Source organism: Cupressus sempervirens, chromosome 10, assembly GCF_028749045.1.
Source record: "Cupressus sempervirens isolate cs-2001-9-10 chromosome 10, ASM2874904v1, whole genome shotgun sequence".
Taxonomy (NCBI): Eukaryota; Viridiplantae; Streptophyta; class Pinopsida; order Cupressales; family Cupressaceae; genus Cupressus; species Cupressus sempervirens.
Window position 1 is genome coordinate 853,846,520 of NC_143127.1, and position 72,089 is coordinate 853,918,608.

At 37.4% G+C, this 72,089-nt stretch overlaps 1 protein-coding gene across 1 annotated transcript; it reads left to right on the plus strand.

Annotated features, from left to right (window-relative positions):
- Window positions 1–8,024: 8,024 nt before the first annotated feature.
- Window positions 8,025–60,109, plus strand: LOC149536692 (membrane-anchored ubiquitin-fold protein 3-like). Its single transcript, XM_089803098.1, has 3 exons — window positions 8,025–8,712; window positions 12,450–12,620; window positions 59,428–60,109. Exons 1-3 carry the CDS (start codon window positions 8,583–8,585, stop codon window positions 59,481–59,483), a joined length of 357 nt encoding a protein of 118 aa, XP_089659224.1. The 5' UTR covers window positions 8,025–8,582; the 3' UTR covers window positions 59,484–60,109.
- The last annotated feature ends 11,980 nt before the right edge of the window (window positions 60,110–72,089 follow it).

The following is a 72,089-nucleotide window of genomic DNA, read 5'->3' on the forward strand; positions in this document are numbered from 1 at the left end:
GTTGCAGCTCCGTTCTTGGCATTTGAGGACGTCTATCTTCTCTTGTAACATTCTAGACGTCATTCCCTTGGGGTTTGGCCTTTGGAATTCTTTGTTATTGGCTTCATTATCAAGCAGTTTAGTTGCATTTCCGGCTACAGGCAGATTTGGTAGTTTGCTCATATCTTCTTCACTACTTGTCTGACGCTTATGCCGCTTTGAGGGAATGGTATTATGAAGGTAGTGGACTGATTGAAGGACAAAGTATTGTAGCAGCAAGTTCAAAAGCATGGGCTGGAGTATTATGTCAATACTGCTGAAGTAATTAGTGAGTTGATAAATCTGCCATGTATTTGGTTTTATGAATTCTAAAAATAACATTTTATTAGCAGTAGTTCATTTCCACTTTGCATATCATTGTAGTTTCTTTCTTGCTTATGTTGTATGATACCAATTCCATGCATGAAACACAACAAACAAATAAATGTTTAATTTTTGGAGTTATAAGGGGTTTAAAACATTAAACGGAGAAATACGAAGTTGAATGCAAACTGTTTGACATAATTCCTTTCAGCAATTTGGTTTAGTTTTTGGGACATCCAGGGGTGCCCATTATAGTGGTATTAGAGCTATAAGTCCTGCCATCCCGTGGAGGTCTTATAGGAAATTGGAATAGCCGGATAGAGGGAAAAAGTGTTTGATGAAATGTCAAAACACTAAAATCAGAAAGAAATAAAAAACACAGGCTAAGCATTTATGTTTGAGCATGCGACAGGGGCCTTATAATTTCCGCGATACTAGAGCAAGACAAAATAGGATTTCAGACTTGTAAAGAAAATAGTCTAGTACATCCGTGCAGGGGGACATTGAATCCAGCCATACAGACACAGAGGAGATATTCTTTGATCAGGACAACAATATGGATGATCGAGATGACAGGAATACAGGATTAGGCGGAGGCGAGAATGCCAGTCCAGATCAGGGGGATGTAATGTTTAGACAATTACTGGATACATTAGAGCAGGGGCAGCGTATGCAGCAGGAGCAGAATAGGTGAATGGACATGATGTTGCAGCTCATGGCTAGACAGATGGGTGTCAATATTAATCCAGGTGATGCCAACAACAGAAACAATAACAATGAGGGAAACAATAACAATGGGGGAAACAATAACCATGGAGGCCAAGGCAACAACAATGGTCCTAAGAATAACATTAATGCTAATAATGGACATGGCAACAATGGGAATGAGGCTGATAACTTTAGACACGTTGCACGCCCAGTGCAGACTGCAAGCTCGAGACCTCTTCTACCCACTTTCCCACCCAGAGATCCGGTTCAACCAGTAAACGAACCGCAGATTACCGAGTTATAGGATCAGTTCAGGAGGGACTGGGAGGCTAGTGGACTGGAGTTTCAGGCGGATATTTCCCTTAGAGATTATATGGACTTGAGGATGAGACACATGCCTAAAGCAGGAGGGAGGAATCAAAACTTTGAGCTGAGGAAGAAAGTTGGAAAACTTTCTTTACCTTATTATGATGCTTCAGGGAAGATGATTGCACGAGCTTGGGTGCAGAAGGTAGATACATACTTGCAACTAAATCCTATGCCTGAGGAGGAGGCTATCAAGTATGCGGCTATACACTTGGATGGCGTTGCACATGAATGGTGGCATCATGGCATGGTGACTTTGGGGCATAATCAAATTACATCCTATGAGGAATTCACCGAAACATTGATTGAGAGATTTGACACTAAGGATCCGGAGTTACATTTCAAGGAGCTAGCATAGTTAAAACAGTCAGGTTCTGTGGATGCTTACATTGCCGAGTTTCAACGCTTGTTTGTACTTGTTACTGATATCTCTCCTAGGAGATTGGTGGTGTTATTTTGTGATGGTCTTGCTGATCCATTACGAGGTTGGGTGAAGGGACATGATCCACTCACCTTAGCTGAAGCAACTAAAAAGGCACGAGATTTAGCCCCTTTGGTATACAAAGGAAAAAACCATTCAATAGATTCTTCCTACCGCAAGGACAAAGACAAAAAACTATTTCAGAAAGAGTATAGCAAACCCAAAGAAGGATCAAAAGGACTAGACAATGAAACCTTGAATGAACTTTGAAAGAAGAAGCTATGCTTCCATTGTAGAGAGCCTTGGGACTTATCTCATAAATGTTCTCTCGAGGCTAAGGCAAATCAAATGGAGTATTTTTCAGTAGAAGAGTCAGAGTCAGAAGGGGAGGATTAGCACTCCGATTCAGATGAGGGTAACACTATAGAGGAGAGCAAAATTCCTAAGGATGATAGATCGTGGCACGCTTGACAGGGGCCCAAAAGGCAATCACATTTAAGGTTAGGGGTATTATCCAGGGGCAAAAAGTGATATCTCTTATTGACACTGGGGCTACACATAACTTCATAGATGCACAGTTAGTAGCCAGGAGAGGGTTACAGACAGAGGAGCATGATGGGTTTAGAGTCATGGTGGCTAACGATGATAATTTATTATGCACTCGAAAGATATCTAATCTTTGCATCAGGTTTGGAGATGGCTACAAGTTGGAGGATGAGTTCTATGTTGTGGACATGGGAGATTATGATGTCATCCTCGGCATGACATGGATGGATTCACTAGTTGAGTTCACACTCAATCTAGCGAAATTGGAGATGAGATTCCAACATGAAGGCAAAACTATGGTACTTAGAGGACTTTTAGATGGAGGTTGCAGAGTAGTGTCCTTGAGGAGAATGCAGAGATTTTTTCGTCATGATGACATAGAGTGGGCGACAGAGTGCTACATTATGCCAACTTCACCAGAGCCACAAGAAAAGAGTCATCCACTAGATATCCAAAAGATACTTGATAGACACGCTAAAGTATTTAGCGATATTCCTCATGGGGTTCCTCCTGACAGAGGGATGGAACATGTTATTGAGATCGAGGAGGGAACCAAACTAGTTATGATTACTCCTTATCGTCATCCTAAGAAACACAAGGATGAGATAGAGAAGATGATTAAGGATTTGTTGGAGATGGGGCATATCAGGCCCAGTAAGAGCCCCTTTGCTTCAGCAGTAGTATTGGTAAAGAAGAAGGATGGGACGATGTGCATGTGCATCGATTACAGGGCACTGAATAAGAAAACAATTAAAAACAGGTATCCCATTCCTAGGATTGATGAGTTGATTGATGAGTTGCATGGGGCATGCTTCTTCACCAAAATTGATTTGCGATCTGGATACCATCAGATCAGGATGAGAGCAAAGGACATTAAGAAAATAGCCTTCTGATGTCACTATGGCCACTTTGAGTTCATGGTTATGCCATTTGGTCTAACCAATGCACCTGCTACATTTCAAAGTTGTATGAACCAGGTATTCAGGAAGTAGCTGAGGAGATTTGTCTTGATCTTCTTTGATGACATCTTGGTCTTTAGTAAGACCTGGGAGGAGCACTTACATCATCTGGAGGAGGTGTTATCTATTCTGGAGAGAGATTCATTGTATGTCAAGGAGTCTAAATGTGAGTTTGGCATGACTGAGCTCCTTTACCTTGGGCATATCATTAGTGCAGATGGCGTTCGGGTTGATCCCGAAAAGATTAGAGCTATTATAGAGTGGCCTACTCACACAAACCTTACACAGCTTAAGGGATTCTTTGGTTTATGTGGTTTTTATAGGAGGTTTGTTAAGGGATTCTCACAGATTGCTACACCCTTGACATATCTTACCAAGAAAGGAGCCTTCGTGTGGACAGGGGCCGCACAGAGGTGTTTTGAGCATTTCAAGCAGGTAATGTCTTCATGTCTAGTTCTAGCTCTACCGGATTTCACGAAGCCTTTTGAGCTTCATTGTGATGCATCAAGTGATGGGATTGGAGCAGTATTGATGCAGGAGAAGCATCCCATTGCATTCGAGAGTAGGAAGCTCTGGGGAGTTGAGAAAAGTTATTCTGTCTATGACCGGGAGATGTTGGCCATAATGCATGCATTGGCCAAATTTTGATCATATTTGGTAGGTGGACGTTTTGTGATCAAGACTGATCACAACAATATTAAATACTTCATGAGCCAGTGTGATCTTAATGACCGGCAACAAAAATGGGTGACTAAATTGCAGGCTTATGACTTTGACATAGAGTTTGTCAAAGGTAAGAAAAATGTGGTGGCTGATGCCTTATCTCGGAGACCTCACTTATGTGCTTTGGCAGAGATTTCAGGAGATTGGAGAGATCGGATTATAGCAGAGTATGTCGGAGATGCTTGGGCTTCTGGATTGATTTCAAGTACCATACAGGATGATCGCTATGAGGTGATAGATGGATTGATCAGAGTTCAGGACAGGGTTTATTTGACTCCGTCATCACATTTGAGAGAGGCAATACTGAAGGCATTTCATGATGCACCCATAGTTGGACATCCGGGGGTCTTCAAGACCTACAAGCAGATCCGAGAGCGGTTTTCATGGAAAGGGCTCAAGGATGACGTTCAAAGGTATGTCAGGGAGTGTGTGGTTTGTCAACAGAATAAGGGAGAGCACACATTTCCTGCTGGTTTATTACAACCCTTGCCCATTCCTGATAGGAAATGGAAAAGTATTTCGATGGACTTCATCACTGGTTTACCAAGAGTGCAAGGAAGGGATTGCATCTATGTGGTGGTGGACTGCTTGACGAAGTTTGCTCACTTCTTTGCCATTCTGTCCACTTACACAGCAGCACAGGTGGTAGATCTTTTCTTTAGAGAGATATTCAGGTTACATGGGCTACCCAGATTCATTGTCAGCGACCGAGATAGTAAGTTTATGAGTGTTTTTTGGCAAGAGTTTTTTAGGTTGTGTGGTACAGATCTTACACCTAGCACTAGTTATCATCCGCAAACAGATGGGCAAACAGAGATTGTGAATAAATGGGCGGAAGGATATTTGAGGAACTATGTAACTACACAACAAAAGGCTTGGATCAGATGGTTGCATATGGGAGAGTATTGTTATAACACCACTTATCATATGTCCATCAAGATGACTCCTTTCATGGCACTCTATGGTTATGAAGCACCTAGCTTCATGGATTTAGTTTTGGGGGACAGTAGAGTGCCCAAAGCCAAAAACTTATTGCAGGATAGTCAGAACATCCTGAAAGTGCTCAAAGAGAATATACAACAGGCCTAGAATCAACAGAAATTGTATGCTGATCAACACCGAATAGAGCGTAGCTTCGAGGTAGGGGATATGGTTTACTTGAGGCTACAACCATATAGACAGTCATCGCTCAAGAAGAGTAGAGATGAAAAGTTGAAACCTAGATTTTATGGTCCGTACAGGGTGATTCGCAAAGTGGGCAAAGTCGCCTATGAGCTTGAGCTTCCAGAGGGCAATCGAGTGCACAATGTGTTTCATGTGTCTAGGCTTAAGAAAGCCATTGGTCAGAGTGTAGTGCCTTATGCAGATTTACCCCCTTTGGATGAGGAGGGGAAGCTTGTGTTAGTACCCGAGGCTATTCTGGACACCAGAGAGAGGAAGCTTAGAAATAGGATAGTGGAGTATTTGGTCAGATGGAAAGACCTGTCGGAGGAAGATTCTACATGGGAGAGTGAGCAGGTTATTCAGCAGGCTGGACTGAGATTGCTTGAGGACAAGCAATTTCAAGGGGGGTAGACTGTAATGTCCCCATTTTAGCAGTTGACCAAGTGTGTGTGCGTTAGCCTTGTTCTACATGGTCTCGAGGGCTAACGAAGGGTTTAATGGGATCCTGGAGTGTTTTGGCCTAGTCATTTCCAGTTTGGGCTAAAACAAAGTTGATTTACTCAGTTTTAGGCATACTTACTATTTTTAGTAAGTCGGCAGGACATAGTGCAGGTCAATTTTGGTGATTGGATTCGATACTCCTCGGTGAGAGCTTTCCGATGAGCTATCACTCGCATTATTCGGAGTCCGATTGCTAATACATTTTAATGCCTGAAGTTTTATTAAAGTAACGTCTAATTTAATTGTAAAATATTAAAGTATTACTTTAATATTTATTTTATGGTGATGTGTACCCAAGGGAGACATAAGGGGTATTTTAATATATGTTTTATATATTACACATCTTTTATCCCACATTGCCCATATGAGTTGAGTGGACCCTTGGAAATAGAATAAAAGGAAGCATTTGTGGCTTCATTAGGCAAGTTGAATATGAGAAGAAATTGGTGGGTGAGTTGCAGCTCCGTTCTTGGCATTTGAGGACATCTATCCTCTCTTGTAACATTCTAGACGTCATTCCCTTAGGGTTTGGCCTTTGGAATTCTTTGTTATTGGCTTCATTATCAGGCAGTTTAGTTGCATTTCTGGCTACAGGCAGATTTGGTATTTTGCTCATATCTTCTTCACTACTTGTCCGACGCTTATGCCGCTTTGAGGGAATGGTATTATGAAGGTAGTGGACTGATTGAAGGACAAAGTATTGTAGCAGCAAGTTCGAAAGCATGGGCTGGAGTATTATGTCAATACTGCTGAAGTAATTAGTGAGTTGATAAATCTGCCATGAATTTGGTTTTATGAATTTTGAAAATAACATTTTATTAGCAGTAGTTCATTTCCACTTTGCATATCATTGTAGTTTCTTTCTTGCTTATGTTGTATGATACCAATTCCATGCATGAAACACAACAAACAAATAAACGTTTGATTTCCGGAGTTATAAGGGGTTTAAAACATTAAACGAAGAAATAAGAAGTTGAATGCAAACTGTTTGACATAATTCCTTTCAGCAATTTGGTTTAGTTTTTGGGACATCCAGGGGTGCCCATTACATGTATATATATATGTATTTATTTACATATATACATGTGTATGTATATATGTATGTATTTACATATGCCATTATAAGCTTGAGTTTGCTATCTCCAATTCTACATCCAAATTTACTGAGGGAACCATAAAATTCAACATCTTCTCCAAGACATTTTTAAATATTGCCAATCCTTACACACTATTGGACACTAGTTATCAATGTGAAATTGTTTGAAAAAGTGTACACTTTGCTAATACAATCCCAAAAAATTACATAATTGATTCCACAAATTAAGTATTTTTGAAGGAGGATGAGACTATTCTTACAAATTACACAATTGATTATAAGCATTAAGTAATTTCCAATGTGATTGATCTAGAAGAACACAAATTGAATATAAATTGAATTTCCTAACCTTCTAAAACTTGAAATATTAACGATATTATTACCATTATTTTCGTTGCTCAAGACAATTAAATTTTATATAACATCATTTATTCTTCATTAAAATCTTGAAACAAATACCTTAAGCACATTTGAGTTGGAGTAGCTCTGGGATGGGTGATCCCTGGGAAGACCCAATGCTTCACCTCTCTAAGCATCACTTAAATACAATGAGTGTTGAGTATACCATTCATTCTCATGAGAGATGAGGAGTTGTTAACTACTACTCATGAAACATAAGTCAATATATTTAACTCGAAAATTATACACTTAAATCTTGATAAACATATTATAATTTAACTTGTCACAAAAATATCTAATAATTATCAATAAATGTCTTATCTTTTGTATTTTACTTATTCTTTATTAAATTTTTAAAAAACAAACGTCTTATCTTTTATTTAAATAATCATTTATTGGAGGCTCAACACATTTAGAGTAATTTATATATATGATTTTATTCCTTTACAAGCACAAACTAAGTAATTTTTTAAACTTTGGACCACAAACAACCATTAAAATTAATTGCCTAGGATGAAAGCCATTCCCTCCACACTAGTGGAAGGTCAACCAATCCAACAAGTTGATAGATCCCATGCCTTCTAATCCCAACCTTAATTTAAAAATAGAAAATTGGTGGAATATTAGATCAATTGCTTTTTTAGCAGACCAAAAAGGTGGAAGATGCTATTACGTGCCAAAATGAACTACTTTAGATAATCATATCATAATCCAAAAGCTTATGTGGCCATAGGATTCTTGGGCCAGCAAAAACGAAAACAAAAAACAACATAACATCCAATCTAGGCAACTAGACGAGAAAATTACATTGGAACAAAAAATTTATATTTTTCCTCAAATTAAATCATTGGAAAAGAAAGGTTCTGGGATAAAAATGAGAAAATAAAAGGAAAAAAGATAAGAGTTGGCACGAAAAGCTTCTTCTCGCACGATAATTCTGCGTTTGTTGGTGACCATTTTTGGGCTGAATCAGGAGAACGTTATGATGCGATCGATTCACTTTAGTTGTTACGATCTGTAAACCCTTGCGTCGGCTCTGTTTCTCAGGATCTACACGAACTGCCCGAGCTTTAATGCTCATCAGTTATTCATAATCCAGGCCTGACGGCGTTGAAGGGTTTTGCATATAGATTTCACCTGATTTTTCCTCTCCAAGTGCAAATTCTCAGGCGCTTGGATGAAAAAGGGTTTTATAAAACTATTCATAAGTGATCGGCGAAGAGGCTTGAATTACTAGTGGGGTCCTCTTTTATCTTATGGTGAATTTGATTTCAATTATGAACGAGGATTTGGTTCTCTGTCGGTGGATTGAGATATAGCAGGGGAGGTGGGTGGGTGGACAAGAGGATCGCTTGCTATGGCAGCGGAGGACTTGTTGGAGCTTAAATTTAGGCTTTATGATGGTACTGATATTGGTCCCAATAAATACGCCCCTGCTACCACCATTGGTTCTCTGAAAGAAATCATACTATCTCATTGGCCACAAGGTTAGTAATATCTCCTGCATTTTTTGGGTAGGGAGATTGGGGGCAGAGGAGTCTTGATTTGTGATTTTGCATTTGGAGAATTGGGCAGATGTTTATTTTTGGGAACATGTCTAAATTACATCATGAGTATGATTTCAATGTCTAAATTCCATGGTGGGTGTGGTTACAATGTTTAAATTCTATTCTCAGTCTGTACTCGTCTATATTTGTATGATATGAGTTTGCTCTGTGGATGGATACCTGGCTTCGGATCTTGACGTGGTCATTTTTCGCATATTCTGATCGTCGGTTGGCGTCTCAAGGGGCCGTCATGTGAAAGCTATGAGTGTAAATTCCAAAGCTGATATGATTATAGCTCTAATGTCATTCTGTTCTGAAAATATGAATATAAACAGACAAAAGAAGACTTCCTTTCTCTAACTATTTTTAAATATATCATAGCTGTGCCCTGATACCTTTGTGCCCACATCTCTTGGTCTAATATAGCTTTACCCATTCTAACATATTCTCCTGTGACATTCACTTACACACGTACCGCCCTTTTGTTGGCTGTGGAATGCAACTCAGAATTGTTACACTGCAAAATTGCATCATAATTTCTGCTGCGGATGCGGTCTTTTGCATATAGACTGGAGTCTTGATTTTAATATTCGGTGGCACGTTCAAATTGTAATATAGGGTTTCTAATTTCTGAAGCTGGACAATTCAGAGGTTTCTGCTGTAATACATGAAGGTGGATCTTACCTGAGTATTTGGATATTGCCAGGGTTTATCCCAATGGAGGTAATTTGCAAATGCAATGTTGTGGTCGGTATGTAGAAGGTGATAAGAGGGATTGGCAGCAGTAAGAAGATACAGTGGAGGTGGTTTGTTGTGGATGGGATCTCTTTTGTACGATTTCGTTGGAAGGCTTATAATCTTATTGATGGTGATTTGGCTGGGACAAGGAAACTAACCTATTCACTTTATAACTACCTAGAGCAATCAGGAAAAAATTAACCCATTCACTCCTTTAATCACCTAAATTTTAAAATTCAAATATATAGAAATAGATTAATATGTTCTCAGTTTTACTTAAATTGTTAAATCTACATCTCTCGGTACAGAGAGAGACAGTTTGAAACTAAAATAATTTTACTACTTAGGCAGGCATTAATATTATTAATTTCCGAATGGGTTGTGAAACATAACCTAAAATGTCAAGTGGGTTTGCTCGGTCTAAATATTAAATGTATATCTTTTCATGTAATGATGTTGGGCATAGTCACAACTTCTGAAGGGTATAATCTGAGGGAAACAGTTCTATCAGAAGTTGATAAGATTATATTTCCAAATTTTTAGATGGGTAGATTTTATGCCCTAAAATCTGAAGCACTTGTGTTCTATCAAAATATATGGCTAATATTCTAGAATTCTTAAGAAACACTGCTTCATTTCATAAAGTAAATTGTGATTGGAGTGTGATGTTTACTCATTTTCATTTTAATTCTGATGTGGGTATGGTTTGATTCATGATGCAAATTCTGACTGGACTTTTCTGAGAAATACAACACTGTACTATATTGTGGGCATGATCAAATGGACAATCTTAAGTCCAAGGTCTCATGCTGTTGCACTCAAACAATTTTCCTGCAAAGTTTTGCTGCGTTTTCAAATACAATATTCATTTATTATTTTAATTTTTCAAAGAGAGGGATGAGAGGGAAGAAAGGTATGCAAATAAAACTGAAGTTGCTGAGGGGGCATGCCATTGTGTGGAGAAGATTCCCATATAACTGATTTCCACAGAGTTGTTTTTCAGTTCAGTAGTGCAGGAGAAGAATGTTCAAATTGGTAGTTAGATTTTCTATAAACCTATGTATGCCCTGAATAAAAGGGCTATTGTTTGGGAGGCAACCTGCAATGACACTTCAAAAATCAGTTAATTTCTCTTGATTGCTCACTATTGTTTGACATTTCTTTCCAGATAACAGCATGTATGCTATGCCATTGGATTTTCCTACTGCAAACTAGATGGCTGCATAATGGTGATTTTGAAGAATTTATAATTTTTTGTTAAGATTAGCCTGATATTGATAAAATCTGTTGAACTCTGTCATCTTTAGGGTATATCCATAATTTTGAACATTGAAATTTTACGATTTTGGATTGAATCTAGAGATCATTGTAATTATAATAATATTCCTGCTTTGTCATATTTGTTTTATATAATTATCTGCCTTGGTTAAACATACATAATGAAAGTCTCAATTTTTGGGCATATAGTATACATTTAGCATATGGATTGTGGGCTGTACATCAGTGTTGATGGTCATTCTTAGTCCTTGGTTGCCTACAGATTGTTTCCTCATGGTGAAAGATGCTAATTTGAAAATAAAAATAATGCTTCACTTGAAAAAAGTGAAATCAATTGGGAAATGATAAAGTGCATTATATATCTCACTTTTTCTGAGAAAGATTTAATCAGTAATGTGACTCTTATGCACAAGGGCCATATTTTCAGAATACTTCAGAAAATTCACAGAGCTTGTTTACACAATATTTTTTATTTTTATTTATTTTTCTTTAATTGAGCTCTTACACAATTTTGACCAGTTTTAATGGCATGCTGTGTTTGCCATATGCTGATTTGGTAGCACTTCTCTGATCAACATTGTCTATTATAAATATATTGGTTGACAACTGTTAGATTTCTCAATGAGAGATCAGCTGAATATGCCGATTATCTTTATTTCATTGCAGTTTGATCTCAAATTGAAACTTGAAAGTTATTCCATTATTTGGTACTTTTCGTGTCTTATTTCTGGCCTTTATAAACCATGAATTATTCAGTTCATCAACAAACTCTCTAACCCTAATCCAACAAGATTTTCCATTTCACATGTTCTGTTGTGCTATAATTTTCTTTTCGCGTCAGTCAACTTACTGGTCCTTGCTTGAAGATAGTAAATCGTTGACTTTATAACATTTTAAAATTGAATAAAGAAATGAATTGGGCTGTAAGGGTATGCACTATGCACTATCAGTATAGTAACAGGGACTGCCTATGATGTGCAGAATGTGGGACCTGAATTTCAATATCAAAGTAGGAGCATCTTGATTCTATAATTGAGCAAATTATAATGTGGTGACATAGCTGGTCAGAGTATATCATGGCTGGGGATTTTTTTTTTGTCCAAATTTTCTTTATCTGTGGCTTTTTCTTTTCAAATTATTTACTGCAAAAGGTTATGGATCTTTACTGTTTAAGCTTACAGGATAGAGATGGTTCTGATTATCAATGTCAAAGATATCTTTTCCTCAAGTGTATGATCCTGGGACCTCGTAGCAGAAGCAAAAAACAATATTAAATTAATTTTCTCTAACTTAAGTGTGTGTGTATATATAAAATAGTATATGCATAATTTTATTGGCATACCCAGCTGTATGAAACCCAGGATTTTTTCGCCATATTGGCAAACTTGAATCCCAGACCCATGCCAGAACCAGTAACACATGGTTTTCTCATTAATTAGTCATTTTAATATCCAGGTTTTGAGTGCCCAGATGATATTGAGTACATTATTTTTTTTCTTGATCGGTAATTTTGAGTACATTATTTTAATTGTTTCTGTATTGTTTATTTATTTGTAAAATGTCTTTCTCATGTTTGAATTTTTAATAATTTCAGGGGATTAAATTTCTTTTTGAAATATGTACTGCTGCTAATTAGTCCGCAAATCTTTAAAATGTTTCAGACAAGGAAAATGCTCCCAAAACAATAAATGATATGAAACTCATCAACGCGGGAAAAGTATTGGAGAACAATAAGACACTTGCAGAATCCAGAGTTCCTTTTGTTGAGCTACCTGGTGGGGTTATAACAATGCATGTTGTTGTCCGCCCTCCATCATCAGACAAAAACAGTGGTATATTACGTTCTTTGCTTTTGTCAAGCCTGAATACATTCATATACTGTTTTAATCTATAACTATTTATGTGGAGAGTTCCTTTATAAATTAGCATTCTTGAAAGAGCTAGAATCCACAGGTCTCTGAGTTTCGTTTTGTTGTTTGTGCACAAAATGCTAAAATCCATTGCTCTTTATGTAAATATTGATGGTTTTCTTAGTGGGTTTGTTAAATTTTAATTCTTTACATTTGGTATTTCTTAAAAATTAGAATTATTTCCTTTAGCCAAAAAAACCTAATTAGTGTAAACAAAGTACTTTAGCTTAAAGTTAGTGTTCTGGCTGGTTGACGGATCTAATTCTCAAGGATATTGAACTTTGGCTGAAATTAAGCTATATGATTCGCTGTTGGTTCTTGCTAGCAAGAGTATCAATAAAAAATAACTTCATTTTCTATTGCTAATATATTTAATGCTTCTTGCTCTTGATATCAGTTGCCACCTACAACATTACTTGGTTAATTTTTTTGTTTAATGCGATCCAGAATTATTTCATTGCCTAACTCCTGATGTATTAACAGGTTCCATGCTATTGGTTTTTAGAGTGATTAATGATGCTTCAAAATGAGTTCTCTTTGTTTAGAATTTACAAAGGTTCCTAGCTCTTGAATTTTGTCTGTAAGTAATAAATAGTTTTTGCTATACTTACAAAAATTGCACTAATGATAAAAGTCTGATAAAGATCTGCCAAAATTTATATTCTCTCCAAAAGATTTGTTTCAAAATTATTCACAGTTAAATTGAGACCTTTGGATTGAATATAAAAGTTTGAAATGTGGGATCCCTGAGTTAAGTCCTGACTGGGAGGGGCAGGGATGGACGGAGGTAGGAAGCAACAGTGTGAGGAAGGGTAAGAGAGTGAGGGCACGGGATATAAAGAGAAGGAGAATAAGATCCGTTTCACAATTGTTGGGTTATTTTGAAGAAATTAGTTTCTATTGTTTCATAGTAGAGGATACTAATGTTTTAGTTGTCAAAGGCAAATTTCAAGAGCACTGTAGAAATTTAGTTGAACAAATGTAGTCTTTGGAACCATGATAATTGTTATAATGCAAATGGCAAATGATTATTATGATGTCATGACAATTCTGGAGTTTGTGAAGCAATGCTGAAGGATGTTTATCATCCAGTGTCAATGAAATCAGAAAGTAGTCAAGCAAAGAATGCAGCTGTAGATTGCTAACAATCATTCACAATCATTCACAATGTGACAGATATACTAGCTATAAAAGGAAGAATCGATGTAAAGAACATATCAAGGAAAAGAACAATCAGGTTCTCTTGGCTGGTTTTTGCAAACTTACTGTTCATTTTTCCTGCAAAAATGAAGTTGTTGCACTGACAATTAAATGCAAATGACCTTGCTTGAGAACTGTTTACTGGTATATTATTTGGTTGTTAAGTTGTCAAAGCTGATAAGATAGCAAATATTTGTGGTGAGAGTGTGAGTGCTATTTTAATGTCAAGATTCAATACTAAAGAAGAGGACAACAACCAAAGTAGTTAAATCAATAAACAAAGGATTTTGAAACAGTAAAAGTAAAATTACAAGAGACAAAAAGCTTGTGATGATGTAATTATATAATGTCGTGAAAGTCAAATATCTAAGAATTTTGTATGCCATTCATTTTCATCAAATGGCCGTGATTAAGGTAGATTGGAAGTCAATATCAGTTTTCCAGATGCAAAGCATTGAAATTGTTCAGAAGTGAAATTGAGAGTTAAACATGACATATACACTTGGGACTGTAGTAAAATGGATGACCATCATGATGAATATTGCAGCAAGTATATATGACGTGTTTGATTATTCAAGTAAATTTCCATAAAATGAGACTGGGAACATAACATCTTTGGCACATTTAGTCTACTTTCAACGAGGATTGAATTGCAAAAATTGCATTACACTATTCCTGAGTTTAGGTGAGTGAGTTTTTGCCGAACCTGGCATGTGGCTTTGTTGTGCTAGTTGACTCTTTATAATTTTTAATACTTGTGTCCAAGTCCATACTAGTAACGATGCAGTATGGCCACTCAATGACTTCACTGGCAGTAATTATCTCATTGAATATTCTCAGTTTCAGAATCTGATGTTTTTGTTCTGCTTTTTCCACACTTTCCCTCCTCTATGAAGTCTTTTTATTGATTTAATTCTCAGATTTTAGGAGGGTCTTGCTGCTTCGAATACGTCTACGTTCATTCTCAACTACCGTGATTAATTGAATCATCTTCCTCACACTGGCAGCATGAGGTTCTGATGTTACAGTTCTAATGTCACTCTTACAGCTTCTGTTCTCTTCCAAAGATCCCTTATATGCAAAAGAGCCTTCTGTATTGTAGAGAGTTCTAATATTATGACCAGTAGAAAATCCAAAGAGATTTAAGAGAGCTACCTAGGAAAATGCCCCAACCTCTTCATATGAGCTATTGGGTGACGAGCGGCCTTGAGCTTTTCTATATTTGAATCAACAAATTTCCCACTTTTATTTTTATGCAGACTATGTTAGAGTTTGAAAGACAAATATCTATCAGTTAAATGTAGATTTTATCTAATAAAGAAGAGAACGCACAAAAATGATTTAATGTGGTTCACTCAATCTTGGGCTACATCGACCAGACAGAGAGTCCAATAATATTATTTAGTCATACAACCTGATTACAATTTACAATCCGTGCAACTCAATACTGCCAAAAGAAACTACCAAATTCTCATACAAAAAAAACCAAAAAACCTCAACACTAAGCCATTTTAGCAAGATTTATGTTGGTTACAAAAATAGGGTTAGAATTTGTCGGCCAATTAGAGAGTCCAATAATATTATTTAGTCATACAACCTGATTATAATTTACAATCCTTGCAACTCAATACTGCCAAAAGAAACTACCAAATTCTCATATTAAAAAAACCAAAAAACCTCAACACTAAGCCATTTTAGCAAGATTTATGTTGGTTACAAAAATAGGGTTAGAATTTGTCGGCCAATAGAGACACAATGCCTGACACCTTTGTGCAATAATAAAAGTCATTTTGGACTTCGTGGGGTGCTACCGCTTCATTCTACAAGGGACATCGCCCCTTGACCCCCCAAACCCTGTTGAAAAATATGGGGGGAACTGCACCAATAAAAGTGAGGAAAAATTAATCTCCGAGTCTGATTAGGCCATATAACATCAGATTATACCATAATGAATTAATTTTGAGGGCACACCATCACGGAGTATGAGATTGTCATAGATCAAACTATGAGCTGGGGACAAACTATGAGTGGACATCAAATTACAATAGCAAAGGACAGCAAACTAGGAACCATAGAACAGATTGGATGCATCATAGAATTGATAACTGTAACATAATTGGAATAAGATAGTATACAGCCAATAGCTATGGTACAATGATAACATCGTAGACCAAAAACCTGCTTCCTTGAGTTTAATCATTCTTCATATAGGTCAGTCAACTTGTAGTAACAAAAATCTTTCTTGGGATTGACTTGGCAAACCAGAAGATAAACACTTTAAAATTAATCAGGATTTATGAGGAAAATAATTGGAAAACGAAAAATGGTAAAAATTGAAAAATAATTCACCAGGTTTTTAAAAGGCTAGGGATTAAATCTTGAGTCATTCCTGACTTGTCTAACATCAGGAATTATACCCAAGATTGAAAAAATTAGAAATCTGATTCAGATTGTATTGGCGATAGGCTAAAGTGCTGATTACACATGATTTATTGCAGATATCTTGCTACATTTAGTCAGCTGAAAGGCTCAACAGGTGCTGTGAAGTTGCTGACCTTTCTCAACAAAGGTTAATCAAATACAACACTCATGTTGGCGGGACATGCAATTAGATAAAATATTGATCAACTTTTTTGGTTATTTTATAATATAACAAATGATTACATTTTCTTTTGAGTGCAATATAGCTTTGATCTTCACCTTATGCTATGCTAGACCTTATTGCTTAGATACTCACTTCATGTGAATTTAGGATCTGCACGTAAAATTAATTTAGTATTTAGATTGTTGGCCACATCTTTCAGCAACGGATTTGGCCACTGAATTGTTATGGTGCAAGACGAGATGCTAGAAATATTGCAGCAGTGTTCTAATAAAGAAATTGCTTTACTCATGAGACCTCTAATTTTCTATTTATGGTTCTTACCTTCACACATGGTTTGTCTCGTTACTCAATGGTGAGTTTGAGATCTTTGGTTTAGAGCTTTCACCTCCACCTCATTTTTCAACTGCTGTAAAAATCTTTAGGTTGGCTTCTACTGTCGCTAGTTAGGTAATGAATACTTGACAAATGTTGTAGAAAAAGCACAGGCAAAATTACTTGTGATTTTATACAGAGCTTGTGAGAGATTCTAGGTTGCTGAAGGGATAGCCCTCACACTTTAATACTCGCAAATCAAGGAAATAGCTATGGCAGAAAATAAGGGGGTTGCCAACATACCAAAGTGAATTACACCAACAAACCCGAGGTAGTGCCATAATTGCAATTGGGGTCAAAGAATAGCTCCCGTTTGCATCTAAATTTTGAAGGGATAGTTTACAGACTTGGACTTGGAGAGGATTCAGAAGGGAAAAAGCTCAGCAGGCAAAAAGCTTTCTGACTCTGCAAATGCGTGGTAGAAAAATTTGACATAACTGGGCAACTTAAAAATGCTTAAAATTTATGCAAAATATAGCTACATAATGTTAAATGTTTTAAGCCAGGAACCAAGATAAGCACCAAAACAACACAGAATAAAGAACAATAAGCACAACATTTATCTTGGCAAAATCCTCCAACTTGAGGGGAAAACCCAGCCACACAAAAATGATGCTTTATTGATAAAATAATAAAAATCTCGGTACAATGTTTCAACCTGAACCAATAATCGATCTACTACGCACAGAACCAGCAATACAATGTATGGCTAACTCACAACCCAACACACAAGATAAATAGTCTTTTTCTTTCTTCCACACAGAAATTCTTTACCTTTTACACAAAAGATATTTTATCTTCCAAACAGAAGACTTTAGATTCCAAATTCTTGCCTCTTCAGCCTCCAAGCGAGAGTCACTTCATATATCAACCGAAATCTTTTCTTATTTAGGAGGGAAAGAAACTCCTGACACTCATACATCAACCCTCCCTATTAACTAGGGAGTTATCTTTCCAGATATTCATGTCATGGAGTCTCCCAACATGACACCCACAATGGCTACACCCATTTATGAAGAAACCAAAATTTATCTTGGATTCTCTCAATGTGATAGCATCATGGAATCACTGAACATGATGTTCACGATGGCTACTCCCATGTGTGAAATAAGCACAAGCTCACATCATGGAGTCACTCAATGAGATGCTGTCATCTCATCATGATGTTTACCATGACTACTCCTAGAGGGTGAATAAACACAAGTGGGAGTCATGAAGTCTCTCACATGACATCGACCATGGCTACTCTCAGTGGGTGGAACAAGGGATTTCACCTCAAATTTCTCGCTCTCGAAGAAAGAACACATTAACAAGGGCTTGCCCTCAAACTTCTTTTGCAGAGAAAAAGGCATTAATAAGGGTTTACATCTCAAACTTCTCTTGCAGAGAAGAATGCATTGCAAGGGCTTGCATGCCAAACTTCTCTTGCACAGAATAATGTATTAACAAGGGCTAGCACCTCAAACTTCTCTCGCAGAGAAGAATGCATTGCTTTCACCTCAAATTTCTCCCCCTTAGAAAAAATGCATTGAAGCAAATAAAATATCATCTGAATGCTGAGACTCCCTCTCAGCCGAGACTCCATCTCAACAGGAATCATGCCAACACTCCCTCTTAACAAGAATCATAAATGATACAATGATTGAAAATACCTTCTCCTCAAGGGAAATGTCAGCTAAAGCAGATGAATCAGTTGACACTAGAAATTTTCCGTCCCGTCACTGCTATCACGATCAAGCTATAGTCAGCTTCATACTCATGCACAAAAATGGGTCTGGAATAAATATTAGTGCCAACCATATCTCAAGATCTCCAGAGTACTAGATACTTGCCAAACTCATCATGATTCAGATGTAGTCGTCAAGGTTTATAATATTTCAAACAATCCAAATGCTGAATGCCGCCCCCACGTATATATCTATTTGATACAATTAAAAAGCAATATGCAGCTCTGTTGACAAGCACGGAAGGGGTTTGACACATCTAGGAGAGCAACCTTGAACTACGATGCTTGCACACTTTGCATGGATTTTCCTAAGAGACTTCAAAATATGCTTTCCATAAGAATTGATTCTCATTCACGCATATAATTTCAGAGAGATTGCAATTGGCAGGCACAAATCTAGATTCATCAATTCTAGCCAGTAACTTCTTTGCCTTTTCTTCTTGAAACATGATTGCTTGGTCTTCATCGGGTATCACTGCCAATTACTGTCATTAGTCATACTTTTGCAGAACTGTAGCAGGGAAATCGTGATAGGGGAGGATATCAGATTCTTGCAGAGATGATTTGCAATCTCTGACAAGAAAATTGCTTCAAGGATATGTATACATACCCATACAACAACCTCAAGAAAACATATTAGATAAAATCAATGATCATGCTGCAACACCACGGCAATATAGAATAAGATCTCTGCTCAACTTCACGGTAACACATGATACCATACTTGGCATGTACAAATAGGAACCAGCAATACTCTAGCAGATTGTCTCAGACATAGAAAGATAAATACAAAATACTTTCCAAAGCTATTATCATCAACACTTCTTGAGGTGTGTGAGAAATTTAAAAAACATGGCTTCCATATCCATTGTAGAGCCTCATCAACCTTCAAAGTTCCCCAACTCCATGTACAAGATGCTTGCTTAAATCAGCTCTAATACCATGTTAATGTTTTAAGACAGGAATCATGATAAGCAGCAAAGCAACACGGAATAAAGAACAATAAGCACATCATTTATCCCAGGAAAACCCTACAGCTTGAGGGGAAAATCTCAGCCAGACAAAAATGTGCTTTGGAGATAAAATAATAAAAGTCTTAGTACAATGCTTTAAACTGAACTAACAATCCATTTGCTACAGACAAATCAGCAATACAATGTGTGGTTAGCTCATAACCCAACACACAAGACAAAGAGATACATTTTTCAGATTGCGGAAGACTCTTCATTGTTCCACACAGAATACCCTTTATCTTCTAAGTGGAAGACTTTAGATTCTAAATTTGTGGCTCTTCAGCTTCCCAAACCAGACTCACTTCATATATTGACCGAAATCTTTTCTTGTTTAGGAAGGAAAGAAAAGGCACTGGCAAAATTAATTGATACTTTGAGCTTGTGAGAGATTCTAGGTTGCTGAAGCGATAGTCCTCACACTTTTAATACTTGCAATTCAAGGAAATAGATACAGCGGAAAATATTGAGGGTAGGATGCCAACATACCAAAAAATGAATTGCATCAACAGATCTGAGGTATTGCCATAATTGCAATTGGGGTCAAAGGATAGCTCCTGTTTGCATCTAAATCGTGAAAGCATAGGCTACAGACTTGGACATGGAGAGAGTACTCAGCAGGCAAAAGCTTTCTGACTTGGTAAATACCTGGCAGAAAAACTTTACAAAACTGGGCAACTTAAAAATGTTAAAATTCTATGCAAAATATAGTTACAAAATGTTATCAAATGAGTTTGGCTGGAGTTAGTGGCAAAGCCACCAGTGGGACTGGGGCAGTGTCTCAATGCTTATTTTGGAATGGCTATTCATGATTTTCTTTGTGTTACTGGTGTGGTGCAATTTTACTACTTAGGACTTGCCAGGTACATTGCAAGTTCTGTCAAAAGTCACCAAAACAACTCGAGGAGTACTCACCAAAAACTCGGTGAATTTTGCAAAAAAATTGGCATTTGATGAGTTATAGTCAAAAACTTGCGGGGGAAACAGTTTTGCCAATTACTCAGCAACAATGTGAACTATGGTTTGAAAGTACATAACAGATACAAAATGCAACTTATATGCTGATTCTAATTACTTAGTAATCAAGGCCACTTTTAGATATCATCCTTTGGTGGCTTGCATTTAATATCAGATCTGACTTATTGCCATAATTTTGATCTTTTTCTGTTTTGTTTTGCTCTTTCTCTAAAGGAGTTTAAGTACTTGGTTTTATATGTGTAATTCCCAAATGAAATCTGCTACGTAATCCCAATGCAAATAAGGATGATTTTTTGATACTTTTACCATTTAGCACCACTCATAAATGTTCCCTCCCGATCCCCTTCTTTAGTGCAGGTCATGGAATGCAATTCTTTGTCTCCCAAGTTAAGGAAAATGACTCCAATTTTAATAATTGAATTTTGTGCTACTTTAGATTATGAAAGATACGAAACAATTAACTCCATATTACGGCATGGCCATCACATGACAAATTCTTCCTCTAGCATTGGTACAGAGACTTAATACTATTAATATGACCTTCATCTTTAACTGTCAAACAACACACTGATTAACACGTGCTACTGCATATGCTTTTTCAGGCCTAGTCCAAACTACTGTTGGAATCGCAAAACCAAAATCCAAGCTGAATTTCAAAAACTACACAAAAAGGGAAAAATATGCAAATAAAATTAAACATGTTTTCTTGTTGATGTATGATTACATGGCCTTTTAGATGCTTCTGCATTTATAGTCCTGAACTTATCATTCTGAGTGGCATGAATTTACTTGTTCATGTATTTATTGAGTGGCTTTTGACATGTATGTTTTCTTGTTTGCACGTTAGAAAATCAGTCCCGAACTAATGAATTTACTTGACTAAGGTGTTCAGGTTAATTCCTGTGCAGAATAATATTCACACCAACTAATAAGTTTTGGAAATAATTTATTAATCTGGAAAGTGATTAAATTATTAGATAGAAGGCTTATATTGCTTTTCATATTATATACATACATAAATACTTGAACTAGAAGGTTTTCAGAGCTATGATCTTGGGTAAACATGTGAGCAATACTCGAAATAGATTTGTGTTCATTCTAATTTATGATATGATATTTCAAATGTCTTGTAAGACACCATACCGTGATGAAATTATTTTAGCGTGTAGGTGGCATTGATGTGGACACGGCCAAGCTTAGTTGAAGGTGGGTACACTATTTCATGTGCAGCTACTAGTAACTGGTAAAAATGTACAAATTGGCCAATAGATTGAAAGCAGAGCAGCTAGGTGTGGGGCAAAAGGCTAGGTGTTAAGAGTAAAGGACTATGTGAGTAAACTGTTTGCAAGAAGTTTTTGCTAGAACAAGCCCTATGTTAATGTGTGGGAGTAAATGAGTCGAGGGGATTCCATGTGCTTAGAAGATAAAAACTATCCACTCGATGGCAGCACTGAGTGAATGATTAATCAAAATGAGACAAGACCTTGCATGACATCGTAATTTCAATAATAATGATTTTGCTAGTAGGAATGTTTAGAGTAGTCATTCTAAGGGATACATGCACTCACATGGTTGATCAATGAGGCCTGGAAGAGGAGAGCTCAAGAGGCTACATAAATACTAGAACCGATCACTATAAGGAGTTTGCTGAAACTAGATGCACATATGTGTAACCTTTGAAAATTGAGGAAAATATATTTTTAGAAATAAAGAGGAAATGAAGAAGATTTTGGAAGGAATATGCAATTTGATTGGCCTAATCATGTGAGCATGATTTGTGTGTATAATGTAAATCTTGTATAAGCTTAGTTGCCTTGTTTGTATGTATATGTGCACATGCCAAAACATGTGAATGAGGCAGCATCTTGGGAACTCCATGGGATTTGAGGGGAGGTTGTATGAAGTACTGAGCAATTGAGCAATGGGGACAAACTCAAATTATGTGTTAATCATGTGATGGGGAGAAGCTAAAAGGTGAATTTTGTGATTCTTGAAATGAGAGGAGTCGAGAAGGTGGTTGGATACAATTATAGTCTACATGCATTCATGTGATATATGTGTGTTCGATATGGATTGATTGTTTTGTCCTTTTGTTTTTGGATTATGTGAAATGCATGAGTTAGTAGTAAGTAATTTTGACCTTAAACCTAATGTTGAGGGGATCCTATAAACTGGTAAGGAGAGAATACAGTCCGACATATCAGCCATAAATTCTCCATGTGATGTGCACCTCACTATGAGGGTGGCTTTGTGGAAAACAAGGTACTAGAGTCTTGGTTTGGCCTTCGAGCATTCTTTTCCACCACCTAAAAATGATTGGTAATATCTATAGCTTTGAGTTATTATTAATTCTGAATTATGGTTTTTAATTTTTGGTTATATGCCTAATAAGTGGATATATAACATTGATACATAGTGATTAAGATAAATTTGATTGGTGATTGCTTAGTGTGCTTGCAAGTACAATGAGGTAGAGGGTGTTGGGGCCATGCAAGATCCCTCAAGCAAAGGCATCAAGAAGAAAGAGGACTTGGAGTGATCCTAGAATGATCTTTAAATTCTTGTTTAAGAATAAATTGAATGGATATCAAACTATCTTGAGGAATTTAGTTTATAAAGCTTAGAGAACTGTAGAAGATATGTCAATGGTAAAATTGTATAGTGCCATGCAAAAATTGTCATTGTAGAATCTTGAGACAATATACATTGTTTAGGGATAGTAATAGCTGCTAATTAACCCAGTTCTAATAAGTGACATAACTAGACCAAGAACTATATAAACTCTTAAGCAATACTAAATGAATCTATGCTCAAATTACGCTAGGATCTTATTTTGTTCTGTTGTTCATTGGTGTGGTCAATCATCATTAGTTGGGTCCTATACTCCATTAATGAGATCATTCAGACAGTCCATGCCTCCATGCCTTGTTTAATCTTTAATGCAAATGATAATCAACTTCAAAATGTTCTATAAGATTTCAATAAATAAAGTTGACTTGTCTAAGTGTTTGTATTGATGCATTGACATGAGATGAGTTTTTTGTAAATTGTTTTTAATGATATACTGTTCATCGCTTCAAGAAGTTTAACACATACATAATAGATAACAAAGAAAGTAACATGACAGAATACAACATAGTATTGATAAGGGCACAACCGAAGACTAAATGAACACAACAAGAAAATAGACTTCTATTGTCAGAAATGATATGCTTTTACATTCATTACAAAAAAAACAGACCCAACTATATGTCCTATGGCCTTACATTATAATCAAATTATGGAGAGAAACCCTTCTCACAGTACCTTCCCTTAGACTCCCCAAAAACTGCCTTTACATTGCAAGAAATGACCTTAAGTAATCCGAATTAGGTTTAGGGCTAGGAATACATTTTAGAATATGCCATTTGGCGTCCACTGCCAAAGTATAATGTTCTAGAAGACACGTTAGAAGTAGGTGCAAAGTTAGAGGATTCCAAAAATGTTAGTCCAACTTCCGAGAGGCATAACTTTTGATACGGGACTTCAATCGATGAACCATTTACGTTTTCAGAAAGCTCTTTGAGTGCTCAATATGCTTGTGTACCGGCTTTTCTCTTCCCTTATTTTTCAGGCCTGTACAAGGCCGTTTAGTGCCTCAAACCTAACTTTGAAGCATTCTTAGGAGGTCTCTAGGCAACTTAAAATTGCCATAAATTTCAAACCATGAAGCCTTTTGACCTGATCCTTTTCCTAGAGTGCTTAAAATTACAAGTACAACCATCCCTCCTTCTAACTCATTATAATTATGACTCTATTACGAATTAATCCATATTCTGCATTGGTACATACCCTGAGGTGCTAAAAAACACTAACCCAAAAAAATAATAGTGGAATAATGAGAGTTGGAATTTTTGATTGGCCCAAATGGGTATCTAAAAATACGAACACATGAAACAGAAACTAGCACTAAGCATATTTTTGGGTGATACAGGATTGCCCTTACATCATTGGATGCTCCTGCATCAAACACCTAGGGTAATTTGAAAAGTGACTTTGTCACTTTACAGCTGGTTGAGGAAAACCCAGATGGGCAACCTCCACCTTGGATAACCAGGTCGAATCTTCCACCTATTGTCCCTTCCACTTTACTAGGTACTCCTCATAGTGCATGTTTTTGGTACTTCAACCCACATGACTATCTAGGATTTCTTCAATCTCCTTCACAAAAGTAGGAACGAGATATGGCTCAAGTATAAACTCCTCTACACCATCTTCATGATAATCTGATAAGTCTGCAATATTGAAAATAGGGGAAATATGGATCCCATCTGGCAACTCCACTTCATATGCATTCCTTGAATCATGTTTCTTCAAAATCTTGCAGGGACCAAGTTTCTTCATCTTCAACTTGTTGTAGGTGCCCACTAGAAACTGTTCCTTTCTCAAATACACCATAACCAGATCCCCAACTTGGAACTCTTTATGTCTCCTCTTTTGATTTGCTCTAGCCTTATACTGTAGGTTCATCTTGGCAATATGCGCACATACTTCCTCATGTAGGTTCTTGACATGTTGAGCAAATTCCTTTGCGTTAGCACTAATCCTCTCTCCTTGCTCCATCTTTCTCAACTCTGGTGCAGTCCTTCGACTACTCCCATACACAATTTGGAATGGTGACCTACTAGTACTCCTATTCACAGAATTATTGTAAGCAAATTCCGCCTGTAGTAGATTCAAATCCTATCCCTTGGGCTTATCCCCTACCAAACACCTCATCAAATTAACCAAACTTTTATTCATCACCTCAATTTGTTACCAAACTTCAACTTTGTCTTCAACTTCTGCTACAAAGTCCTCTAGAAATACCCAACAAATTTTGTATCTTTCTCAGAAACAATACTTTTTGGGAGACCATGTAGCCTCACCACCTCTTTAAAAAACAAATTTGCAATATGCATTGCATCATGGGTGTTGTGACAAGGAATGAAATGAGCCATCTTTGGAAACCTGCCAACCACCACAGTATAGAGTCATTACCTCGTTGTCCTTGGCAACACAAGAACAAAATCCATACTTATGTCTTCCTTAGGCCTTCATGGAACAGGCAACAATTGATAGAGTCTAGTAGTTTGACTGACTCCCTTATCTGTTTGACACACTCGACAACTTTGCACAAACTTCTTCACATCCCATGATAACGGAAACCAAAAATAATGTTCACTTGCAATGGCGATGGTTTTGTCTTGACCAAAGTGTCTTGCCATCCCTTCACTATGTTTTAACTTGATCAAGTTCTCCATGGTACTCCTTGGAATGCACTAGTCACCTTTGAACAACATACTATCTTGGCACCTTTGAACAACATACTGTCTTCGATCATATAATTCAACCACCTGGTCCTGTCTATAGTAATAGGTTCCTTATAGGCTTTCCAAGCCTCTCCAAAATCAGGATCCTAAGGGTTCAAAGTCTTGAGCTCATAAAACCCAACCACTTTAACCTGCATTTCTATGAGTAACAATTGTCTCCTACTTAATGCATCTGCAACCCTATTAGACCTTCCACTTCTATGTTGCAATACAAATCTGTAGTTCTTTGCCCATTTCAAATGTCTTTGATTTAATTTTCCTTGGTTATTTAGGTACTTCAATTCTTGATGATGCCTGAACTATTGTATATAACTCCTGATCATAAACATGATACTTCTTGGCATCATTCAATTTCTCACTAAAATATGTCGTAGGCTTACCTTCTTGGCTCAATGCAACTCCAATGACCTACCACTAGCATTGCAATCCACGTGGAACACCTTGTTAAAATTAGAGAGTGCCAACACATGTTGCTCTCTCACCTTCTTCTTTAGCAACTCAAAAATCCTTGCAGCTCTTGCAGTCAACTTGAACTCCTTCCTATCCCCTCTTATTGATTCGGTGAGGGGTGCACACATACTACTGAAATTCCTGTAAAAACTAGCCAAACCATGGAATGACCTCACTTCAGTGGCAGACCTTGGAGTAGGCCATTCCAGGGATGACCTTCACCTTCTTTGGTTCCATTTTGAGACCTTCAGTTGATATAGCAAACCCCATAAAGACTAACTCCTTTTTGACAAAGCTACACTTCTTCAAATTAATCAACAATCTCTCTTTCCTCAACCTCTCAAAGACACTATGAATGTGCAACAAATGTTCAGCCAAAGATTTACCAAAAATCAAAATATCATACAAATGGACAATAACAAATTTTTGTATAAATTTTTTCAGCACCTCGTTCATAAGCCGCGTGAAGGTACTCGATGCATTGGTCAGTCCAAAGGGCATGACTTACCACTCATATAGACCTTCCTCTGTCTTGAATGCAGCCTTCCACTCATCTCCCTCTCTTATTTGTATATGGTGATAGCCACTATTGAGGTCTATCTTTGTGAAGTATTGAGCTCCACCCAAGCAGTCCATAAGATCATGCCTCCTTGTTAAAGGAAATCACTACGTGATAGTTATTTTGTTTATAGCCCTACAGGTTATACACATCCTCCACTCTCCATCCTTCTTAGGTGCTAGTATTGCGAGTACTGCACATGGACTCAAGCTCTTTTGAATCAGACCTTTCTTCAACAGCTCTTGAACTTGTTTGTTCAACTCCTCGATCTCAGTACGAGTCATCCTATGAGCAACCTTGTTAGGAAAACTAGATCCAGGGGCTAAATCTATTTGATGACTGATTTGCCTTACTGGTGGCAACCCTTCTGGGACATTATCACATATGATATCTCCATACACAATAGACCTGAGACTTCTACTAGAACTTCACCAATACCTTACTTATCCTTTCTAGGAATTAAAGCATAACACACATGTTGATGTTTCATGCCATCCAAAGATTTGCTTCCTTCGACAAGACATACCCTAACACTAGTGCATACCTTTTCATCTTCCTTTATCAAGGGCTTCAACTTGTGACGAATTCAATCCTTTGTTAGAGAATAGGTGTTTGCACGACCATCATGTATAGCACGCCTATCATATTGCCACGACCTTCCCAACAACAAATGGCATACATCAATCGGTATGATGTCATAGAGAACCTCATCATGATAACTCCCAATCTTGAACTTCACCAAACATTGTTCACTAACTAAGACCTTAGGATCATCGTGGACCCAAGCAATCCGATATGGATGGGGGTGTTTCTTCCTCTTGAGCTTTAGCTTCATGACCATCTTCTTTGACACCAAGTTGTCATTGCTCCCACCATTAATAATCACATCACAACATTTACCCTCACACTTGCACTTGGTACGAAATAGACTCCATTGTCCAGGTTCAGTCTCACCACTCAGCAAGACCCTTTTATTAACCAAAACCTCTCTTTTTGCATCTTCTGAATGTGATGACTTAGCATCATTATCCACATGAGCAACCCTTGCTTGATCATTAGCTCTACTATCCGTCCTTCCTTGGTGTTGAGGGCACTCATAGGCTTGATTGCAATGAAAACATATACCATAGAAGCCTCCTCTCCTGAACCTTGTCCTTATCCTCTACCTCTTCCTCTTTGGTCTTCAAAATTTTGATCACAGGAGCGGTTGAAACTCTCATTCTAGCTAGTACCTACATCATCATTTTTATTTTAGTCCTCATTTCGGCTTCCAAAAGACCTACCACTACCCCTTGCTCCTTGACCACGCCCCCTTGCTTTCCATCAAACTTTTTGTTTAGCTTCTCCTCAACTCGCAAGGCAAATTGGTATGCCTCTTTAATGCTAGTCATTCTGACTAGACTCAGCGCCTCTTGAATGCTAGATCTTAACCCATTAAGACAACTGGCGACCTTCTCCTTGTTAGCTTTTGCATGCCTTGTCCTAATAAGGACCCGATAAAACCCTTTCGTATATTCTGAACAGATTTGCCCACTTGCTTTAACCCTTGCATCTTCTTGTACAAATCAAGCTCGTAGTCAACAGGTATGAACTGCTTCTTTAGTTTGTCCACCATGCGATCCCACCTTGTGATTTTCTCCTTTCCTCGCAATTCCTCTCTAATTGTATCTCTTGCCACTAGGTTTTGGCATGGCCCTTCATTTTGGCCTTTGCAAACTTAACCCTATCAGGGTCCTTAATATCCTCAACCTTAAAATATTTCTCCAACTCATTGATCTAGTTGATCAACTCATTCGGGTTTAGATTTTCCCAAAAATGGAGATCTGAAGTTTAGGTCTTTTGCGTAGCTTGGCAATGGACCTAAAAAGCTTTTCCTTCGCTTGGTTTAGGACTTCGCCTTCCTTCTCTCCTTCCTGCATAACACTTTTTTCTTCATTTTCCTCCTCACTTTCATCCCTTATGACAAGATTCATCCCTCTACGACTTTCCTCTTAAATGCCTAAATTTGTCTTTGGAGGGCTCTAACCTTAGGGGGAACAACTCCAACCCTTCCACCACATGGTCTTCGTGGAGGCATCTTCTTACTATCTCAGAATCCACAACTGCATAGTCCTTGTGCAAACTGCCTCACAGTCGGCACTCTATGTACACACCCAGGAACTCCTGTTTTGACACCACTCGATAAGGGCACAACTCAAGACAAAATGAACACAACAGGAAATGAGACTTTTATTATCAGAAATGATATGCTTATACATTCATTACAACAAAAACAAACCCAACTATATGCTCTATGGGCTTACAACATAATTAGATTCTGGAGAAAAACCCTTCTCATAGTACCTTCCCCCAAACTCCCCAAAATTGCCTTTACATTGCAAGAAATGACCTTAAGTAACCCGAATTAGGTTTAGGGTTAGGAATACATTTTAGAATATGCCATTTGGCATCCACCTCCAAAGTAGAAGGTTTTAGAAGACACGTTAGAAGGTAGTGAAAAATTAGAAGATTCCATATATGCTAGTCCAACTTTTAGGAGGCATAACTTTTGATCCAAGATTCCGATTGACAAACTGTTTACATTTTTAGAAGCTCTTTGAGCGCTCTATTTGCCCATGCACCAACTTCACCCATCCCCCATTTTTTGGGCCCGTACAAGGCCGTTTAGTGCCTCAAATCTGACTTTGAAGCGCTCTTAGGATGTCTTCAAGCAACTTAAAACTGCCATAACTTTTAAACCGTAAAGCCTTTTGACTTGATTCTTTTTTTTGGAGTGCTTAAAATGACAAGTACAACCATCCCTCCAACTTACCTTCTCTAACTCATCATAATTATTACTATTACAAAATAACCCATTTTCTACATTGGTACGTGTCTCGAGGTGCTCAAAAAGACTAATATAGAAAACTAACAGTGGAACTATGAGAGTTGGAATTTCTGATTGGCCAAAATGGGTATCCAAAAATAAAAACATATTAAACATAAACTAACATTAAACATATTTTTTGGTGATACAGGGTTGCCCTTACACCACTTGATGCTCCTCCATCAAGTATTAGAGAGCTTACCAACCTCTTTATTGATCTCAAGAAATCTTTAATTCTATATTTAGATTCATAGTGACAACATTCCTCCTTCATTCACAATGATGATGATCAAATACAAGTACATAGAATATAATGTGTCAAAGGGTTGTGACCAACTAGCTACCCAAACTACCTACCCTATCACACACTATTCACATGTAAACAACCTTTTTACCAGCACCACCCTCCAAAAAAGAAAGTCGTTTCCGTGCAACGCAAAACAAAATTTTGACAACCATAGATACAAGAAAGGCATAAAAGAGGACTAAGAATGAATCCCTGAAGAATGAGTCATTGGTGTAGAACTCTCCAGCTACTCCCTGAGCTTATACACCTACTCTATCTTGTATTTTGGATTACTCTTAGCTACCATGTGACGCTCCCTAGATGACTTCACTATATTTGCTGCCTCCAAAATCTCATTGTCCTTATCTACCAATTCCATAGTAGTGGTGAGACGAGCCTCCAACCATGCTTGCTCGACTCTTTCCTTCACAGACTGAGTCTGTCTTTCTCCACCAACTTGGCCTCCCTTTGTGCTAGCCGATCTCTACATTGCCCAAACTCATCCTTTGCCTTGTATAATCGTTTGGCTAGCTCCCCTCAAGCTGTGACTACAACAAATTGTTGGGCTTCAACCCCTAAAGCTATATACTAAGTTTGCTCCCATTTGTAGTACACCTTGCGAAAGATATGCTCAACTCTTCATAAGGAGGTCTGGGTGTGACTCTCTTCCATGGGCTTGCATAGACCCCAATCCTCCAATATCTCGAGGGTCTTAGTGGTAGGCCACCCTCGAGACATGAAGCATCTAGCAAACTCCTTTGTACAATGCCTACTAAAAAATGCCAAGAGATGCTCCACTTGCTGGTTTGTCCCCTCACGAGTGCACAGCCGCATTGAAGCCACCACCATGCGGGCGCCTGCGACCATATCTACCAAGTACTGTTTGAGGCCTAAGCCCCCTTGGAAAGATAATTGTGGAAGCATTGTCTCTCTTACATCTGTACCAGTGGTCTCTCCATCCACAACATCAGGAACCCGCTTCGGCTCAATCTTTCTCATAGACGAAGATCCAACCTTTGAACCTTCTATGTTAGTGGGTAGGGGCAACAACCATTGTTGTGAACATGCCATAGGCCTCACATGTCTGATGCGAACAAGCTTAAACTAATTGAGCCAACTTTTTATGTTTGGTTCTGAAGTAGTCCCCACACTAACCGCCAAATCTGCCACTCCGTTCTCGGGCATGTCCTCACCCACATGCTCTAGCACAATAGTCACCTCCATCTGCACTGCCTCATTACCCTTCAATAACTCTCCTACTTGCTCGCTACTTGTACCTCCAACTGACTCTATACCTCCAATTGTCTCTACTGCCTCTGGCGCTACTTTTGGCACCGCTTGGAGGGCTTCGATGCTGGCATTGGATTGCTACTAGTCCTGGTGTGCTCATGCTTATTGGTGTCCATATCAACCAAATGCTAGCATGGGTAATGTGGTCATCACTTCTGCAATAACTCTCCAATTGCCTCATCACCCTGCAATAACTCTCCTACTTGCTCGCTACTTATACCTCCAACTACCTCTAGCACTACATTTGGCACCGCTCGGAGGTCTTCGATGCTGGTACTGGGATTGGTACTGATCCTGGTGTGCTCATGCTTACTGGCATCCATATTTGACCAAATGCTAGCATGGGCAACGAGGTCATCATTCCTTTAGTTATTGTCATCGAAGGAGTCAAGTGGGCCTCTAAGAGTAGCGGTGAAGCAAAAATAACTAGACCACCGCCAACTTTAATGCCAACTCCGTTGCCACTCCAACATGAATTGGTGCAGATACTCGGTGCTTCCACTTTTGTCCAACAGGTGCACTTCTAACATCCAAATGTCTCCAATAAAATATCAGAGGCTTGCCAAGTGCCAAGGTATCCTCTTGCTTCATTTTTAACATCCAAGAACATGCCAATTGTATAATGTGGTATATAAAAGGTCTTGTGCTGAAGGGTAAGAAACTTGTATGTTGGCTCTGCTAGCAGGGACGTCCAATCATTACCCATTCTCGATACCATTCACGGGGAAGATTGGAGGGAGTGCAATATCCAAGGTTCGACTAGAACCAGTAAGCTTGCAAGTCACCACTTTTATAAGACAACTCCATTGTCCTTCAGCAATGAATCACTTCATTCCACAACTCTTGGATACACTTGCTATGGAATCCATCTTTATTGGTGTGAGAGTTCATGAGACTAGTATTATTTAATGTTCCTTCTTGTCGTGGGTCATTTTCTTTGCCTACAAATTATTATTTTTTCATTCTAGCTAGGAATACCCCTTGTGAACTTTGTTGCTGTGAAGGAAACCTTGTGATTCCCAAGATACTCAAAAGAACCTACTACATGTAAATCTGTCGAAGGTCCCACCAACACACGAAGGAAACCTTCATTATCTTGGATGTAAAAGATGAGCATTTGTATGGCCTGGTGAACCTTCTTGATATTTTGCGTCACCAGTTTAGTGCTTGGTGCTTCCTGCCATTATTTTCTGCACTCCAATCCATTGATCCCTTTGAACATTACATTCTGTACTGCAATATCATCCCTTTGCGTGTGATACTGCCCTAGCACCTTGTGTCACACCTTCCTTCTGTCTATATCAGTCTTTCCTGTAGCTGCCACAATTTATGATAAACCCTTTGTTATTTCATTGAAGTTCGAAGAACTACTACATGTTGTTTGCAACCATTTTTTGGTCTTTCTTCTTGCTTGGGTCCATCAATAATTGTCTTTCCTTTGTTGTTTTGTGCAATCTAGAGAAAATTAGTTATGGTATGCTTGCGGACTTACATGAGTCCTTCGAATTTTTTTATAATAATAATAATAATTTTTTGTAATTTACCTCATGCGGCGTGCCCGCCTTCACCTTTCATGTTAGGGCTTCAACTGAAACTTATTAACCGCGTCCATGATCTCTCATCCATCAAGTCTCCATAACTTGATGGTGCCATTATCTCCCACTTCTCACACTTTGTATGGATTGAGCCACGTGACATTGAGTTTTCCTAGTTTGATTTTGTTCCTCCCATTATATTTCAGTACAAGTTGTCCTAGAGGGAACTGTACCGGCTTTAAGTGTTTGTGGTGTCACACCTTTCTTCTCTATCGAGCTACTTGGATTGCCCATTGTGCTATCATCTGATGCTCATCCAATTTATTAAAGGTATATAACATTTTCTGAAGCCTTTCTATATCCTTGAATCTATTCTCAATTGTAATCCTTAGACTCAGAACCATGAATTCTACAGGGATGACTTCTTGTTCGTACATCAATTGAAACGGTGTTTGTCTGGTAGTTACTTTGTATGGCATGTGATAGGCCCATAGTACCAATGGTAGGCTTTAGTCTTCTTGCTCCACCTTGGATGATTTGTAGAACATTGAAACCAAGATTTTGTTTGTAGCTTTTGCTTGACCATTTGCTTTGTGGGTGATATGGACTTGACAGAGAGTGAAAAATCTTAAAACTCTATGGTGAGCAAAGGGATGACATGATTCACAAAGTGTCCCCTCCAGTCACTTGTTTGCTATATCAGAATCTTGTACCTTGTGAGAATTTGTTCATAAATTAACTTGGCCATACTCAATGCAGAGTTGGTTGGTAGGGCCCATGCCTCAACCCACTTGGTAAGGCACTCTATTGCCACCATGATTGTATCCCCATCTCCTTGCTCTACTAGCCTTTAATGACCCAATGAAGTGAAGTCCTCACCTCTTAAATAGCTCCTGTGCCTGTGAAGGATTCAAAGGGATGAAGTCCCATTCTAATGGTTTTGTGGCCCATTTGCATGTGTCAAAGCCTACGACCCATTCTCAGGCATTGTTGTATAGCGTAGGCCACCACAACATGCAAGTAGCATCTCCCTTTCCGTAGTGTTAGAGTCCTTCATGTGCTAGACCTTCATGTGCTTCCTCAAGGGACACTCCAAATTTCCTCCTCCATGACACACCTCTGAAGTACCTAGTTTGGCTCCATCTTATACAACAGTTTGTTGATCAATTGGAATGTCCTACTCCTCAACACTGACTTCCTTTTTTCTCCGAGTTGCATATCCCTCAGGAACTTAGATGTGGATAGGTACTTGCCAATACTTGTGTACTATGTTGGCAAGACAACAATATGAAACAAATATGCATTTGGGAAATCATCTTCTCCGGTAGTCCTTCAGACTTGATGCATGAGAACTGGTCGACAATTACATGACTCTTCTCTCTTCGTATGATGATGGTCAATGTAAACTCTTGCAACAATAGCAACTATTTTCTTACTCTCCCTTGCATTATGGGTTTGTTGAGGAGATACATCAAAGCTTGATGGTGTACATAGACAGTGAATGGCGTTGCAAACAAATAGTGTCAATTTTTTAACCAACACACACCATCCTGAGGGCCTCTCTTTCCGTTGTGCAATTCTTTTCCACCTTAGACAGCAACGTACTGGCAAAGTAGACTTGGGTGGTGTGGCCCATGATCTCCCAGCTCTGTAATGTGGCTCCAATTACAAAGTTGGACACATCCACATGTACATGAAACTCCTTGTCTCAATTTGGGTATGCTAGTATTGGTGTGCCTACTAGCTGCATCTTCAACTACTGAAATGCTTCTTCCTGCGCCGTCCCCCAAGTGTACGCCTCTCCCTTCGGTGTAAGTTTGTCAAGTAGATATGATACTTGGGAATTTTTTTTTATGAACCTCCTGTAGTACAATATGTATCACAAGAAAGATTTCACCCCTGTGATGTCTGTTGGTGATTCCATTTCTACAATCACTTGTACCTTGTCAGGGTTTGTCTTTAGTCTTGTCTTGCACACAGTGTCCTAGCAACTTCCCTTATGGTATCATGGACTTGGATTTCTTTAGGTGTAGTGCCATTCTTGCTCTCTTGCATCTCTCCATGTATTCCCAAGGGCCACCGAGTGTGTATCTTGTGCACTATAGATGGACTAGTTGTCCAGAAAGGCTTTGAAATTTTTGAAAAACATTTTATCTGATATGTGCAAGATTATCCTTTGTAATGTCACTGATGTGTTATAGAGGCCAAGGGGCATCCTATTATATGCATAGACATCGTACACCATGAACGTAGTCTTTAATTTATCCTCCTTAGCTATAGATATTTGATTGTATCCTTAGAATCCTTCCATGAATGAATAGATCTCATGTCCTGCAACCTCTTCCCAAATGCTGTAAATGAAGGGCATTTGAAAGGGGTCTTTGATGGTGATTGCATTGAGGCATCTGAAATGTACACATATGCAAAATTGGTTCACCTCCTCCTTCAATGATATAACTATAGGAGAGACCTGTTCACTTGTTGGCACTTTGAAAATAATACTCGCATCCAACATGCGTTTTATCTCCTCATTCACTTGTGCGGCATAGTTCTTATTCATTATGTATGGTCTCTTTCGTAGCATTTGACACTAGATACCAACATAATGTAGTGCACACATAGCTTTGGAGGTACTCCCATTAAATCTTTTGACATCCCAAAAAAACACAACTTTATACTCCATAAAGATCTTGAACATTGCCGCTTTCAGAATGGAGTTCCAATCATCTCCTACAAGGATGTTTCTTGGGTTAGACTCATCGCTGAGGTTTTTAAGGGAGGTTCCTTGTACTAAATTGGCTTCATTGTGTCAAACTAGTGTGCAGGTGTCTCACATAAGCAGGCCTCACCTTCCGTGTATTCTTTTGCCGTTGGAGAAAACAAATCCTTGTTCGACCCTTCGTCCACTTGAAGCATGTTACAATTGAACAATTTATAATCTTCCATTTGCTAATGGAACAAGGCATTCATTGAGTCTAGGTCGTCCTTTAAGCAACCCTCCAACTCTAGGATACCTTCCTTGTTGGGTTCTATTTGCTACTTCTCTTCATCTTAGCCATTCGTATCTCCTTCGAACTTAGATGAGGATGCTAGATTTTCACTTACCATCCCTGTTTTGAGATCAATGGTGAACTTTCTTTAGCCTTTCTCCAAGGATAAAGCATTCTGTTTCCAATTACGATTCACCTTTGCTGCCACAAACCATTCTCTCTTGAGGATTGTGTCATAGTCTTCCTTGAGTGGGATCACCACAGAGTCTAGCACAAATGATAGAGTGCCAATCATTTCTCTTTGTGCCACAATGTAGGTTTCCCCAACTTCTTCCATGTGTCCTCAAGAAGCACATTGATGTCAAACCCTCTGTCCATGATTGTATTTGTTAGGATGGTGTTGAGAATACCTATCTCCACCACCACAAGATGTCTACCATTGTTGACTGCCAACAACATTATGTTTGAGGAAGAGCCGATGGAATCCTTTGTTCGATCCACATGGTGTGTTGTGTGGTTTGTAACCTATATGGTGTCTAGAAGTGTTGCGTGTAGTTGTGGCATGATCTCCAAGAGGTCTTTCACTTTGATCAGAACTTCTATTTGCATTATTTCTGTAAAATATTTTGCTCAACCTTAGTCTGTAGGGAGGTTCTCGCCATTTTACGTGTCTCTGCATCTGTTGTTCACAACATTGGATCATTGGTTGACCTTGGACATTGTACTGAATAGACTCTGGCTACTGTTGTTACTGTTATTATTATTACTATTCTTTCTTCCTCTACGTCTATTGTTCTAGTAGCTACCAGAGGATGTTGTAGTGTTATTTGACTGAGGGTTGGCCGTTGCTGTGGATGTGGATGGTTCTTGGGTGAACAAAAGTTGTTGACCCCTTGTCTTCATGTTATATGGGCATTCCTTGCCCAAATGCAACATAATTTGGCAAATGTCTCAAAAAAGTTTTACTATGGGCATGCCCCCTTGGTATGGCTCACTTCCCTACATTTGGTACACCACAGATCTCTTTCCTCATTCGTGCTTGTACTCGCCTTCATGGATATGAATTCTGGCACCATCCTCAACATGTCCTCTTGAAGGGCTTGTACATGATTCATTGTCACTGCATTGTGTGGAGGAATTTAATCCTTGGATGATGACCTGTGCTTTATTTTATCCGTCTTGCTTTTTTTCTTCAAATCCATTGCTCTATTGTACACATTTGTGTATGATGGCGGGGCACAATTTTCATCTTCTTCAGTGACTGTCTCAACCGTTCAATGAAGCACCACTTCTTTAGGTCATCCCTTGGTTGGCTGTCCATTTTTCCCATCAACTCTTTCAACCTTTGTCATATGTTTAGACAATCTCATCTTTGGCCTGTTAGTACTGTAAATTTCTGCCATGATTTTGTTTTCGTTTCACAGTAGTTGGAACTCTGGCTAGAATTCCTTCTTCAAATTTGTCCATGAGACAACTTTAGTTTTGTCTATGTCTGAGTACTAGCCCAGTGCCACTCCCCTCAACGTGGTTGGGAATTGCTTGGCCCATTCATCTTGGTTTGTCACCTCATTAGCAGACTGGATGGTTTCACAGGTTCTAAAATGGCACAAGGTGTCTTCCTTTCTATCGCTTGTGAATTTCAGCAATTTCTATTTTCGAGGCATGACGATAGTTTTTGTTACCGCTAATGTAGTGCAGATTCTGGAACCAAAAGTGCTAGAGCCGGATAGGTTGCTTTGGCTACAGTGCCCCTGGGTCCCTCTGACAATCGTGGCTGCACTAGTATTCCTCACACCATCATCCTCTACCTCTACTTCTCTCCCTTGGATGCAATGTACCTCCTTCCTTGTGTGAGAGTGGCATTTTCTAACCAGCTTCTAGTGTCTTCTAATAATCTGTCATGATTTATTTCTTCACTGTTTACTTCGTCATCCTTCATACCCTCCTTCCACACCGTACTCCTTGTCTCCAATTTATTCACTTGTTGTGGTGCCTCCTTGGTTCCCTTTGAGTAACCGTTCCTCCAACCTTACCTTCTTAAGCCTCCTTAGTTTTCTCTGACTCTCTGATTGTTCCTCGAGACTCCGGGCCCTCTGAATAGCCTCAAACTCATCTATATGTTCTTTATGATTTTTGTCTTTTTTTAGCAAATTTCACATTAATTCCTCCTCTCCAAAAGGTTGCCTTGTTGTCTTCTGTTCTCACCCCTTTCTTTTGTCTCCCTTTGTCTATTCTTCTCAAACCTTCTGAGGATTTGCTAGTGTTGGTTCTCTTGATTGATTTCCTCATGTGAGTTTTACAGCACCAAAAAGGTGTGTGCCAATAGTCGTGGGCGCTTGCTCATCAACAGATCCACAACAAAGCTTACTTTGAGAGAGTGCCATACTACGCTCTCAGGAACTTGTTCCTTGGCAACCTCTCTCTGCATGTGGGTTTCTATTGATGCTTGCAATAGAGAGATGAATTCCGATGTTAGTGCTCTTTCTCCCTCGAACAACTACTGAAATGTATCATTTTCATTGTGGCCACTTACTTTGTTTATGGGTTATCCCATTATGCGTCATTCACCATATACCTACGCTGTCACTCCCAAATTCTTTAAATGCAATGACCCAAATGTTTACCGCTTCAGGCAACAAGCTTAACACATACAAAATAAATAGCAAAGGAATATAGCGCAACACAACACAGTATGACAGAAATGCTTACATTCATATATTCAGACTCACAATGATAACTTTTCTTCTTCATTCACAATGATGATGATCTGTTACAAATACATAGAATATAAAGTGTTGAAGGCTTGTGACTACTAACCATTGTGACAAACCAACTACCCGAACTGCTCAGTTAACAACTATTTTACCGACAACATACACTAACCATAGCTTAGCCATGAGCCTTTGGACATTAGCAAGTGTAAATGGGGAAACCAATTTAAATCCATGCTTTTGATGTTTTTAGAAACTTGCAACTTTTTCCTTTCCTCTGGTTAACTTGTGAACTAGTGACATGATATCTTGATAGCAAACTGTCATGAGCTTTTGTTACACAATAGCTTTTATCTTGGATCAAGGGCTTAAGATCTGTCCTCGGTTGAATGCTTGGAAAATGTTGCAAGATTGGTGGAGGGATTTCCAACTAGCAATGTTGCATTTGGGCCTATCAAATGATTGTTTCTCTGTGCAAGGGCTGTTAAGTTTCTTTTCCATTTACATAAAGGTGCTCCAGAATCCCCCTAGAGGCACCAACATTTAACTTCATATATTAATTAAGGAGGGAACCCATCTATAGTGTATGTCTCATGATTTTTTGGTTTTGCTTTCCAATTTTTTCTCTTCCCATTTGATTTGCTCCTAATCCTTGAACATTATTAGCTCATCCATTCCTCGTCTTCTCAGAATAACAATTTTAGAGGGTGAAATGTGACTTTTTTTTATGGAGCGAACATCTCTCTCTTTAGGAAACTTGATTTTCAGAAATCCTTGCATTGTGCTCTAACTAGATATCGCATAAGGTACTTGATTTGGTTAGTCTTGTAAATTTGGGCTCAATGTGGCTTGGATTTGGATTTGAGTTCAGTTCTGGATGAACTTAATTCCATATTCTGCTTCTCGCTCCTGCTGCTATGAATCAATAGCTTTTTTGTAATTTTCTAGTTTTCTAATTGATATTTAATTTGCCATTTTCTGTACTATTTTTAGGCTTGTTCACAGCCACCAAAATGAAACATCATCTTATAGAATACCTTAATTTTTAGTTAAAAACATGTGCATCCTCATGAGGATCGACAATGTTTCATTAAATGCAATTAACAAGGGTCTAAATTGACCAGTTCACTTTTTCCAACATGCTTCGGACAGGGGTCTAAATTGACCAGTTCACTTTTTCCAATATGCTCCAACCCGTGTCAACATACAAGCCTCAGATCACAATGTTTCTATCTATCAAACCATAATAGGAAGTATTTTTTTGACCAGATATTGTGGTTCGTTGTATGCAATTAGTGAAAGCATACACAAGGAACATGAGCTGTTTGTCAATATACCTAAAAAATATATAGTATCATGGAATACAATAATGTATGATATACATAAGTTATTGTGCTCGATGAATGATCAAGAATTTTTAAGAACTGTAGACGTGGAAAAAACATGGAAATAGTTTGATTTTTGCTCTTGAAAAGCATGGTTTTCTGCTTTGTTTAAAATTATGAAAATGAGATTTTCCATGAGAGTCTATGTTGTTTTGAAAGCCTTCATATCAGTGAAACTCGGGGACTTGCACCCCCTCCAAACCTGGAAGTACCTGTCCCAGAGATGTACCTGCACTGGGTACGTGGAGTACCTGAGTACTCCCACCTCCACCATTCTGCAACCACGTTGCTGCTAGGATGGGTACTTGAATTTCTATTTTTGAATGTTACTACTGTGTATGTTCTATGTTACTATGTTGAATGTGCAATAGTTCTGGTTTGTGTTGCAATTTTGCTATGTTCAAGTATTTCAATTTATTATGTTATACTGAAACATCATTTCACAACTAGCATTTCAAGTTCTATATGTATAATATACAAAATCCCTCCCCACCCCACCATCCCCTGGCCATTCCTGCACCATCCCAAAATTGAGATCCATTGTTACCCTGACCCGGAAACTAGACTCGATGTCCCACCATCCCGACGTACCCCAATGCTCTTGTTACACTGCTTTGTTTGGGCTTGGTGGTGGGGGCTGCTTTCCTTGACCCTACCTTATTGTGATAGGGGATGTGCGCCAGGGAGATTGTTTGTCAACTTTACTAGTGGCATCACTCCCTGATCTCACTAGGGGCATTAGCCACAAACCCTTGTGAGAGGTTTTGCCTCATTCCCTCAATAGGGGTGCTGCCTTTGGATCCTTGCTGGGGACATTGTCCCTTGACCCCATTGGAGATGGTACCCCTAGACCCCTGCCATAGTCATTTAATACATTTTCTATTTGTATCTTGCATAAAAAATATATATTCTAAACAAATTTAAATATTTTTAATTGTGAGTTTTAGTCAAGCCTAAGCATGGGATATGGTATGGAATACATCAAAACAAAATTGATTGTGGATATTTATCAGGTATTAAAACTTGCCAATGCCTTTATAGACGTCTGTGTGAAGTGTTGAGGCATACACAAGGCACACAAATTGTTTGAGAATATGGCTCAATAACTTCTTAAAGTATTTAGTCTCTTGGAGATACTTAAGTGAATGCAATTAGTAGTTGTGAAGACAGGTAATTTGCAAATTTTATTGTTATTAATAGTAATAATAATTATTTAGATTTAGTTTTTACTTATTAAAAATATTATATACCTCTAATGATTCTGACTTTAGGTTTCAAATATATATATATTTATACTATGTATAGACTTTTGTATGGACAAACTTAAAACAAACTCAAGCTTGATTTGTTTTGACATAACCCACAATCCTGAACCTGAACTAGTACTTAAGATTGGTAGCTTAGGTTTCAAAGCTCACTTAAATTTTAGGAGACCCCTGCCGAACTACAAATCAACGGTCTCACTGATTTAGGAATAACCCAAGAAAAATTCATCAGGTTTATAACTTTATACCATGTTTTTTAAGAGAAAGGGAAGTGAAGAGGTAGGTGATTAACAGATTCTTCTTCTTGATTACATAACAGCACTCTGAGGCCCATTTAGATCTCTTTTCATTAGATTATTTATGTCAAAATTTTATTGAGAGCAGCCAGCCAAGTAAAAATATTACAGTTTGGATCCACCTCATTGCACCATAATACCCCTTCATGGCCAGTTATCTGAATACAAAAAGTGCCTTACCTATTGCAAAGTGTATCCTGCTGATAAATAATAATGCTGGGAAAGACGACCATTCCATTTTGTATAAAATTTTTACTGTTAAAGCTAGCGAGCAGAATAAAATACAATATAGAAGGGAGCAACAATTCTGCTCCTCCATCGACCTGAAAGCTCTTCCATAGTCTAAACGCACAACTTTTTACTGTACTTCCCTTTCAATAATCACATACTCTAGTTCACCAAGTAGTACTGTGGATTTTTCTTGCCTCTGCAGCAGGGTAATTACACTGAGGATTATTCCCCATCGGGAATCACGTCAAAGGTCTGCTACACCTCCATCTCGTAATCCCAAATCAATTCTTCACCTTTTACCTTTTGTGCTTTATTAGACTACATATTGCCTGGTGGAATCCTTTCTGTCTTTGTGAAGGCATAATTATCTAGAGCACCTTAAGTCTCTTCCAGCAAAATAGTCTATTGAGCTTTAGGCTCTTCTAGCTTTCGTCATACTATATTAGTTCCCAAGTAGATTTTGGACTTCAATTTTTTTTCTACTTGTTCCTTCTTGATTATTGGGGATCCATATGCTATGCTACTTAATCGGAGGAAATTTGTATTCTTCTGATGTACCCTGCCAGATTTTTTTTGCATATCTAATTTATCCTTAAAAGAGCAGGCTTCAGAATTAGGAAGAATTGGCAAAAGATAAATCACTATTTTTTGCAAAACTAGTTTTTGAGTATCCTCCCTGCTAAACTGACCTAACTTCCATTCAAGGCTCTAGATGCTTTTGAATTTTGTTTGTCACCGCCTAGTACAATGTAGCTTCATGTCTAAACTAAGTTACTTATAGGAAAGAAATGCCATATTGTAAAATAAATTTTTTCACTTCACCTTTTTATAAATTGGCCTGAAGCTAGTGCATATTCAGAAAGAATCTCAGTCCACACTTTTGCTTCTGCTAATGTGACTACCAAAATGAATGGTTTCATTCTCATGAAACTGACTCTAAGAATCACTTCCAAGGCAAAATACCTTGTCCTTAAAATCTTCCTATTGTCTGAAATTGTTTATTAGCTTCCTAAGAGTTCTTGCCAACATAATGAAAAGATAAGATGCTAAATTGCTAATGGATCTACATGTCTTAACCCCATTGAATGATGAAAGAAACTTGCTAGTCTTCCATTTACTCTTACAGAAGGCAAATAGAATTACCTTCCTTTAGCTGGTGGAAGGCAAGATAGTGATTATTTGTATTCCTCTATCCAGGGTGAGAAACAACAGAGGGTGAATGAAGCCTTCCGGTTGAACTCCCTCCCTAATTCAATGACAGATGCCTTAGGGCCATTTTTACATCTTTACCAAGTAAAAGAAGAAGCATGGTGAAATGAGAGTTTACCTTATAATCCCACTACATCAAATACCTAATGCACATCTATTGCTGAAGCCAAAAGCTATTAGAAGTATGTGGAAAAAGCTCCAATAGATTCTGTCGTATGCTTTTGCGATGTCTGATTTGATTATCATGCCACTATCCTTGCTTTGAGATAGTGAATGCATAATTTCATCAGAGATCAGTACTCCATCTAATAATTTGCCCACCTCTCACAATTCCTCCCTGTTCTATTTCTATTAAATTTCTAATTGCTTTTTGCTTCAGAAATAGAACAGGGAGGAATTGTGAGAGGTGGGCAAATTATTAAATGGAGTACTGATCTCTCATGAGATTATGCATTCACTATCTCAAAGCAAGGATAGTGGCATGATAATCAAATCAGACATGACAAAAGCACACAACAGAATCTATTGGAGCTTTTTCAACATACTTCTAATAGCTTTTGGCTTCAGCAATAGATGTGCATTGGGTATTTGATGTAGTGGGATTATAAGGTAAACTCTCATTTTACCACGCTTATTTTTTTACTTGGTAAAGATGTGAAAATGGCCCTAAGGCATCTGTCATTAAATTAGGGAGGGAGTTCAACCGGAAGGCTTCATTCACCCTTGGCCGTTTCTCACCCTGGATAGAGTAATACAAATCCACTGATCTATTACTGAAGCAAAAAGCAATTAGGAATTGTGCAAAACAGTCCAACCAATCCTTTTGTACGCTTTTGCCACATCTGATTTGATTATCATGCTACTATCCTTCCTTTGAGATAGCATATGCATAATCTAGTACTAGATCAGTACTCTATCTGATATTTGCCTACCTTCTACGCATCCTCATTTCATTTATATTAAAATTTAAATTTGGTAGTAAAGCTTAAGTTCTTTACTGTAGCTTTTGAAATAAATGTTTTCAGTGTATTGCACATGGCAAAAGGGTGGTAATTATTAAAGAACTTGAGGGTCCTCTTTTTGGGAGCTAAAGCAAGACACACACATTTGAATTTGTCAAGCACTGTACCTGACTTTAGAGATTCATTAACTACCTCCACCAACTCCTTTTCCACTACCCCAAATCCAAAAGAATTGGAAGAAAACTACATGGAGCCCATCGAACCCCTGGTGCTTTATCTTCTTTAAGGTCAAAACCACATTTTTTACTTAATTTTGTGAGAAAGGTGGAAGAATCCTTTTGTTGTCTTCAAGCTGCAGCATTATAGGGTTATTTGACTAAAGACCATTATCCACCTCTAAATCTCTATTTGTCTTTCTTGAGAAGCAGAGGAAAATGACAGAGGTTCATTGTTATATTATATGCCAACTGCTTGCTCCAAGTGGTTCCTTTGCTCATCCAAAATGTGTGAAACTAAGTATATTTGCCTTCCCCCCTGTCACCTTTACTTTAATGGTAATATGTAAGTGTTCCTTTCTCTTTCTTGAACTCATTTATCATGAAATTTCTGTCACTAAAATACTTACTCCTGAGCCAGACAAAGGTCACTGATAAAAAGGCCTAGGCTTGTCTTCTAAAAGTTCATTAGACAGTCCTTTGTTTTGAATGGTTAAATAAACTTTCTCAAGAAATACTTCAATTGCAATTTTATTTTAAAAAATCTTGCCAAAGTATTTTTGTTCATACCATTTTTTTGCTGACTACATTTCAATTTCTGAGTTTAATACTATTACTAGTCAGTTATCTTCTGTGGGTATCAATTTTGATGAAGAAATTAGGGCTCTCTTGATTTTGTGTTCTTTGCCTGAAAGCTGGAATGGCTCGGTAATGGCTGTGAGTAATTCTCTTCTTGGATCTAGTACACTAAAATATGATGATGTGATCAGTGTTATTTTGAGTGAGAAAACTCATAGGAAATCCTCAGGTGGGTCTACATCTGGAAGTGCTTTGAACGCATAAAGTCGAGGCAAAACGATTGAGAGGAAATAATTTCGAAAATCATGGGAAATCAAGAGGAAAGTCAAAGGGGAGGAGGTCTCAATCGAGAGAACCGAACGATTGTTGGTACTGTGGGAAACTAGGGCATAAAAAGAAATTTTGTTGGACTCAAAAGAAAAATGAAAGAGATAAGCCAGATGGAGACCAGAGGCAAATGTGGTAAGTAACAAATCCGAAGAGGATGCTTTGCTTCTATCTTTAGAAAGTGTTGACGATTCATGGGTTTTAGATTCTCTTGCTTCATTTCATGCTACACCTCATAGAGGTTATCTCTTTGATTATGTCCAAGGGGATTTTGGGCTTGTATATTTGGGGGATAATGAACCTTGTTAGATTGTTGGAAAGGGAAAGATTACGATTAAGTTGTACAATGGGAATCATTGGCTATTACATGAGGTAATACATGTTCCAAGGCTGAGTAGGAATTTAATTTCAGCAGGGCAACTCGGTGATGAGGGTTGTGTAGTTACTTTTAATGATAAAAACTAGAAGGTTTCAAAAGGTTCCCTTGTAGTAACAAATAGCTATTGTAGATTCTGATATAGCGCTATGGCACAACAGGCTTGGGCACATGAGTGAGAAAGGTACGAAAGTAGTACGTCATTCAAAAAAAGTTTTACCAAGTTTGAAATGTGTTGATATGGATTTTTGTGAAAGTTGTGTGTATGGAAAACAAAAGAGAGTGAGTTTTGTGAAGACTGGGAAGGAAAATAAAAAGGAGAAATTAGAGCTTGTGCATACAGATCTATGGGGACCAGCTCAGGTATCTTCCCTTGGTGGCTCTCATTATTATGTTACATTCATTGATGATGCAACTAGAAGAGTATGAGTTTATTTCCTTAGATAGAATTCTGATGTATTTCAAACTTTTAAGAAATGGAAATGCTTGGTTGAAAATGAGACTAGTAAGAAATTAAAATGTTTCAGATCTGATAATGGTGGTGAGTATTGTAGTCATGAATTTGAAGATTATTGCTCCACTAATAGTTTTCGTAGATAGAAAATTGTTCTAAGGACTCCACAAGAAAATGGAGTGGCTGAATGCATGAATAGGACTATAATGGAGAGTGCAAGAAGCATGAGGTTGCAGGCTGGGTTGCTCTTACACGTGGGCAGAGACTGTCAATATTGTTGTATATTTGATTAATAGAGGTCCCTCTACTCCTTTGGGCTGTGGTATTTTAGAGGAAGCATGGATTGGTAAAAAGGTGAGTTATTCTTTTCTCAAAACCTTCAGTTGTGAAGTGTTTGCTCATATAGATTTTGAAAATAAAACCAAGTTGGAAGCTAAGTCAAAGAAATTTGTATTTGTTGGATATGACATGAATGAATTTGGTTATAAGCTTTGGGATTTTGAAAATCATAAAATTGTAAGAAGCAGGAGTGTCATATTCAATGAGAAAGTGTTGTACAAAGATCTGTTGCAACAACATGAGAAGAAAGAAGATGATTATGTAGTGCTGGAGGTGTAGACACCTAAAATTGTCCAAATCCCCTTTTTCTTGACCAATTAAATAAATATTTATTATTTATTTAATTACCTTACCTTTAATTAAATAAATTTGCATTTGTTTAATTATATTTGCCTTACCTTGATTTAAATAAACTAAGGTTTATTTAAATCCTAGCCGTTCTTTGATTTAAATAAACTAAGGTTTATTTAAATCCTAACCCATTCACTTTAATTAAGTACTTTGTTTACTTAATTAATCCTTTGCTAAACCCACTTGAAATCAAATATTAAATTTAATCCTATTTGAGCACATGGCTCCTAATTTTAATCCTCACTTAACCTCACTATCCTAACTAACCCATCTTGCTAAACCTTTCCACTTCCTTAATCTCGCTTACTTTTCCTAACCACTTTGCTAATCACCTTTTAATCCTAAGTGTGTGCTCACACATGTGTGAGGGATGTTCACACTTCCCGCACCCCTCATATCTTCCATGCCTCTTACATATGTGTTCTCTTGCATGAGAGTCAAGGTGTCTCACACATGTGTGAGAAACCATGCCTTCTCACACCTCTTGCACACTTGTCCTCTTGCATGATAATCAAGGTGTCTCACACATGGCTTCTCACACCTCTTGATCATGTCACCATCAAAGGTTGCTCACACACGTGTGAGCATATTTCCCCCTTTGAATGGTCAAAACCCTAATCCACATGGAGTCTACTTGGCCTCCACCTCTTGGACACCTCATCGATCTTGAGAGATCCTAGCCCTTCATCTTGCATTTAATCTCAGCAGTCCGTTGCATCCATTTTCCTATAAAAGGAGAGCCCTCTTATTTCCAAAGAAAAAGCACCATCTACCTCATTGTTATGCTGCAGGATTTGTGAGCAACCACATTCCAATAACAATGAAATCATCATCCACTTGGTGATTTCATGAGGTTTGCATTAGTAGATTAAGCTATTTTTATTTCACGTCATCTTTCTTTACATGTTTTCTTGCATATTTTGAGGTTTGCATAATCATGTAGGAATAGATGTTAGTTGCTTAGTGTTTATTCTGTTTATTACATTTTTATGCAATACAGGAGGATATTCTAAAAAATAATGTTCTAGCCATTCCTCATGATGTGCAACTACCGCAACAACAAATACCACACACGTCAGTGAAAGTTTGACGGCCAATAAGGCAAATTAGACCTCTAGAAAGATTTTCTCCCTCTTTGTATTCTATTTTACTTACTGATGCTGGTGAACCTGAATGTTATGATGAAGCTATGCAGGTGGATACTAAGATTTAGTGGAAGTCTGCAATGAAAGAAAAAATGGACTCTTTGCTGAAAAATAAGACATTGGATTTATGCAAGTTGCCTGCAAGCAAAAAGGCTTTATAGAATAAGTGGGTTTATAAGTTAAAAGAAGAGGACATAGGTAAGAAAAGATTTAAAGCCAAGTTAGTTGTAAAAGGATTTGCATAGAAAAAAGGCATTGATTTTGATAAGATATTTTCTCCTGTTGTTAAGATGACTTCTATCCGTACTGTTTTAAGTATTGTGGCTATTGAAGATTTGCATTTGGAGCAGCTTGATGTTAAAACAACCTTGCTTCATGGTGATTTGGATGAAGAGGTATATATGGCTCAGCCATAGGGATTTGAGGTCAAAGGTACAGAGAACTTAGTGTGCAAATTGAAGAAAAGTTTATATGGCTTGAAACAAGCACCTCAGCAATGGTATCTGAAATTTGACAGTTTTATGCATGAGCATGGATATAGTAGGTGTCATTTAGATCATTGTGTTTATTTTAAGAGGTTGGATGATGATAGCTACATTATTTTATGTTTATATGTTGATGATATGCTTGTAGCTGGGTCTATAACATGGATCAGATTAATGGGCTAAAACGCCAGTTAGCACATGTATTTGCTATGAAGGATTTGGGGGCAGCAAAACAAATCCTTGGTATGAAGATTTGTAGAGATTGGAAGAACAGGAAATTGATGCTATCTTAGGCTGACTATGTGGAGGTGTTGCAACGTTTCTCTATGGAGAATGCTAAATTTGTCAACACACCTTTACCTAGTCATTTGAAGTTGACTAAGGAGATGTGTCCCAAGACACAAGAAGAGGAGTATAAGATGTCCAAGGTACCCTATGCTTCAGCTGTAGGAAGCTTGATGTATGCTATGGTATGTACAAGGCCAGATATTGCACATGCAGTGGGAGTCGTTAACAAGTATATGCGTCATCCCAGAATTGAGCATTGGAATGCAGTCAAATAGATTCTCAGATATTTGAGAGGAACATCCAATTGGTAGGGGGCCCCTACTATTCATTGGGCCAACAACTACAGGGCCCTCCCACCCGTCTATAGCCTCCCACCCACAATAATAGAAAAGAGGGGGCTATAGCCCCCCACCCTAGCTTAGTTGGCATGTTACGTATAGAATCTTGATCGGCGAGGTAGGGAAGGGCAATTCTAGAAAAAAGGGGGCTTTGGGGCCCCTTTAGAATAGTAGGGCCATGCAGACGAATAGTAGGGGCCTCATGTAATTGTTATTTCTGTCCGTGGTTTAATCCTAACAAGGATATCAGATTTAGAAATACACCCTTTCTGTAGCCATTGGAATAAACCAAAAATCTATCAAGCTTTTCAGTGATATAACATAATGCATTCCTTCTATCAGTCCAACTGAAAAAGCTCTCCTTAGGGACAAGTTGTATGAGGCATTTTTTCTCCCAAATAGGTTATAGCTTAAAAAACTATCTCAAATTGTGTAGTTCTAAGCGAGTCCCATTCCCTCCTTATCCATTGAACTTGCTATCATATTAAAATCACTGTTTAATAGTTTCAGAAAAATATCCTTGCTGTGGCCATTGGAAAAACTGGAAATCTATTTCAGCCTTTAAGCTATATAATTTAATCTTTTCCTCCCCTTACGAGTGAAAGATATTTCCTAAGGTTAAGGTATAGGAGATAATCTCTCTTCAAGTTAACTTTAAATTCTATCCCTGATTGTTAGTTCATAGGGAATCCATCTTATCCATGGAACTTGCTATCAGATTAAAATCATCCCCTGATAATGCATTCTTATCTTGGACCATCACCAGCTGACCTGATGATTCTTCTCACAGCTTCCTTTGCTGAAAAGTAATTTTAGGCCCAGAAAGATTAATATATAAAAATTAAAACTGGACAGATTGAATTGATTAGACTTAAAAGAGAAGCAAATTCAACTAGAATTTCCCCAAAAGCGAGACATTGGTGCTGCAATACATTGCCATCTTTTCAAAGAAGATTTGAGCAAAAAGTTGAAATTCCCATCTGGATGTTTCATTTCCTCTAGAAGAATAAAAGCTAACCTGTTACTGACCTTTTCTATAGGGGCATTGATTCCTATAACATTCTAGGAAAGTCCATTCATGGTTCTGGTGGAGGACCTGCCCCCTAAAGTTTCTTTGAGAACCTTATTCAATTTCTACTCGCCTTTTTTTATTTAAGATCTTTTCGTACTCCAATTTTGTCTCTATTTCTTTTTTTCCACATGGGACTTTTAGAATGGAAATGCCCCTTTCCTTCAAAGCTCATTCAGTGATGCTCCTCTCTAGGCAGTCATTCGGATTTTCTGCTGCTGAATGTTTACTGTCAGAGAACTAAGGACTATTATTTGAAACCACTGAGCCGTTCTTGTTCCTATGAGAGGAGATATATGTGATTCCTGTAAGAAATATTTCCACTCAGGAGGCTCGACTAGGTCAGCCTTCAGTGACTTTTGGCTCTAATAACATACCCATTTTAAGAGGTTTCTCTTAGAGATTAGTTTCTTAGATTTACAATCCTTATTTTATTGACCCACTTTACATTAATAAAACAATAGAATTCACTCTCTTCATAATCCATATCTTTTATATAAGTATAAGCATTAAAAGGCAGGTATGAGTGCTTTTTTCAGAAGTGGCAGGTCCGATTCTCTTATGTTTCTCAGCCATGCATAAAATGTATTAGGTTTTTCCACTTGTCGAATATCTATTTCAGCCGAACCTCCTAAGCTCCTACCAAAGCTAAGATATTAGATCTTAGAATTCCAGTGGGAGGCTATAGATCTCTATCATCTTATGCTTGTTGAAGGGAAGGATGCCCTCGAAAAGCCCAGTTGCTACCTTTGAAAAGCTAAAGACCAAGATTTGAATTTAGCTGCCTGAGCAAGAGGTCTTTTAGAAGAGGAAATCAGAATAGAAAACCCTTTAAACAAAAAGGAAACCTAAAGAGACCATGTGTTTGACATCCAGTCCTGCATAGATTGCACTGATAGCCACTATTCCACCGCATGCCCAATATGAGTCCTGAAGACCACCATTGGAATTTATTGAGTCATTCACAAACCCATGTAATTATTATTTATTAAATTTATTAATTAATTGATTTGATTAAAAATAATGGATGTCTTAATTAATTGATTGGATCTATATTTAAAGTAATTGATGTGTTCCTACATTAGATACACAGTAACACAGAGACGAGTCCCCTGCCCTTTTTGCCCTATGTCTTTGAGACGGGGATGCATTGGGTACTCTGTGCCCCGTCCCCAGCAGTGACACCAGATTCCAACACCTCCGCTGAGAATGGGGGGGTGTCCTGGTCTTGACTATTTGTTGATTCAACTATTTATGTTTAATGTTCGCTGTTCCAATTCAATGCAATGCTCAAGTATTTACTCTTTTACAGATTTATATCTTATATTGTGCAATACAACTTTTCATAACCAGCATTGTAAGTACCATATGTATAGTATATACACCCCCCCCATCCCTTGCCACCGTCCCCAAATTAAGGTCCCTCTGTCCCCCCTTCCTGGAAACTTGCCTCCCATTTTGCCCCCCGAGGTGGTGTAACTATGATTAGACATCTACAAGATCTTACAGAATATTTCTATCCCTATGATGGATCTTGGAGTGAGATTGGAAACATGATGCTATAATTGTTATAGCTGGTTTGTTTAGAAGCATCTTTGTGGCAATGACAACATCTGCTGAACGAAGCCAACATACAAGCCCTCAACTATCCTGTCAACTATCCCTCTGTATACTCTTTGATTTGAATGTTATCAAATGGCTGTAGTCTAGAAGCTTTGTTGATTTTGTTGGCAATGTTATGTTAATAATAAGAATATTTATTGCTGGGTGCATGTACATGAAGCTCAACTAATAATAACTTAAGGTTAGTTCCAGGCAGCTCTTAGTAACCAATTTTTCCTTGTCAGATACTATGATGACGTGGACTTCAAGAAGCAATAACTCCCAAGGGCATGGTCATACTGTTTTGTACTGCACCAAAAACTCCACAACATGGTTGCAAAACTGACATTTTTTAAAACCGAGCAAAATAAGGTCTTAATTTACTTTAGCAATTTTAAAGCATGCACCCACTAAATTATGATCGTCATTATTAACGTTATTGGAGACAACTACAACTACTATGTTTTGAAGATAAATTTATGATGAAGCCTATGCCAAGGAAGGCAGGCAAACTTTGTAAGGCAGCACAAAGAAAACAGCACCGAATCAGACACTGAAAGTGGTTATTTAGTTATCACTATCAGAAACAAGAGAAGAAAAAGATTCATTTGGGGCTCTACAGAACATCACAACTGATAAATTTCAATACCATCTAGGTAATGTTGCAAATTCCAAGAGTCTTATTATTACTTTAATGAAACAAATGCTATGCTTGACAAAATCTTTTAGCACTGTTTCAATAAAAACCTGCAATGCTGAACACAAAAGTAAAGTTGTGCTTGCTATCAGACAATATTTGTCACAACTCCTCAGTACACTTTGAAAACCCTAAGTGAACTAGATATTGATGAACAAAATGACACATTTTTCATTATGGTTGATGGTAAACTGAACTTTAGAGATCAATCTTGCAGCAATGGCACTTACATACATCATTTTGTTAGCTTCAGCCAACATTGTGAAGCAATTCACAATAAATGTTTCGAGGACAAAGTTGCTTGCCATAGGACCTCTCTATGTCATCAACATTTGCAGAATCTCATTAATGGGGATGAGATATAGTGTTTACAAGTTGACTGCAGTGCATCATGCTTTCCATTGGAGTAAAATGCTGTTGAGTGCTTGAAGCTCTTGCAAGAGTTAAAAGTATCTTTAATCAGCGCAAGCAGTGTTACCTTAATTGTTTGTAGAATATTTTTACTTCTAATCTACCAGTGACAGACTCACAGCAGGATGCAACGATAGCTCAAATATCATCCATTGTGCAACCCACCCAACAGAGACAACCTGATCATGTTATTGTGGCAGTGATCACTTCTCAAAGAAGACTACCTTTGTATTGTACCATTGCGATAGCTCTTATATTTCAATGTCTTGAAGATATGGAGTCTCAACTTCCAATTACCGTTGTCTTTATTCCATGATTCTTTATACCTATAAAAAACATTCTGGTCCTCTATGTCCCACAGGTTTCTTCACTGCGATTATGTATACAGTACAAACCAAAGCTATTGGCCAGTGTATTATATGCAAATATTCAATAGCAAGCTTTGAGAATTATAGCTAAGAGTTTGATTTTTGTTCATTCTTTGGCGTTTGTAAAACTCTATTTATTTCAGTATTGTTAATACAATTTTATTCTGTTTTTTGACTATTTCAATCAAGACATTTGAATTATACCTTCTAAAGTTATAAATAACAAGCCACACTTTACATGACATGGAACATGGCATTGACAGCATGTCATTGCTTAAATATGGGCATAATCAGCTCCAAGACATCATGATCATGTTGTATAATTTCAAAATTCAAATTGCTTTATATACTTATCAGTGCCACGATTCTTCTGCTTCTTCATTCAGACATTTTACTTGTAAGATTATATATTCTATGCCAATTAACATGTGGCTATAGCTGTAAAGAGACTTCATAGAGGCAGCATCCAGTAAAGCCAAGTTGGCACTGCTGATTTTCAAAAATAGGAGATGGGGTTGCCCTGGGATGCCATTTAAAAAAAACTAGTTTAATAATTTCCAGAATTTAACATGACATTAAACTTCAAAAACAAGAACAGTAAATCCGTCATACGGGAACAGTAAATAGTAAAGGCAATTTGTTTTTGGACCATTACAGTGACAAGAAATGACTCATACAATTGTTTAGGTTTCTCTCAGAAAGTTTACACTGTCAGTAGATCTGATCAGTACAACTCTGCATGGATTTTTGTATCATCCAAATTATCAGCATGAATTATTTTATTTATTTGCATTAACATGCTTTTCCTAAGTCTTCTGGCCGGAGACAATCTTTTTTGGGCAGGAGACCTTGGTGACCAAGGCCAAAAGAAATCCGTGCATTGAGACATTTCTGGTGATGTCTATGGTACTGAAGATGCATTACCGTCTCTGAGATGTGTCTCAGGGGGCGGAAGATGCATCTCCATGTTACCATGGGATATATCAAGCCATACGGTAGCTAGGGTCCAAATAAAATGGCAAATCCTCAAACCCTTGTCTCATATCCACACTTGTACATGAACCCAACTTTGAACCTGTATTAGTACCTTGATTCTATGGGGCATTATCTATTTCAGACATCTCCTACAAGGTGTGCACATGAGAGGGTAATGGTTAAGGCAGAAACATTCCTGCAATTTATTTAACGAAATATAGTAGCAGGTTTAGCAAACTTTAGCATGATAAAATGAATACAAAGTGTGGAATGGCATACATTGCATGTATCTTGGTTAGCAGTAAACTATCAATGAAAGTCTACTTAAAGGGTCACATTAAAAGAACTATCTTTACAGATAGGGATGTTCATAGTTGATATTTTCAACTTTTCACACCTTAACAAAATTTTTAGTATTTGAAATTCCCACCTTATTTGGTGCCTTAACGTGACGCCCTTGAAATTGAATTTCCATACTGGTGCCCCCACCTAGTATTCAAATTTGAGTCTGATGAGCCATAATTTAGACATTTACTAGAGTTTGCAGCAACTTAACATGTCTCTGATTTATTTCTTGAACATCTACAAACAATGAGAAAGATCAAATCATCGAGATCACTGATATGCACTGTTGCCATGGAATACATCATATATTGTAAGTTGTCAAGTTTGAGCAATATGATGATTATGCTATGTGGTCCAACTATAAGCAACTGCAGACTTAGTTTCTACATCTAATTGAAGACTCCACATCTCTTTAGGTTGGAATCTGAACCTCTGAAGGGTTCATATAAAATGACAAAGCAAACCTCTATATCCTGTTCCTGTACCTGGACCTGAGCCTGAACAGTTCTGGTAGCTTAGGTTCTATGGGGTACAATCTATTTGAGATATGTTATTTGGTGCTTGGTTGGTCCACTCTATGTTTACAAGCACCTAGTCACATGTACAGAAGCTCCTAGTAATGCACGCAAGATAAGAAAGATGATTAAGGCAATGACTTTTCCAGCAGCACATTCACCAGGTTCGTAGGCAGGTCTAGCAGATTCTACTACAGGGAAAAAAAATAAAAACAAAAAAAGGCACGGTGGACATTGGACATTGCCCATGTCATAAGGGTTGGTGATTAGGTCTAGCTGCACCCATAAAAACACGAAAGAGTGATTCAAAGCCCCACACCAGAAGAAAAGATTGTAAGCATTTGTGCTGTTTTCTTCAAACAATAACGTACAAAGATGGGGACAATGCCTTTGTACTTGATTTTTCGCCTAGTATTCAGTGGAACTCCTAGAGCCATTCTTTCCACCTTTGCTAGGGTTTGCCACAACTTAACAACTTTTTTGTTTCAACCATTAACACTTGCAAGTAGTGTCAAATGATTAAATTATTGAGATCACTGCACATCTTCCGTGATACATTTTGATCTATTCAAAGTAGTTGAGATTAGGCAAGTGTTTTTTGTTTTTTGGTAGGTAATCATATTGATTTTTATTGATATTAAAGATAATTGCAGGCTGTTTCTACTGTCTCCATATGAGTAAATCCATCATTTACATTAAACCCTTACACTGCAATTCCTACTCCCTCTAAACAAAATATTGACAGATTCTTACTGCCCATAGCCACTTCTCTACATAGCCATTACATATCCAGATAGAGGACCCCATTCCCTTAACCGTGACATTACCAAAAAACCAAGTTTTGAAGGCACTTCTGGCATCACCCCTTTCAGTGCAGTTTACTGTACTACGTGACCCTTAACAGACTGCAGGAAATCACCACAAAAGACATTACATTGCCCTTCTATTTCAAAAAGATTATGCCAGGACCATCAAAAAGACAGAAAGCAAGCCTTATTATCCTTCCACCTCAGCAGTCTCTGTCTTCTTTGCTCGAGTTGCTCATTTTGTTCGACACTTCTTTGGCAGTCTTGGTTGGTCCTGCTCCTTTGCCTCATCAAAGTTGCCTCAAACTCCGCTTGATGAAGGGCCAGTTTCAATCCCTTCCATGCAGTGAGGATTTTCATTTGTATTGTAATTTGTCCTTATCCAGTCTCCCAGGCCAACACACATAGGGAACAATAACCTCCTCCCTTGCTATTTCGGGGTCTTCAATTCCCTGGCCAGGCATTGCCAATTAGAAGGCTGAGTCAAGCCCAATCAACATGTCTTCCTCCACCAGTGATCTCATTACCCATTTAATGGTGTCCACATTCTCTGCAAGCTCCAGACCCCATACCAAAACTAAAGAGACAATATCCATATTCAGTCGGAAGCAGTGTTTGGCCTCCAAAGAAGTGTGGACCCGATAACTTTCATACTACCACAGCCACATCCTCATGCTTCCTTTTCAGCATTCTTTTCATGTGCTGCAATTTGACAGGGCCAAAAAAGCCTTGTTGCTGGTGGTGCGTAAACAAACTGAAGATACCTTCCATGCTTTGACACTACTGTGACCTCTGCGCAGAACAAAAATAACCTTAATGTTTTTGTCTTTTGTAGCCGTCTGTGGCAATTTAAACCTGTACACATGAATGACATTATGCCTTGCAATTAATGTTTGTCAACCTGTGTAAATGGAAATGGGCCAATTTGTTGTTCCCAATCAAAAAAATCATTACATTTTGTGACACATCATCAGCCGTCACATAACAATCTTTAAAGTATTGAGGCAATCTTGTCACTCGTACGTCATACCATTCTGCATCAGAAAAGAACTTTGCATGACATAATTAAAAGGAGCTTCCTTCAAAAACAAAATTGAACTCCTCATTTCTGTTCTGGTGCATGATTTACATGAACAGATCATCACAGTAACATACACCTTATTCTCCATTGGTGCGACAGAGACCTACTTTCAAAATGCTAAAATTCAATCAAAGATGCCAACTCTATTTGCATTCTCAGTGGGGTATGTCTCCATCTATAGGAATATCATGAAGATCTTCCATATTCTTCATTGGTGACACAGAGACCCCAACACTGTTGGCTTTCTCAGTGGGTTATATATCTATAGGAAGATCACGAAGATATTCCAATCTAAATCCATGAAGTGTTTCAAAAGGTTGGGTCCATTTTGATAAGGAATCCGCTTCGTAGAACAAAACTTAAAGTCTTCAAACTTATTCAATTCCTCCACAATTGCCAGAATAGAATTGTGTAGATCCCAAGCTGCCGAAGTCCTATCCACTATAGCCTGCAGCATAATTAGGGAGTCAACTTCCAAATTTAGCTTTTCAATCTTCATCATCTTTCCAATCTCTATAGCTTGCAAGGCCACATTAGGTTCCGCAGTATTGTTTTTTCCTTCTATTAGCTAATTTGTTTCAAAAGCCAAAGTGTTTCTAGTGCAATCATGAACAATTACACCTGCGCCAAATTTTCCCAGGTTGCCTTTGGTAGCACCATCAAAGTTTATTTTGAAACATCCATCAGCTGGTCTTTCCCAAATCATATCTTTAGAGGTTGCAGATACTAGATTCACCCACTTAGGTCCCTTAACAGGCCCAAGATTAGGCAATATTATGATTAGGCTATTTGCTGCAAATTTTAGGAACTTCTTGACTCAATTTTTATGATCCGAGCACAATCTAATCTACTTACACGCTAGTCTTGGTTGTGTAGATGGGATCATGCAGATCAACTCCATGTTGATTGGCATTCACAACCTTGTGCCATCTATGATGTAGATTATATCCCCTAGAATGACACAGGACAGAGACTGACTGGCAGATTGGTGGTTCCTAGGTTGATGATTGGTCAACAGTGCTTCTACATAAAACTGGCCAAGCTCTGAGTTCCATGCCGAGTGGTGCCTATACTGTTGACTCTGCATCAGAGACCAAGCCCGTGTGAGAGCATGAATGTACAAGAAGAAGATGGACGGAAACTTTAGAAGAAAAATGAATAGTTGACTGTTATGGAACTGAGCCTGGATTGTATTGTAACTTGTAATTGTAGATATATTTTTATTTAAAATCTAGAAGAGACGGTGGCTATAGTTCTCATTCCAGCTAGATAAAGTAGCTTGATTTAATTGCATGTTATTTTGTTTTGTTTGGGTTAACAATACAGGTTACCTCAGTGAATATTATGGATTTACCGGCCCAGAGGCCTCTCAAGACAAGCATTTACTTTTTAAGTTGAGGATCAACATCTTCTACCTAGTGTAAGGTCTGCCCCCAAGGGCCTACTGGTCTTCTCATCCTTAGTTCCTGATTCTCATTTTCTACCCTGTGGAATTTTATACCGATATTATTTATTCTAATTTCACGTTCTTAATAAATAGAATAACACTTTTCAGCTATCTAAATCACTTTCATCATGAATATATAATAATATATCGTGTCCTATTACATTACATGTTTGCATAACAAAAAAGGGTTACAGCTAGTTTTTCATGAATACCCAATTATAATTGTTTGTTTCCTTTTACATTACATGTTTGCGTAACACTAAAGAGTGCTAGCTAGTTGTTCTCTGTGTCACGTTGGGCCCTGCTGTGCGCATCAGAGATCTTTTTGCATTCAGATATATTTTTTAAACCACCATTCTGAGACTATTTTTCAACGTTTAGGCTGCACCTTTTCAACTGTAACTTCGAAAATTAGCTACAATTTGTCCTAAGAATACTTATAAATGAGCATCCCGAAAACTATTTGCCAAAATTTTGTTTTAATCTTAGTGATGGTTGGATTTTATTGATGGCTATAAGCAAGGAAATAAATATACCATGAATGATTAGGCCGATAAATTGGTAGAAATACTTACTCTTCTTTCAAAGAGGCATTACTGTTGTGGTATTTTGATTGAACACTATAAAAGATCGGGGAAAAACTTGTGTAGTAAAATTGGGAGATAGTCGTAGTGCTGAAAGTCAAGAATTTGGTGTGAGCTTGTTCTTCTCCTGTTGTAAAACCCATTCCTTATGGTTCCATTATTATCCTGTAGATGTAAATGGGAAGAACGAATACACAAAGAATACCTATTTTTTCTGGCTTTTACTTTACTCTATGTTAGTGACATTCCAAAAACTTTTTGCCTGCCGGGTTTGTGCATTTTTTTTTATTGCACTTATTTGCAGCAACTAGGACCTATTGAAATTTTATCATGATTTCCTTTCACATTTCTACACGTCACTTTTCATACATATAAAATGATTTTTCTGTTTGAGTAACTAGTTACTAAAGCCACTGCCTGCGAGTTATTCTATAGCACTTTCATTTTTTAATAAAATACTAATAGAAAACATTATTTATGTTCTTAATTTTTCATTGGCTAACCACTCTTTTTCTCCAGACTACTATTTTCACCCAATTTATAAGAAATAACTGGCATTTGTCTAATGCATGTGCTTGTGAATGTTTGTTTGATATTTTTTGTATGTTGTTAACTTTTGAAGCTTAAATAGTGCTTTCATTAATATATTTTGCAGAGAAGCAGCAATCGAATTCTCCAAAGAAGAACAGATGTTCATGCACAATTCTGTAAAGGAGATAATGGTAAGGGGAAATATAAAGCTGGTGGAGTTTTACCCATTTGGGTACGAAATTTGTATGTACTTTGTATTGTTATTGTCACAAGATCCAGTAGACTTGGCTGCAGTTCATGCAGGACTATTATTTTTAAACTTTGTTGAGCATTTCTTCTAGGGCTCAATGTTTAAATGCCTGGTGAAAGATTTGTCTAAAAATTCCATACGATCAGGATACTCTTCAATGTTACTGACATCCTTTTCACAAAGAATGCCTCGTGTGTACGGGTTGCTGTTATTTGTCTTGATTGAAGATGCCAAGAACGAGGCAAAGTTGAAGGCATTGTTGTTTTCTGAAACTGGGGAGGAAGCTAGATTATACTATTTTTACCTGAAAGCAGGCAAAAAATGGGATGCTGCTGTCACTTAAGTCACACTCATGCTTGAAATTCTCAGATTATATCTGAGATTGAAAGTTGTATTCTATGTCACTGGAAGTTGATGGAATCATCATATAGTGGCCTAGTTTTTAATGAGATATTAGTAACTTTCATTATTATTTTGGGAAATCATATTCCTTTCACAGATTCTGATTGTACAACTCATTTTGATTACATGTTGCTTCACTAGATTCGTTGAAAAAGGTTTCTATATTTTGCAAGTCCTGAATGAAATAGTTTTTTTGTTCGTCTTATCTTAGATTTCATTTATACACGAGTGCAATGGGTTTATTCTAGTTCTTTGGAAGCAATTGAAATCGCTTTCGTTATGTCCCCATTTCGTCATAATTCTGATAATTCATCTATTATACCAAGTTTTCATCCCACGGGAAAATATTCTACCATATATTTTTTCTGAAATACTATAGCCGTTTTTCTGGCACGGCTGTCTTGTTTGTAGGGTGGTGACTAGTTGTAATGTCAACTTGATGCAGCAACCTTTTTTAAAGTTTCTTAATCGCTTTCCTCCTCAATTTATTATTAATAATCAAAGTTTGACAACCGGATAGCTTAATTAGTTATTTTTTCAAACACAACAACCGAATGCACTGCTGCCCTTCCCTGGTCACATCTATTCCCGTATCCATATTATATACATAGATACAGATTCAGTCCGCACACGTGCCTCAAAATCCTCGTTTTTAAAACTGTGTCAACATCGTGTAATCCAATTTAAAAAAAATTTAAAAAATCATATTATTAGTAATGAAAATCTTGTCTAATAACTAAGAAACTTGCGTTCAATAAATATGCATTTAGAATACGAGAGGTCCTAGCCAACATTATTCATATTGGGGTCTTTATAAATAACCAATCTTCCATGTGCGTGCAACTTAGTTTTTCAAATATTCATGGCTAGTAGTTTGTAGTTCATAGAATGTTCAAGGATTTGAGTCTCATGCTAATGAGTTCAGATTCACAGCAAATAAAGTTATTGTATTGTTTTTATTGAATGATTATTGTGTTATATTTGTGCATATTAAATGTAGTGTTTTTTTAAAGAATGGTATGTTTTTCAGAAGACAACATAGAAAACAAGGGTCCTACTCTAATATAGAAAGCAAGTTTGTAGGCAAAGGTAGATACTCATCAAAGTTGTACAAGTGAGCAAGACATAATTGTAGTCAAGTTGCCAAGAACAAACAAAAGAACTACAACTATCCAACCTAAAGAATGATAGACCCAACTTTTACTTGTTGCATACCACTCACTTAGTATGAGAATGAGAAATAGGTTGGGAAGACTTACAAATTCAATGGAATACTATCTTCCAAGTGCTGAACACAGTCAGGCGAGGGGTGGACCAACATAAACTAAAATTCAACTTCAGTAAGTAACTAATTACAATATTTACCACATAATAGTAAGCAAATAATGAATAGAATCCATAACACTTGAACATCAAGATTTTATACATGGAAAATTCAAATTTGGGAAAAACCATAATGAGCACTTGCTATAATTCACTAATGTATATAGTTTAATTCAAAGGTAGTAAGAGCTCATTATTCCGAACTTGCAACTAGAGGCTTATTGTTAATACAACAATCCATAGGGGGCAATGAGGAGACTAACCGATTGCTCCAAACTAGAAAAAAAAGGCTTATAACAAAGAAGCAAGATATTGCAGAAAACTTGTGCACCCAAAACTCATTGTCTTAGGGACAGAGCACACATAAGCCCTCACAATAAATCAAGAGAAATTCTTCTAATAATGTAGTTGATCTACACAACAATGTCAACCTCAACAATACAATGCTTATTGCCTTCTCTTCTCTCCAACAATCATAAATAGCAACTTCATAGAACTCTGTTATTTTAAAACTCTACATATAGATCTCCATTGGTTTGTCCACAACACTCTTGCTTACAGTTACAATTTGCTAAAGCACAACTATACTGATATGTGAGATAGATCATTGGAGACTACAATAAGGTTGACCATGTCAAAAGCATAATACAATTAAGTTGCAAGTTGACCATAACAACATCAAAATTATAATAAGTTTCCATGTGAGAAGTATCCAAACTAAAACGTGGGATGGATATAGCCGAATAAGAGATCAACATTAAATGCACATGTCACATGTGGAAAACCCATATAGATCTCCATTTGTTTGTCCACAACACTGACTCTTACAATTTGTCAAAGCACAAACCGTACTTACATGCAAGATAGATCATTAGAGATTACAACAAGATTGACCATGTCAAAAGCATAATACAAGTGAGTTACAAATTGACCATAACAACATCAAATTACAATAAGGTCCCATGCTAGAAAAATTTGTGCCAAAACATAGAATAGACCCACCGAATAAGAGGTAAACATTAAATACATACATGGAAAACCCAAACTGGGGAAAATGAACACTTGTCACAGTTCGCTAATGTATATAGTGATGTAGGGGCAACCTCAATAATCAACAACACTAAGCAAACGTAAACTTAATCAGAAACATTTCATTGTTTCGCAAGTCTCCTTTCAACACACTTACAAAGGACGAAGCCTTTCATTCTTTCACAAGTTCCTGATCTGTACTTGCAAAATAGCGAAACAATGAGGAAGTCTTTGTCGTTTCGCAAGCTATTTGCTTCCATGTTTACGAAATAGAAAAAGTTCTCTATTTCCCAAGTCTTCTTTCAACACACTTGCAAAATGACGACTTGCTTCAGGAAAATATTGGAATTTGGTTAGGAGCGCTTGTGGAGTATAAAAGGTGTAAGAGAAAGTCTAAATGGTTGATTTGTCGATCTCTAAATCCAATTTTTTGGCCATGTTTGTAAGTTAGTCTGATGTGTTTATCCATGTGGATATTTGCTGCTAGCTTAGATCTTTAGATTTTCAGATGTCATGTTTAGATGTCATTAGGATGTTTAGTTGGATTTTCAGTCGAGCAGAAGGCAGTTAGACAACAGATGCACAGAAAGACAAGTGGAATCAACTGAAAGACAAGAACATCCAATGTTGTCAAAATTGCATTTTGACAAGGCAAATAGTTAAGAATCTCTCACCTAACGAGTATGGAAGGTGAAGAGTCACTGCAAAAAACGAATATGAATGACCTCAACTGATCCTAGTATTGATTGAGATAAGTTGTATGAGCAAGTGTGGAGAAGTAAGAGGCAAATAAAGAATACAAGTTTTTTGCGATCTTTTGTTCACTGTATTCTGGTAGATTTTGTAGTGTTGATGAGCTATTGGAAAATAAGTTTTTTTGTGTTTTCTTATAGAGTAGGATGTTAATTTGATCTGAATCAAATTCATCTAATTTGACCAAGTTTAGTCAATTTTTCAAGACTGGTTCTTAAACCCCCAATCTACTAAGGGTTTTGTCAAAAATGCCCTACTACTTTTATAGATTCTTTAGTGGAGTTTATCGACCTTTTGGGGACTTTAAGAAAGTAGATATGCCCTTTCAAATAATGTTTATTTTTTTTGTTGAAGTTGAGGAAAGCTCAACCCATAGTTCCCAAGAATCACTTGCACGCGAACACATGTAACAAAAGAGAAGCAAAGCTATGGAGGCTTGAATTCACAAATCTATGAAAGAGGAAACATTACTATTGAATCATTTTAGATTACAAAGAGAGATCAATCCTTATAAAAGGAAATCAAAATTCTAATTGGTAAATCCTAGGTTGCATTTTAATAATGAATAAAAGAAGTAATATTGTTAGTGTAGTTTTTTATTTTTCTTATTTTGCTAGGTTTTTCCTACACTTTTAATAATTTCGCTTAGGTTAATAAAGCATGTCTTATTAGGTGAATGGTTGTGAGGTGTCACCTTCCTACATGTGAGCATCAATTAGCTATCTTAGGAAGATACTTTGCTATCTTTAGTCCGATAGATGGTTGCTCCTCATTGGTTGGTGTTGCCACCTCCTCCCTCTTCCTAGCCTATATAAGCATGCTACCTGGCTTGTATTTGTATCTCTTGTTTTTGCATCCTCTTAAGGCTATTTTTCTTTCAGCATTTGCATTACTCTCTTGGAGACTAACTCTATGATGCTATTTTGATTTTGTATCATTTGCATTCATAGTTTAGATATTTACTCTTTGTACTAGTTTTTTGGGTTATTAATCTTTTCAGATTCTAACATGGTATCAGAGCTTTTCTATGTGCAAGAGTAGATTTTAGTTTCCTTATTTGAGAGATTCGGGGGGGGGGGGGGGCAAATAAAATTTATTGTAGTTTTTTGAAAAACGAAGTATGCTCTTCTCTTGCATCTTTGGATGATCTTGAGAATCAGAAAAGTTTTGACAAAAACAGTTTTTCTCTGGGGTTTCAATCTCAAATCTGACAACCAACTTGCATATTTGGAGTTTTCAATCAGTTTTGCAGGTTCCAGCATGCCATTGATGGACTTAAGAAGCTAATCCAGCATTTGCATGTCAAATTTTGGTTGCTAGGGTTGTTTTCTGATTTTTGGAGCCGTTTTTTACTGTTAAAGGCGTCTGATTTACACTACAACAACATCTTCTATTCATCAGCAAGAAAAATGCTTTCTGGGTTTTGTTCACAGCCCCGAAAAACCATCTGGGTATCTTTTAGATTTTGCATGCAAGCTGTATATTTTTCAGAATCGAGCATGCAAAGCTACAGCCATACCCCTCTCCATTGGCAGTCGCAGATTTGAATGCAGTTTTCAAATGTCTCGTTCTTGCTCATAGGGACTCCGATTTTGATGATTCTTGTTATGAACTTGGCTAGTTTTTTGTGCTCTATCCACTAGTGGAGTTGGTTTTTTATTTTCATGCATGAATTCTTTAGAAATTGCAGATTCTCAGCCGTGACTGTGCACAGTTCTCGTTTTGGAAACTTCGGAGGATCATAACTTTCTCATACGACCTCGTATCGAGGTGATTCTTTTTTTGAAAGTGCATGATTTTTCGAGTAGATCGCAGTGGTACTATATGTTTTCTTGATTATTGTGCCCAAGTTTCACTTTTAGCATATGCTCTTCATGAGGAGGCCCTGTCGATTTTTCTTCCGTAACTTGAGCATACGGACGTATTTTTTCGATCCAAAAAATGCATCAAAAAGCTGGTTTTGAGATGGAGATGATGGTACAGGTGTTTTTGATTTTTGCTACAGTCTGGTTGCCTATTTTGGCAGTCAAAGCTAGATGTTCTATTTTGCCTTCCGAGAGCCATATCTCGCTCATTCAGACTCTTTTCTGGGCTCGCCAGATATCATTGGAAAGTTGGTTCTGTGAGTTATTCAGTTATAGAGATCTTTTATCCAGATTCTACTCCAGGTTCTTTCTCCTCTGAGTTTTGCACTTTCACACTCTGGCGGATTACTTGGATTCTACAGGTCTTGGAATCTCTTCTTCTGTTCTTTTGGCTCACTCTTCTTTCTGACTTCTGAGCATTGTATGCTTCTATTCTGTTGCATTCCTTTTTCTGTAAACGCACTGAGATAAAGTGCCTACTTTTGCATATCTGGGATCTTGTACACCTTGTGTTTGTTTGTACTCGCACTCAGTTATAAAGTGCCATGGGGGGTCATGATGTTTTGCCATTTTGTACTCATCCACCTTTGTCAAGTGAATTTTTCTTCCATGACATTAGCCCATGCAGTGTGTCGGTGACACCGCCCTTTATCCTGTGCTTGTACTTCTATTGCACTATTAGTGTTCCTGATTCTTCTTCTTGTAGATGTTTTTGGCATTGCATTTCAGTGTTCCTGTCACCCCTCTCCTTGTTCAACATTATGGGGGGGTTCACTTGTTGTTCTATGCTTCTTTGGTTGATGGTTCGTGCCTTCTATTTCCATGGAGGTTCTACAGATCAGCATTTTGACAGAGTTTGCAGCTTCATGCTTCGGAGATGCTTCATGCTCTTTTTTGTTCCTCTCTTTGGGACATTTCCTAGATTGGAGGCTTAGTTTCCTTCATCTAGTTCTTTTTCTTGTATTGGGTACCTGATCAGGCCTTGTTGCTGGGACCCATTTCTACATCCACCTAAGCTTTGCTTATGGGGGGGTGTTAGTGTAGTTTTTTATTTTTCTTATTTTGCTAGGTTTTTCCTACACTTTTAATAATCTCGCTTAGGTTAATAAAGCATGTCTTATTAGGTGAATGGTTGTGAGGTGTCACCTTCCTACATGTGAGCATCAATTAGCTATCTTGGGAAGATACTTTGCTATCTTTAGTCCGATAGATGGTTGCTCCTCATTGGTTGGTATTGCCACCTCCTCCCTCTTCCTAGCCTATATAAGCATGCTACCTGGCTTGTATTTGTATCTCTTGTTTTTGCATCCTCTTAAGGCTATTTTGCTTCCAGCATTTGCATTACTCTCTTGGAGACTAACTCTATGATGCTATTTTGATTTTGTATCATTTGCATTCATAGTTTAGATATTTACTCTTTGCACTAGTTTTCTGGGTTATTAATCTTTTCAGATTCTAACAAATTATATTTATAAGCTAAAGTTTAGCTTAAGTAAACTAGAGATCATAGGTGACTTAATAATTAAATTAATGATATGAAAATACCTTATTACTCCAACATCCACCCTTAAGATAAACTTAGGGAGTAGCTAAAAACCTAGAGACTACTATTGAAAATTCGATTTCTGACAACAAGACTTAATGAGGTACCTAATCACAATTAAATATCAATAAAGAGGAGAAATAAGAAAAACCACATGGAAAAAACCCTAATCCAAGAAGAGATGGAAATAATGCTGAAAGAACTAGCAAAGGACTACAAAAGCCTTCAAACTAGAGAATGTCCCTAAAGATAAGAACAAAGAAATGACCATGAAGAACACCAGTGGATCACAAAGAATCTACAAAGCTTTGTAGAAAAATAACTATCGATCTGAAAAACCTCCACTGAAATAGAACCTAACCAAGTAGAGAAGATTATAATTTGCACGAGTGTCCTTAGATGACACTACTTGAGTCAGGAGGCACACAAAGGCAAACAACTGAACTTAAAGATACATATGACATAAAACCTAGAGCTTGAAGAGCTAATCAATTGAACATGGAAGGCTACATCCAAAATACAAATGAAAATATGAATGTCTATATGGTAAATGATCTATCTCACTAAAATGCATACGTACCTATGTTAGAAATAGATAATACTAAGAGGGGTGGGAAGGGGGTGAATCAATATTCTACAAACTTTTTCCCACAACTGAATATTGTGAGTTAGTTTACAACATGCATATGAAAGTAAACTAATAATGTTGAACAACAAATAAATCCATACACAAAGAGAACTCATAGCACTATATTTATTAACTCATGAAACCATGGCCAAGGGAAAACCCCAGTGGGGATGGTACCCATAAAATGATCCACTAAACAAAAGAATCCTATTAACGATATTGACCTTGTTAGGAGTCTGTAAAATACATATATTGTCTCCGTCCTTGTTAGAGGACTAGGCCCTATTAGAAGCCTCAACCTTGTTAGGAGTTGGTATTACAAAATGTATGCAAGAAGAGCCCACTGCCCAAACATACAATTATAAAATATAGTTCTTATATACAAAAGAGATAGATACAAAAACCTCTTTACCATTGACTTTTGTACTTCACATATCTTTGATCTTACATCAAAATTCACATTGATAGATACAAAAACCTCTTTACCATTGACTTTTGTACTTCACATATCTTTGATCTTACATCAAAATTCACATTACATAGCCTTCACATAAGTTTACAGTTTGCATATATAGTTCACATTCACACACTTAACTTCACAATCTATAATCTTCCTTTATATCTTAAATTTTAACAAGACTCTGTTCAATTAGCCTTCAAGCTTTCACACACTTGACATATTACAAAGATAACTCTTGTTAAATAGGGTTAACATCTAGAATGTTGTCTCTAATTAGTTAGGTATTTATTTCGTACCCAAATTAATTCCTTAACCTTTAATTCACCTTTTATTGTTGTGCTCTGTTTTGCTTTGTTCATTGCCTGTACTGATAAAAATAATATATCTGATATCGTACTATCTGTACCACACTGCACACTTAGCCACGTTATCAGGACACTTTGTACTACTTGTCCTTAACTACGCACATGCCAAATATCTTTGTAGACTATGAATTACCAAAACTGTCTAACACTTAGACAATTTTTCGTCATAGATTGTAAGATCTTTAACTATACATTTATCCATCTCATCCTAAGATATATTTTGCCATAAATGATAACCCTGACTCATCCTACTTAGCCATATTAAAAATCTAGCCATTGCGTCCACATAGTACATAAGAACAAATACTAAATACATAGCTCACTCCATCGAACCAATGAAGCATAAGAACCAACATAAGATCCCCCTTAATGTAGACAGGGGTGAGGTGACAAGCAACTAAAAAAGTGGAGCAATAAGAACTACATGTCAAGGAAGCACAATAGAGATACATTGCAAAATACATAATAGTGTCGCGAGGTGATTAATCTCAGATATGCCATGAGACTGATGTCATGAAAGGGACACTCACTAGAAAAAGGTAGATGGAAAACAAAGACAAACATCAACCCCCCATGACACTTAATCAGAGTAGTGCATGTACAATAAGGCACAAGGTCTAATAGATCCCAAGAATACAGTAATATGTTTGAGTGCCCTTAGATGACATTGCTCGAATTAGAAGGCAAAACATGACAAACAACTGAAGTGAAAATATAGATGGAAATATGACACTTTATCTCAACACGTTTGCATAAATATGCTAGAAAATATGTCAACAAAGATCAGAAGAGACATAAGGTTGATACAACATAAAGTATAGCCGAAGGTGAGTCATCCCAAGCTACGAAAATGATCCCCAGAGTAACCAAGATATCCACTAGAGTGCAAAATCACACATAAAAAATAGACTGTACCTGGAGCAGAATCTAAAAAAATAATCAACACCACTGGAAAGAGCATAGAACGATCTTTCCAATGATAATAAGTTTTCCAAAAATGGAGATCAGATGCTCAAGATACATCTCCTAGAGTGCAAAAAATAAACACCTGACTTTGACAACAAAAAAGCCATAAAGGCATTAAAAGTGAAAAATACCAACACTATTGTGATGGGCTCGAAACCAGCTTTTCGATGATATATTATTTGTAGAAAATAGAGTCCATATGCCCGAGATATGGCCAAAAATTGAAGGTAGGTCCAAATAGAGCTAGAAGGGATTGCGAGTACGATGATGCAATGCTGACATCAACAGATGATGAGCCCAAATATGATGGTCAAATGGCTATCGAGGCAAAAAATGCCATAAAAATTTCCTAAATGCCAGAAAAAAACTAACCTTCTGCCAAGAAAAATCATGTAGGGAAAAAAAACCCTTTTGTTGGAAAAAATGAGACTAGAGACGGAAAGTGAATCTAGTTGCAAATAAGAATTCACATGCACTAAAAGGTTTTAAAAAAATCATTGCATGCCTAAATTGTTTGTTAAAGGCCAAAAGGGGTATCAAGCATCCATAATCACCAGATAATTCCTCAAAACCACAAGTGCACACATTGAAAAAAAACTAAAAAATGTCGCTATAACCCAAAAACCACTATAATAAAAGGGAAACCACTAAAAATGGTGCCTAAACCACCATTGAAAAATCCCACAGATCCATCCTATAAATAGTAAAAGCTATTAATCACACCCCAAATCCATTAGGAACCATGTTCTCAAAAAATGTGAAAATGCCATTAAAAATGTCGAAAGAAGGGCACGTGGCAATGTGAGGGAGGTTTGACTCGGAGTGGATACCAAAGCCTAAGAAGAGCTGAAAAATGGCTGGAAGAGGACCTAGAAACCACAAAAAAAATATTTCCACCAATAAAAATGTGCATGATCCATTGACGAGGTTGAAAAAATATGATGTCGACTTGAGGTATTGGGGAAAATGACTGACATGGCTTATTACATGTTTGGGATGCATGAAAAAAATGTATCAACCTGTGCTAACTATAGGTATTGATGTGATAGAGGTACTAGGTATGAGCTATGAGAGAGTACCCACCCAACATGGAACACAAAGCTTGTTGGTGTAAATAAGTATTCACTATTCACAAATTACTCAAGTTTACTTAGGTTAATGCATTATTTTATTATTTATTAGGTTGACAGTTAGGAGTTTGCGTACTTTTATGAGTTGTCATGTTGATAACATAGAAGTAAGCAACTCTAATTTAACAAATGGTGTCTACAATATTGGAGTTTGCATAATTAACTGAGTTGTCATGTGGACAACACAATTATTTGCACTCTTAATTAAGCACATGGTTTTATAATATTATTTTTCATACTACAACTTTGTAGGCTTATCCTCTCATCATCACACTTACTTCTGTGCTTAATGGAGGATAACCCCACCTCGTGGACATGTGCTTGGTTGTAAGACTTATCATATTGCTAATTGCTAGGAATTCTAGATGCATCTTAGAGGCCTTTATATATAGGAACTCCTAGTGTACTTGTATATTGAATTGAATACTATATTGTTATTCTGATCACACTCTGGTCTATTCTGTGCGTGTGCTCGAGTTCCTTGATCTTGGGTGGATTTTTTCCTAAGAAAAATTCTTACATGGTATCAGTGCTAAGGAAGATTCTCTTCACATAGCCATTGGAGACATTTTTGCTTCATCTCTTGAAGGGACCCGATTTAGATCCGGAGCATCTATAGTCATTGGGAGTGTCTAGAGCCAAAGCAGACCTCGTCATTGTGTTCGAAGCACCGATTCGATGAAAATTGACTATAAATTCACCTATTTTCGGCTGTAGTTATTTTTTAGGCAAATTTTTTTTGCAAACTGGAACTCAAAGGCTTGATTTGCAAATTCGGTATGGTCACTATCGATATGTTCATATGAATTTCAGATTTATCATTTTAATTTCTTTTCCATTTTTGGAGTATTTTTTTCAAATTTTTTTGGGCTAGTTCGGCCTGTAGAGAAATTTTTTTTGTAGGAACTGGGTGATGAAATCTCGACCCTCACAGAGAATATTCTCAAAATATTCCATTTCAATCAACGCGAATATTCCATGTATTCCAACTGTTTCAACAAATTCTAGCATTTACTCTCAATCAACAACCAAGCCCTATCTATCGATGATTGCACATATCCCATATACTGGTGGGCACCAAGCTTGTTTTATTTTATAACCACGGTTTTTCATTTTAAAAAAACTGTTGAAGTTCTTCCCACTGCATGTGGGATATTACCCACAGACCCCAGTGGCATTAAAGTTTTTTTTGGCCATGTTTCCGTCAATCAACAACTTCGCTGGCGTAGTACAAAACTCGGCATAGTACCGAACACGACAACTGATCTCCCATCGACGATGACCTTTCTTGCCTATTGCACTGATAACTACGATCACTAAAAAAATGCAAATCCATTTTTTAAAATTCTGGCCAGTGCCAGCAACCACAAATCAAAACCTGACAATGAGTCAAAATCTGCCACGCATCACATCTTCAAAGCACTATCCTCCACGTGGCGCTTAAACAGTCTAACACATCAGGCAACCAGTCAGCAAGGCAACATCAACATTCATATTGTGCCATGTGTACTACCATACTTTTTCGTACAGTTTGTACGTGCTTATGTCAATGCAACGTCATCCAAGGAGGGTCGAGTTTGCTGACATCATCTTTTTTGTTGGCCTAAATTTGACGACCATTTGACTGTCATTTCTAGGTAATTTTGAACTACTATGACGACTTTTTGACTGTCAAATTTAACCTCCTATTTTCCTCTCTAGATCCCTCTCTAGATTTAGTTTTGATTTGACAGTCCAACTTTGAGAGGCTATAACTTAGTCATCCGAACTCTAAATTAGGTGTGTTTTTTTGATTTTGGGTAGAATTTCCTATACTTTTCAGTGGTGTAGTTCTTTTCTAGTTTTGGTGCACGGATTTGTTAGAAATATCATTTTTTGGCGACTGTACCTATCCAATCCTGCATTATGCAACTTCAAAGGCTCCGTACGGGCTCATTTGGACTTGAAAATAGGTTCATTTTTTTTGAAAGTGTATATTTTTTCATCTACTTTCTAGATCTGTAATCAGATTATATGCTTGTGTGGAAAAAAAATACCAATTTTAGAAATAGGTCCTATTTTGCATTGTATTA

Excerpts from the sequence above, each read along its gene's own strand:
- LOC149536692 (XM_089803098.1), top strand. The coding sequence starts at position 8,583 with ATGGCAGCGGAGGACTTGTTGGAGCTTAAATTTAGGCTTTATGATGGT. Across the intron at positions 8,713-12,449 it reads ACTATCTCATTGGCCACAAG|ACAAGGAAAATGCTCCCAAA; the intron begins GTTAGTAATATC and ends AAAATGTTTCAG. Across the intron at positions 12,621-59,427 it reads ATCATCAGACAAAAACAGTG|AGAAGCAGCAATCGAATTCT; the intron begins GTATATTACGTT and ends TATATTTTGCAG.